At 51.4% G+C, this 70,411-nt stretch overlaps 1 protein-coding gene and 1 long non-coding RNA gene across 4 annotated transcripts; one reads left to right on the top strand and one right to left on the bottom strand.

The window, feature by feature from the left end:
- Positions 1-18,215: 18,215 nt before the first annotated feature.
- TLX1 (T cell leukemia homeobox 1) lies at positions 18,216-24,875 on the bottom strand. Of its 2 annotated transcripts, none has more exons than XM_077947358.1 (3): positions 23,880-24,875; positions 21,614-21,815; positions 18,216-19,329 (listed from the first exon to the last, which is right to left on the bottom strand). In XM_077947358.1, the coding sequence occupies exons 1-3, from the start codon at positions 24,463-24,465 to the stop codon at positions 19,326-19,328; spliced, it is 792 nt and encodes a 263-aa protein (XP_077803484.1). In that variant the 5' UTR covers positions 24,466-24,875; the 3' UTR covers positions 18,216-19,325. The 2 variants fall into 2 exon arrangements, with proteins under 2 accessions (XP_077803484.1, XP_001109904.1); XM_001109904.5 differs by having other exon boundaries at positions 18,216-19,306; positions 23,880-24,863.
- Positions 24,841-58,941, top strand: LOC144331268 (uncharacterized). Of its 2 annotated transcripts, none has more exons than XR_013398304.1 (3): positions 24,841-25,245; positions 28,559-28,698; positions 42,119-42,659. It is a non-coding gene; the product is annotated as an uncharacterized LOC144331268 (long non-coding RNA). The 2 variants fall into 2 exon arrangements; XR_013398305.1 differs by lacking the exon at positions 42,119-42,659 and adding an exon at positions 57,144-58,941 and having other exon boundaries at positions 24,860-25,245.
- Positions 58,942-70,411: the final 11,470 nt, after the last annotated feature.

The raw sequence follows: 70,411 nt of genomic DNA, 5'->3' as shown, positions 1-70,411 counted from the left end.
CAATGCCTGGCACACAGTATTCAGGAAGTATTTGTCAATGCATTGCTTTGCGTAAAATGTTCGAGACAAGGAAAATCTGAGAGTGTAGAAATGAGGGGGTAAGGAGGATAATTCACTACTTGGGAGGCCTGGGGATCCTCTGGTCAGACCCAGGAACAGAAACTGGAGAAAATCCTGAGAAATTCCCTCAAATCCAGACCCCTCGAAGTCTGTGGCTACCCTGGTAGCGAGAGCCTACCTGCAATACCAACTTTTACAACAACCTGCACCGTTTTATTATTATTACATATTTATATAATTCTATAATTGTATTATTATTATTTATGGTCACTACTATTTTACTGATGAGGAAACTGAGGCATAGAAAGGCAAATCACTTGTCCAAGGCTAGACAGTCACTAGGCAGAAGAGTTAGGAGTGGACCCAGGCCAGTTGATTGAAGTCGGCCTGACTTCCACCCACCATACTGACTCTCAGAACTTAGCAAAAATAGGACCGGGTGTGGTGGCTCATGCCTGTAATCCCATCACTTTGGGAGGCCGAGGTGAGAGGATCCCTTGAGGCCAGGAGTTTAGGAGCAGCCTGGGCAACGTAGCAAGACCCCATCTCTACCAAAAAAAAAAAAAAGAACTTAGCAAAAATATAGTACTTCCATCACAACTCCCCATGTGGACTCAGACCTGCAAGGACAGGGCATCCCTCAGTCAAGGAAGTCTCAGTGACCAGATGTCCACAGCTTGGATGGAACGTGGCAGGAATGAAGGTGAACACAGACGTGGTAGCCGTGAGGGTGGCTGAGCCAGACAAAAAAACAAATGGAGGCTTCCCAGAGCTCTCTGCATAGAGGAGAGAACTTCCACACTCAAGAGCAGCAAAAAGAAGCCACTGAAGACAAACCTGGAAAATACCCCATGAATCGAGGAGGAGGTGGCTAAGGAGCTACCCCTTGTATCAGTGAGGGTTTCAGTGAAGGCAGCAGAGACCATCTAGCTAGACAGGAAGAGGTATGCTACTATGTATTAAATGATGCTTCATGCTCTACTCCTTTCCCCAGTTAACTGAGCTCTGAATCTAAGCCTTGCATAAATATGTCTTATGAGTGCAACCTAAAAGTCACATCTGGCACTCTAGCTGCAAAGAAACCTGGGGAATGTAATTTTTAGCTTTCTAGCCCCTGCAGTACAGTAACGCACACTAGAAGATGGTTGGATGAATGCTAAGTGAACCAATTCACGGTATTTCCTGCACATTCCAAGCAATAGTGGAGGTTCTATCTATCCTCCTTTCCAGAATTCCATAAACTCAGCCCAGCTAGCCACACCCACCACCACCCCCATCTTCCCCAGCCCCAGCCTGACTGTCTCAAGAGGAAGGAGCTCCCCTACGCCATCTACTGTAGAGGTGTCTTATCTGTTTTGGCCAAATATGACCTTGTGGCAACTCTGGGCACACTGCCTGTAGGGTAGCCTTGCTCTTCAGGGAGCAGTTGGAAAAACAAACCAAAGCAAAACAGCTATATATGTATATGTATACACACACACATATATGTATATACATATATGTGTATATATGTATATATATAATTTTTTTTAATGTGACCTTGTTTTCCAGGTAAAACCGGTGTTCAGTAATTCCCACTGCGTGCCCCCGAAATGCCAAGGCCAGGCTGGTGAGCTTGGGGTCATTATTATCCATGTCCCTCACTATACTGAGGCAGAAGGATCCCTTGAGGCCAGGAATTCAAAACCAGCCTAGGCAACATGCAAGATCCTGTCTCTACAAAAAAATTTTTTTTAATTAGCTGGGTGTGGGGGTGTGTGCCTGTAGGCCCAGCTACTCAGGAGGCTAAGGCAGGAGGATCGCTTGAACCCAGGAGTTCAAGGCTGCAGTAAGCTATGATCGCATCACTGCACTTCAGCCTGGGCAACAGAATGAGACCCTGCCTCTTGAAACTAACTAACTAACTAACTAACTAACTAACTAACTAACTAACAGCTCTGTAATAAGTATGATGACATAAATGGGCATTTTGGGAGCTGGGAAGAAAGTCTAATTTGGCCCCAAGCACAGGAAAAGTTTTATAGAGGATGAATAAGAATTTATGGGTCCCATGAAAGAGAAGCTATTCCAGACAGAGGAAATGACATGTACATGGCCAAGGAGTTATGAAAGGGTAAAGTGCACTTGGATAGACACAGAACTCGACATGAGGGAAGAAGACAGGGGCCACCAAAGAATTTTTATCTTTATTCACATGGAAAGACATGCAAGATAGGTCATCAAATGAAAGGCGCAAGTCACATGAGATTGTGTATGGGGTGATCCCTTTGTATTCTGTGTTAAGGATATATCTACATATGTACATGCGTATGAATGTCTGGGAGATGACTGGGAGAAAATACATGAAATTAAAAATTGGGGCCAAGCACGGTGGCTCACATCTGTAATCCCAACACTTTGGGAGGCTGAGGCGGGTGGATCACCTGAGGTCAGGAGTTTGAGACCAGCCTGGCCAACATGGTGAAACCCCGTCTCTACTAAAAATACAAAATTATCTGGGCATGGTGGTGGGCACCTGTAATCCCAGCTATGCAGGAGGCTGAGGCAGGAGAATAGCTTAGAACCCAGGAGGCAGAGGTAACAGTGAGCCGAGATCGTGCTCTGCACTCCAGCCTGGGCGACAGAGCCAGACTCCCTGTCAGAAAAAACCACAAACAAACAAAAACACAATTGGCACTTCTTGGGAGGCAGCCTGGACCAGAAAGAAGAGGGGAGAATAAAAGGGAGAGGGGAAAAAGGGTGATTCCTCTTTTGACTCCAAACCACTTTGTACTGTTTGCATTTGCATATTTTACAGTATTTATATATTATAATAATTTTTTTCGAGATGGAGTCTTGCTCTGTTGCCCATGCTGTAGTGCAGTGGCACAATCTTGGTTCACTGCAACCTTCACCTCCTGGGTTCAAGTGATTCTCCTGCCTCAGCCTCCCAAGTAGCTGGAATTACAGGCGCCCACCGCCACGCCCAGCTATATTCTTGTATTTTTCTTTTTCTTTTTTTTAGTAGATACAGGGTTTCACCATGTTGGCCAGGCTGATCTCGAACTCCTGACCTCAAGTGATCCACCCGCCTCAGCCTCCCAAAGAGCTGTGATTATAGGTGTGAGTCACCGTGTCCGGCAATATTTATATATTATAATAATTTAATGAAGGAAGTGATATAATTATATTTGCCTTACAGAAAGATCTCTTTCACAACATTTGGGGAACAGGTTTGAATGTGGGCTGGATACTAGATGCTATTAAGTTATTATTATGAATTTTAGCCTTGTACAAAAAGGTCCTTGGTTTTTAGAGTTAATATTATATTTGACATAAAAGGGTTTCTAAGCCCTGGTGAGGTTCAACAAAAGCTGGACCCCATGGGTTTACCTGTCCTGCAGCTGTGTGAATTTCTCCAGCAGTGCTCTGTGACTTGACCAAGAGAAAACGTGAGGTGATGATGTGGCTCCAGGCCTGGGGTCTATTCGCGTGTGAGTTAGATGAAGGGAAAAGGCTGTGATCAGTGAGGGGTTCTAGGCTGTATGGAGAAAGAAAGGAAAGCCTGAAAGTCTCCAACTGTAGTGAACAGCTGTGTGTGTGTGTGTGAGTGAGTGTGTGTTTGTGTGTGTGTGTGTGTGGCCTCTCCACATCTAAATGCAGTTACCATCCAGGAAGAATCTCCCTCGTGTGCGTCTTGGAGGGAGGCAGAATCTCATCTGCCACCACAGGAAAAGGCCCAGGGTTTCCTCTCTCCACTCCATCAGCAGCAGCTTATGGACTCATGACCCAAGTTGATCCAATGTATGCCCCTGCCCAGGATGACTCAAAAACATATGGACAGTCAAAAATATTATTCAGCATGGGGGCAATGGGGCTGGGATCACAGCAACACTGAGTATTCAGTGGCAGAGACACCAGTGGAGACTCCTAGCCAGGATGTTCTTGTGGTTTGACTTTGGCTGTATTTGCTGCCTTCCCAGTTCTGCAGTGATTCTTTGGCATTTAGATTCTATGAGCTACTTAAAATCTTTCCCCAAAACTCCCTTTACTCTTTTATCTTTAGGAAAGCCAAGATTAATATTTTTTGTGCTTACTGCCAAGAATTCTAACTGGCATAAAAATTGTACCAGAAAAACGATGCCAGGTGAAAGATTATCAGAGAAATGGAGGAAATTGGAATTGGTTATTTGGCTTAGTTAGGGCTGTAGGTCTATTGGGATTCAAGAATGGGAATTTGGTAGCTTATTCCATAGGATGAAAACCTGGCTGGGTGCCTTTAATCCCAGCAGCCTGGGAGGCTGAGGCAGGAGTCTGAGCCCAGGAGTCTGAGACCAGCCTGGGCAAGATGGTGAGACTCTGTTTGTACAAATAAAATTTTCTTTTTTTTTTTTTTTTTTGAGACGGAGTCTCACTCTGTCACCCCGGCTGGAGTACAGTGGCCGGATCTCAGCTCACTGCAAGCTCCGCCTCCCGGGTTTACGTCATTCTCCTGCCTCAGCCTCCCGAGTAGCTGGGACTATAGGCGCCCGCCACCTCGCCCGGCTAGTTTTTTGTATTTTTTTTTTTAGTAGAGACGGGGTTTCACTGTGTTAGCCAGGATGGTCTCGATCTCCTGGCCTCGTGATCCGCCCGTCTCGGCCTCCCAAAGTGCTGGGATTACAGGCTTGAGCCACCGCGCCCGGCCTAAAATTTTCTAAAAAATGAGCTGGGCGTGGTGGCGCATGCCTATAGTCCCAGGCTATAGACATGAGGATAAGGCAGGAGGATCCCTTGAGCCCAGGAGTTCAATGATTTACTGAGCTGTGATCACACTACTGCACTCCACAGCACCCCAGCCTGGTTGAGAGAGCGAGACTTTGTCTCTAAATAAATAAATAGGTAAAATAAAATGACATGTCCAGTGATGACCAGACTTTGGGAGACCATCTTGGATGCAGTGCTGCTTCTAATGCTATAGGACAGCTTATAGAAATTGGATAACAAGCTCAAGCTCTAAATTAGCTCAAAGTAATGAATTAAACCCATGGACTTTCAATCATTGCTGAAACTAGACCTTATCTCTTGTAGCATCAGGGCTGACGTAAATGAAAACCAGTCTTGATATCTGACCCCAATGGCTCTTGGACTAAATGTTAGACAAATCACAGTCCTATCAAGTCAGAACACGGATTAGAAAAAAGCAGGACCTTGAGAATTGGGCTGGGGATATATAAGGGATGTCCAGAAGATTCAGACTAACTCAGATCCCCACTCTCACTGAGCTTCCCTTATAAGCTTATGCAACTTCTCCCCATGTCTGACAAAGCTCTTCGCTTGTCTGATGAGGCTGTGACTTTTTCTGGAGTGCCCTTGCAAGGGGACATCATGCATCCTCATGCCCCACCCTCGAACCCAACACGTTCTTCAGACTTACCAAATCCCAGTATGCCAACCGGAAAAGCAAACCTGAGAAGAAAAGTCCCCCATATCAAAACAATTCAGGGCTTTAAAACAGGAATGGGGAAGGCGACAAATTTTAATTTTCACTGAATTTCATATGTAGGAGCACCTGCCAAAGAGTCTAAGGTTGGTTATAGCATCTGGAGGTGGTTCTGTTCAAAGGAGCAGATAAATGAAAGAAACCTGGACTCCCAGCTGGCCAAACTAAAACACCAACCTCAGAGTCTTTGATAAGTGCTCTTACATCGTTAAAATCAGCCTGATCTAAAGTAACAATGTCAGAAACGTTATACCCTGAGAGGAACCTGAAAAGGTTTTTTATTGTTGTTGTTGTTTTTTTTTTTTTTTAATTTCAGAGGTGGAGTCTTGCTCTGTCTCCCAGGCTGGAGTGCAGTGGCACAATCTCGGCTCACTGCAACCTCTGCCTCCCGGGTTCAAGCAATTCTCCTGCCTTAGCCTCCCAAGTAGCTGGGATTAGAAATATGCCCAAGACCAAGATGAAAGAAACTATGCATAAACTCAACATCTCCCAAGTCTAACCTTACTGCAAAATTAACCAATTTGCCAGCAACTGGGATCAGCTTCAAGGCCCCTACCGTGTAGAAACTTACCACCAGATACCTCACTGGTGCCTCTATACCATAACTCCAGGAGCACCAATGAGGTATTTGGTGGTAGGCTTGTACATGCCTTTTCTGAGCATCAAGCTTCTGCTAATACATTCATCCATGGCCTTATAATTGTCTAGTTTTCCACACAACATTGCTGTTGACAAGAATTCATTTTGCAGTTTAAACAACGGGCCAATATCCACTAGATTCACCTAGAGCCTACATTTCCCAGCCTCCCTTGCAGCTAGCTCTTCTCAATGGATTTTAAGTGAAATATGCACAACTTTGCGGTCATCTTTTTAAGAGGTTGCTTGGAGTTGCTGCCCCCTTTCCTTCCTTCTGTCAAGGATTGACACAAGTTTGGAAGGTGGCTGCAGAGAATGGCAAAGCTTCCTCACTAGCCTGGGCCTCCTGATGCCTTCACAGAGCAGAGTTATCTGTCTTTCCTGGATGCAAGAGAAAAAATAATTTATATCTTGTTTGAGCCACTGTATTTCTGGACACTGTGTTATTAGAACAGCCTGGTTTGTACTTTATGGTAGTGAGGTGCAGTGCTTCAGGATGAAACATGTGCTATGAGCTAGCACTTAATATTTGCTGCTATTTCCCCCATAGCCTGATTGTATGACCCCAAAAAGAGAGGACAATACCTTCTACAAGTCCCCAGTGACCCCCTCACTTTCTGTGACTCTTGTTTCTGCTATATTAGAGTTAGAGTCCCCAAGGGAAGAAAGTTCCCACCAAGAGAAACAATGTTTTCACTGAAATGGGAGCAGAAATTCTTACCTGGTCACTTCTGGTTGCTCCTGTCAATGGATGAGCAAGGTTAAGGGAGACTATGGAATTGGCTAGAGTGATAGCAAGTTCAAGTAGAATTTTTTCCTACACAATGGGGCAAAAGGGAGTATTCATGGAATCACAGGGCTCCCTTGGGGTCCCTTGTAATGCTGTTATGTCCAGGGCTAAAAGTTAATGGAAGACCATGACAGCCCTTTCTAGCCAGGACCATCAAGGGCTCAGATCCCTCGGGAACAAAGGCTTGGCTCTCTCCAGTATAAAGAACCCAAACCAGCCCAGGTGCTGCCTGAAAGCAAAAGAAACAGAATGGAAAAGGGAGGAAGGATGTCATGAATAACAAATATGTAAAAAAAAGACAATGGCTTTTACGTCCTGACCTGTTGTCATATTAGACAGTTTATATTTTAATTTCATACATTTTCTTCCAGTTCTTATTCCCTTGCGATTGTATTATTATTATTATTATTACCTTTTTTTTTTTTTTTTTTTTTTTTTTTTTTTGAGACAGAGTTTCACTCTTGTTGCCCAGGCTAGATTGCAATGGCATGATCTCAGCTCACTGCAACCTCCACCTCCTCCTGGATTCAAGTGATTCTCCTGCCTCAGCCTTCCGGGTAGCTGGGATTACAGGCGCCTGCCACCACATTCGGCTAATTTATTTATTTATTTATTTATTTTGTATTTTTAGTAGAGACAGGGTTTCACCATGTTGGCCAGGCTTGTCTCGAACTCCTATCCTCAAATGATCTGCCTGCCTCAGCCTCCCAAAGTGCTTGGGATTACAAGCGTGAGCCACCATGCCTGGCCACTATTACATTATTATGTGTGATGATTATTAGCTTTACAATTTAGTCTAATCCACAAGTTGCAGAATATTGAGACCAGATTCCAACAGAACTAGAGAAGGAAGAGAACAAAGGTAGTGAACTTAGAGCTATGAGGCTTTGGATTGTCAGGAAAGTTGAATACATTTTCTGTAATGAGTGACAGTAGCATAACGTTAGGTGGGAGCATTTTGTGGAGGAAAAGGCTGTACATTTGAGAAGAAAGGAATATGTGGATATTGGGCAGTCAAAGTGGTGGGTCCCCTCAGGTGGGTCCCCCCACCCTTTTTTAACCTAACATCTGAACACTTCCTGATAGGGAGACTGTCCTCAAACAGGGTAAATACTGGTGGAATAGTTTTAGCTTTTAGTATGGAGGTGTAAGGGACTATGCTCTTCCCTCCCATCTCTGACAACTAGTGCCTGGACACATGTCCTACTCTTAGTATCATCAAATGATACGCCATAACTTTTGAATCTTGAGGGAGTGAAGTGAAGATGGAGGAAAGGTTAGGAAATTACTCTCAGTGATGTTCGTGCCAGAGTCTAGCCACTGTGGTGCTAGCAGCAGTGCCCTAACCAAGCATTCCTGTGCTTCCTGAAACTGATGTTCTTTAATTCCTCAGCCTTCCTGTTGATCCTGTAAACTACTGAATATCCCTGGAATCAGTTCATTTTTCTTCTCGGGTTAGCTGGACTCAGGCTCCACACACTGAGGGGCTGCAGAAAATCAAAGACTCAAGGGAAGAAAGTATTCTCTGCAGTCCAGGGTGGAGAAGCACTCTCCAAACCTTATACAGAGGAGAGGGGCTTCTGTCTCCGTATTGGTTGTAGGGGACACCGTTTCCTACACGCCTATTTTATGGACTCTGATCACCAAGAAGACATGTTTGTCAGGACAACCGGGGTGGTTATTGACTTGCCAGACCTGTCGCCCAGAAATCCAAAGGAATCAGTCCCCTGAACCCCTACCCTGCCTCCAAGGACCATAAAGTCAGAGAAGTAGAGAAGTTTCGGCTCCCTGGGGAGGAGGAGCCAGGGCTGGGTTAGCTCCTCGGCCCGCCCCAACAACTCCTGGAGATTCCAAAGAAGTGCAGAGGGAGTTGCAGGGCCTACTGTGATGAAGCTCACAGCACTGCCACAGGGAATTTCCATGTGACAGGGACCCCAGGGAGCTTTCTCCTCAACGGAAATTAACAGCACCTGAGCTCTCGTGGCCTTGCCCTTGCCCGGATCCTTCAGGGAGGCTGTGGGCTGGGCAAGAGAACTCAAGGAGGATGGCAGGGGGAGTGTGTGTTTCTCCTTCCAGGTTCTCGTCTTCGAAGTCCGCGCTTTGGAACCGTGAGCCCCATCCTCTGGTCGCAGGGCAAATCCTGACCCAAAGGACCTAGCCCTTTCACGCTTTCCTAGCGCCTGCCTTCTCCTGCTGGGGGCTCCGGATCCCGGCGCTGCGCGGTGCCGGGTTGGCTCCAGCAGAGCGCTGCTCGCCAGTCTCTGCCGCGCAATCGGCAGGCGCCAATTCACTGCCGCGGCGGGCCCAGGTTGAGCTGGGAAGGGCCTGGTGCCCTATGCGGTGCCCTCGGAGCCCTGGGGCGGCCTCCGCACAGTCACGAGGTCCCGAACCATTTCTAGAAATGAGACTCCGGGAGCCTGTCGGGAAAAGCAAGGGGTGCGAGACCCAGGCGTCCTGGAGGCCCTGGCCCGGGTCTGGGGTCCCAGGAAGGGATGGTCCACAAGCGAACCCAACGGCAGACATCACTGAGGCTCAACCCGCCTGGGACATGTGGCCCTGAAGCGCAGGAATGAAGAGTCAACCCTTCTCTGCCTAGAACGGGGGCGCCACCTCTCAGGCCGCCTCCGCAGTCCAGGAGAGCGCGGCGGGGCCGGTTCCCTGGCAGCTCTGTGAGCGCAGCTCCACGCGTTCGGGCGGAGCCCTCGCCTCTGGAGAGTCAGGTTTGGCCGAATTCTCCAGCTGCTGTGGCGACTGTGGGGTTAGAGTCGCACCACCCCCCGCGGAGCCCTGGTCTGGAGTCCGAGCTGAGTGGAGGCTGGGGACTGGTCAGAGCCAAGCAGACGGCTACGGCTACGGGCTGTGTGTTTTTCCCTGCATCCCCGCCGCACTCTTCCACACCCTAGAGGGCCAGATTTGTAGGGCGACGGTGCAAGATGTCCCTTCCCTCCGGAAGAGGTTTATATTCGGCCTCCTGGATGCCGGCGGGGCCGGGCTTCAAAATGAGAGCGGATTTCTCGTATTTTCACAAATCTGGTGAATGGCATCTTGACATCTAGCCCGGCCCGGACAAGTCCCTGTGGCGGGGTGTGGGGTGGGGCGCTTCTGGGTCATTTACTAACAAGCCCTCCCCCCGCCCCCCACCAGCTTGCTGCAGGGCTCACAGGGCGGCCTGGGCACAGTGAGGCTGGAGGGAAGCGAGTTTTTCTCACTTACGGGCTGTCTCCAGCGCATGGCCTGGCACCTCCATGCAGGTGTCCCTTGGCAACTCAGGAGCTCAGTGGATCCCTGTGAACGTTTTTGCTTGGCTTCTTCTGGAGGTGACACCCCAGGAAAAGCCAGGACATCGGGCTGCTGTGCGGAGGGGACAGTAGAACCCACCCCAGGGCGGAAGGCTCAGGGATGGCTAGGGGCAGCTCCCTGGAACTGGAGGCTCTGCTCATTTGTGCAACCGAAGACTCCAGGCCTTCCAAAGATCTGCTTCTTCAGCCCATCTCCCACGCAGACACTCCTACCCCCCTGCTCCACCTTATGTCGAGGGAGAGAAGCCAGTCCTGCAGAGCCCAGGCTGAATGGAGTCCCACAGGCACTGGAAACCTTGGGGCTTCTGTGGGGTTAGTAAATCGGTCCCTCCATATTCCTTTGCCCACTCCTCTGCAGAATTCGCCCCAGGGCAATAACCACAATAATCAGACCAGCTGTGCGCTGACCAGGAAGCACCCAATTTCTGGCCTGAGATGGGAAAGGGAGAGAAGTCAAAGTCTGCAGACGTGAAGCCTCTGGTTCCCAGAATGGGTACAAGAATACAACTGTGTGTCTGAGTTTTCGTGGCTGGCTTTGGGAACAGGTGTGCAGGGGCCGCTTTTCTCTGACAGCAAGTGAATGGTGAGGGACCATGAAACCCCTATGCATTTTCCTATGAACCTGTGGGACAGGCCTCCCCAGTCTGTGCAATCAGGTGTGGCCACCTGACAGCAGGGTAATTGCATGTGATCCTGAGATTCCCTAGGCCAAGGGTAAGGGAAAGCTTCCCCTCAACTTCCCTCCAGAAATTGAGGGTCTGGGAATGAGGTGCAGAGGGTAGATGCCCTGAGATTTGTAGGACCCACCCTGAGGGCCCCAGCAAGTCCTGAGGGTGGAAAACCCAGGCCACAACACCTTGGGGTGCTCTGTGCCATTCCTGGAGCATCTGTGAAGAGCCAAGCTCTTTTACCTGAGTTATCTTCTAAATCCCCTTAATCCAGGTTAATTACAGGTTGGCCCTGTAATATGGGCAAGGAAATTGCAAGATCCTAAAACTTAATGAACTTACTCGAGGTTGGACAGCAAAGAAGCCAGGCTTAACACTTAGGCTGATCTTCAAAGACACTTCAACAGCTGCTTGGGACTGAAAGAGGGTTTTTGGAAGAGGGAAGGTGCAGAAGGAGAGGGGAACTGGCATCAGAGGAGCAGTGCCAGGAACAGGGAAAATAGCAGGACATAAAACACTGGGATTGGTGAGTCCTGTGGCATGTGGACAGAGCAGTCTAAAACATCTTATCAATGCTCTGGGAAAAAGAAAAGCCAAAACAGTCTATCAGAAGGGGGTATTACATGTGTCACTGTTTTTCATTTATTTAAACAAAATGGAAAAATGCTCTTAAGAAAATAAAACAAGATTACAAGTCATATTTGGCAGGCAACTTTAAAATCCTAGGATTAGATCTTAGACGTGGGGAAGTAGTTTAAGACCTTGATGCCTGAAGCAGTGTCAACAATACCAAAAGATTATTCTAAATGTGCAGTCTCATAAAGATTCATCTCATCAGGCCCCATCAAGATCTAATGAATGAGAATCCACATTTTAACAAGATCCTTGGGTGATTTTTGCACATACAAAAGTTTAAGACACTGGCAGGGGCTATTTGTATATAAATGAATACACCTTATATAGCATACAACAGAGCCTTCCAGGGATGTTCCCCTACCCCCACCTCCTGTATCATCGTGGAGAAGGTGAGGGAAGGAGGCAAGCTCGCCCTTTCTTTCTTTCTTTCTTTCTTTCTTTCTTTCTTTCTTTCTTTCTTTCTTTCTTTCTTTCCTTTCTTTTCTTTCTTTCTTTTTTTCTTTCTCCCTTTCTTTCTTTCTTTCTTTCTTTCTTTCTTTCTTTCTTTCTTTCTTTCTTTCTTTCTTTCTTTCTTTCTAAGTCTCACTCCATCACCCAGGCTAGAGTGTAGTGTCACTATCACAGTTCATTGCAGCCTTGACCTCCCAGGCTCAGGCAATCCTCCCGCCTCAGCCTTCAGAGTAGCTAGGACTACAGCCATGTGCCACCATGCCCAGCCTAAATATATAGCTGGAGGTGGTCTCGTCATGTTTCCCAGGCTGGTCTCGAACTCCTGGGCTCAAGCCATTCACCTTGGCCTCCCAAAGTGCTGGGATTCTAAGTGTGAGCCACCAAGCCTGGCCTGCCATGCTCTTTCTTTTTGTAGTTTGATTGAATCACACTGAGAGGTCACCATGAAAACCTCTGGTAACTCCCTGACCTTCAAGTCTCACCCTCCTACCCACCTCAGCTCACCCCCCCATTCTCCAGTCCAGGAGCAGATGGACAAGGAGAGGAAGGATTTTCCTTTCTGGTTCTCTGTTCCTTTGTCTAATAAAGTGTGATTCATTGGCTTCTATTTTTTAACTTTCTGCCAGTTTGAGTCCTCCCACCTTCCTGACCCAGAGGAGGGAGGGGAAGAGGTGAAAGTGCATGGAACCCCCTTCCAATCCTGCAAGGCTCCAAGCCCTGCTGGGAAGACCTAGAGTGTAGGCTTGCAGTCGGTGCGGAGGAGGAGGGGGTGGCCTCAGAGGCCTGGCAGGGTGGGGCCTGGAAGCCAGGCGCCTCACGGGGAGGAAGGTTCCAGTAGACTGGATGAGACTGAAGGCGATTTTCCCAGAGCTCTAGAGGGCAAACATCCTGCCCACCTCTAGACTAAGAGCTCCCTCCAAATCTGACAGGAGTCTGGTAGGGTCTCATCTCCAATTCTCACTAAATACATGACATCCCAGGACTCGGCCATCCCTCTCAAGGACCCTGTCTCTAGAGTTAGACCTCATGGTTGGAAGGCTGGCCTCACTGTTTACCAGCCGCGGGCTCTCAGGCAAGCTGCTTAACCTCCGCCTCCCCAGTTCAAGCGATTCTCCTGCCTCAGCCTCTGGAGTACCTGGGATTACAGGCGCCCGCCGCCACGTCCGTCCGGCTAATTTTTGTATTTTTGTAGAAACGGGGTTTCAACATGTTGGCCAGGCTGATCAGGAACTCCTGGCCTCAAGTGATCCACCCGCCTCGGCCTCCCAAACTGCTGAGATTACAGGCGTAAACCACAGCTCCCGGCCCCTGCTTAACCTCTTTAAACTTCAATTTTCCTTATGTATAAAGTAGGGATAAAAATACTACTACCTCATAAGGTGGTTGCTAGGCATGAATTAGTACTCTTAAAGCATAGTGCAGTGCCTGGCACACAGCATATGCTCCATAACATTGTTTGCTAGTATGATTACCATTCGTATTTTCCAACCCATTCAGTAACAACCGCCACTGCATTTCCGAGGGTGCCACGGAGAATACAAACTCCCAGAGCCTCAGCTCGAAGCGCCTTGCCACGCGTGGCCCCTAGAGGGCGCCCGGAACTCACTCGTTCTGGGCTTCTGTGACCGAGTCCCAGGTCCGGTTCCCACTTCTGGGTGGCTGCTGAATCGCTGCCGCGGCCTCCAGCTTTTGGGTCTTTTGGCTCCTCCGGCAGCAACCAAAGAAATGTGGGCTCTGGGTTCGTAGGGCAGAAAACAGGAGGGGCAGGAGCAGCTCCCACCCAAGCGTTTCCCCAAGGAGGCACGCAGTGGAAGCCCCCGCATTCCCCGCCCCGCACCCCTCACAATCTTCTCACACACAAGGAGGCCAGATTTCCCCAGGCTCTGGGCAGGCAGTGGCGGCCGCTGGACCTTCTGGGCCTTGCTAGGGTCCTCAGCCAGTATCTAGGGTGGCTGCTGCTATCCCCAAGCTCAGCCTCGGGCACATGGGGTTCTGTTACCACCTGAGCTGCAGGGCTGGAACCTGAAGCCAGCTCCCAAGACAACCCCCACCCCCAGGCCAGCTGAGAATGGAGTTAGATTCCCCTCTGTTAGGGGGTGGGGGAAGAGGGAAGGAGAGGAGGGGTGTCCAGGGGTAACCACCTACAGGAGCTGGCCTGGTCGGGTGTGAGCTTGAGCCAGAAGTGAAGGCTGTGTGTGTGCCTGGCACTGCACACTTGTAGCTCCCCTCGTGTAACATTGCACACCCTGATTGTTGCATAGTTGAAGGAGGTCTGTGAGGTTGTACCCAGCAATGCAGGCTGTGAGCGGGGGCATGTGAATTGTACCCACCCCTCGACACAATGTAGGTAACCCGCCACTCCCTGGAACTCACCCAGCCCTCCCTCACACCCCAACCTGCCACCCCTCACCCCCATCATGCACAACCAGTCTTTGGAGTCTGCTCTGAGGTCCTTGGAAAACCTGACCTGACTCCAGCCTCTGCTCAGCCTGTTCCTATCAGATTCTCCAGGATAAGAAATCCAGGTGAAGGTTCCTGGGTGGGAGGGGCTTCCCTGGGCCAACCAGGCCAGGGCTGAATGCGGGCAGAAGGCATTGGATGGGCCCTTTCGAGCCACGCAGGGAACGTGGTGGCAGCTCCTGCCAATTGCTTGACAACAGCCTGGCTGTGGGACTTCAAACTCTGAGCTGATCTGGAGGGTCTGGGGGCCCTGGGAGGGAGCAGGACTGGGGGGCTGTGTGGGAGTGACATAGATGTGAAAGTGGTGCATGAGGGCAGCAGAAGGAGTAAAGCATGAGAGAGGAGGTCTTTTCTGGCACCTGAGCTGAAGGGCCCTCAGGGCAGCCCCAGGGCCACAGCCTCCCTGCTGCCCTGAAGCCTGGCAGCTGAGTCCCAGCTGCTTTAGCTGGCTGGAGGTCCTTGCTTAGTTGTCTCAAGCACCTGAAACCTACCTTGCCCACCTGCGAGTCAGTCGTCCCACAGTTAGGGCACCCATCTGAGTCCTGTGCCCAGAGCAAACCCCACAACTGCCTGGTAGTGGGGCCACCACAGGGTAGTCAGTGCTCAGGCGGTGCCACACAGCCCCCAAGCACAGATGCAGCCACACAAAGCCGCTATTATAGTTAACAGGTTGAGCCAGATTCTCTGTGTGCCTCCCACCGCACTGCACAGGGCCTCTAGGACCCCAGCCCTGGGGCCGCCACCCACTCAGCCACAGGGCCAGATCTGAGCGGCAGGGCTCGCTGACCACAGGAATTTGGTGATTGCCGTCGGGTCTCAAGCCAAGGAAGGAAGCCGGCCTTTCTGCGCAGACAGGTTTGTTAATTCCCCTTCTCTCCCGGCACCTCTACACACAATTATTCCGATAGTTCTTTTTCTATTTCTGAACAGAGACCGGTCATTTCCGGCAGGGGAGGAAGAGTTTCGAGCTTTCTGTTGTGAGTAGTTGGCCTTGACTGTGACTCTCGCAGGCCCCCTCCCCTCCAGCCTCCGCCCCACGTGGGACGGAGTTTGCGGGTCCAGCCGCCACCCAGGCCTTTCTCCCTGGCCGCGGCGCTCGGCGGACCCGGGATCCACTGAGATTCGGTCTCAACGAATTTCGGGCGGAGAGACGGGAGTCCTGCGTGCCCCGCCGCGCCACAGGTCCCAGCGTCCCCGGGAGTCTGGCACCCCCGGGAGGCCTAGCCCAAGGGCGGGAGCGTCAGCGGGCCCCCGCCGAAAGTGCACGACCCGGGCCGCAGGCGGCCGAGCAGCGCTGGGAGCAGGCGAGCGGCATCTGGGAAGCTCAAAGGCCGCCCGCCCTGGGCGTCCCAGGCCCCAGCGCTGGGATTGTCCCAACTTTCGGAATGTCCGCTTCTGCGCGAGTCCGGGTGGAGCTGGACAGGGTCCGAGAGCTGCGGGCTGAGGGCTCCGGCCTGCATGTGCTCTCCGCGGTTTGTGAGTGTGAGCCCTATGACGTTCCTGAAGATGGGGGGTGAGTGGGAGGGAGGGTAGGAGGCGTTTTGGGGGACATTGGTGTTGGGCCTAACTTTGCTCAAGAGGGGATGGGAGAAGGGTTGGAGAGCCCAGGTTTGGGAGCCAGCTTGGGGCTGCTGTGTTTGGGCCGGCCAGCCTCTCCCCACCCAACCTCCGTTCTTCTGTTAGGCTGTGTCCAGAAAATGCTCAGGGTTCTCCGGACACAGCAACCTCTAGAGGCGGTCTTGGGAAACTGGGAGGCGGGAAGAAGGCAGCAGTCTCCCCTGGGGTCCTGCTGTGGGATCGCGCAGCCGGGAAGCATTGATCTGGAGTCCAAAAGAGGAGAGAAACCGCACCCCGCGAAGAAGGCGCGGGCTCGGTGGCTCCAGTCCTGCGGGAGCAGAGGGGAGAGCAGACCTGCCCAGATAGAGGGAGACGACTTCTGAGGTTCTGGAGGCTATTTCTGGATTTTGCGCGGCCTGGCGCTGGAGGCTATTTCTGGATTTTGCCACGGCCGGTGAATGCGGGAGACCTGCAGCAGACCCGGCGCTGCCACCAGAACCTTCTCACTACGCCCCACACAGCTCGTCAGGGCCCAACCTGGGCACTCCGCGGGCCTGTGGGGATGGCGCGGAATGGCTGGCCGCTGTCTTCGGACCCTGAAGCCTCCCTTTTTTCTCTTTTCTTCATATCTACACAAAATGAGTGACAGAAGCCCCCTCTCATGCGGATATCCCAGGGGACCCCAGGTGACGGGGTGGATGACCAAGCCCATCCTCCACTCAGCCGAACTTCCCCATGGGCTTGCTGGGATGGGAAGTTGCTGTGCTCACGACCTGTGTCACAGCCCCCATGGCAGGGGCAGGTATGGGGGACAGTGGCTCTGACGGTTAGGGTGGCTCCCCACCCTCAGTGTCCCGCAAACACTTCTGCAGAGCTTCCAGGGGCCCCCACACCACGAACTTCTACTTTCCAGCTGAAAAGTTCTCTCACTGTCCCATGCCAGAGAAAAAGCCTCTTATCCCTCCATTTCAACTCACCCCTAGGGTGATGAGTTCTCTAGACCCTCCACCACCCAGCTTCTTCCAGAAAAGCAGACCCAAGTCAGTCTTGTCTAGGATAGTTCCAAGAGGCTGGGGACTGGCTGTTATTATGCCTGTGTGCATGTGTACTGTGGCTGAAGGTCTGGCAAGGGTGATCTGGGGGCTCCCTGAAGGTCCCCAGAAAGTCAGTTCTTTAGATCCCTCCTAGGCCACGCTAGTGCTGGGAACTGGTAGGTCCCACTTAGAGCACCAGAGAGGATCCTGGCCCTAATTCCTGATTCAATGTGCTCTAGTCTCTGCAGCTTGCTGGGTAAGCGTCTAGAGCCCCAGATCTTCAGCAAATGTTGGTCCCACCACAATGTATCTGGGTATCGCACATCAGACTCACACCAACACATACACCATCAGCGCACAATTACACACACTCATACAGAACCACACCCACCCACCTGCAGTGATGGTGTCCCACAATGATCCACACTCCCCACTGCATTGACTCCCCCAATTACATTCTATCACGCACAAGTAAATACAGGGAAAATGCACAGCTCACACATGATAACATCTCACACACAATTACACCCGTAAAATTCAAGATGATCCACTTCAGAAGCAGTCACATATTTCACAGAAAAATAGATTTACAAAGAGAAACATATTCTCCCAAATATTAACACGATTCATACATAATCACAAACAATGGTTGATTACACAATTACCCAAAAAGAAACAGTCTCATTGGCATACGGTTACACACACACACCACTACAAGCCCATGCATTCAATGATAGTTTCGATTTGCAACTTAAGCAGAAACAAGCATTTACATGCAAGAATTGCAAACATAATTATACACTTAAATACCATTACAAATATTCACTATTTGTTCACATTGCTGATTGCTCACATTATCACAAACACCACACACACACACACACACACACACACACACACACACACACGACTCTCACATCCAAAGAAATCCATATCCTCTCAGGCACTGGCAATCCCAGGAGAGCCTGACTCTCCCTGCTCTCCTCAACTCTGCCTTCTCTCCATCTGTCCTCCTCCTTTCCTCTCTCCAGAGCCTTAGGGTCCTGCCCCTCAACATGTCTCTCAAGTTCAGATACCAAGGGCTGCCCCTGAAGCATCAGCTCACACCAAACCCAAGTAGCTGAAGGACGCTAGGGTCCGCAAGGAGCAGGCAGCCCTGACTCCGGATCCGGAGGCTTTTATTTATTTTTTCCACATAAATTACACAAGCACTTTATAAAATGGTTACACAGAAAACACCTTATAAGTGCATAACTTAACACCCCCCCCCCAAAATGGGTTCTGGAGAAATGGGCTGCATTTATGTGAAAATCTGTCTGTGCATACCTGGGTTGGGCTGGGATGTGTGGTAGGGGCCTGGCAGACCAAATGAGGCTGTTGTGGCTGTTGTGTATGGTGTAGTGTGCCACAGTGTGGCCTTGACCTTGTGTTTGTGCTGGAGGGAGTGCCATGCCATTCAGGATGAGTGTGTGTCACCCGTGACCTGTGTCTGATCGTGAGGTCCAATATGTAAACACTGTGACCCTGTGTCTGGATGACACTCTGCCATAGATGCCCATGGGTGGCTCTGGGGTGACACCAGGAGGGACAGTGACACCACCTCTGTGTGGGCCTATGGGTTTCCATGTGTGTGATGAGAAGTGGGTCACAGAGAAGGGGTTTCCCAGGGCAAATTCAGATGATAGCCCTGGGGACCTAAGAAGCTCCTCCTCCCCTACCTCCCTTGCCTCTCTCTGAATCCCACGTTAAAAATTAAAATAAAATGAAATAAACAAAAACAGAGATTTCTTAACAGTTCAGATGGGTGCGGGACGCGTCTGGGAGGGGGCGCGTGTCCTTATCCCTTGAGCTCTTCTTCCACCGAAGAGAGAACAGTGTCGGCACAAATGTGGGGGCCCTTCGGTGCCGTGGGAGGGCAGTGTTCCCCTCCTGGGTGCAGTCTGAGGCCAGGAAAGGTGGGGAGGAGTCCTGGGTCTCAGGCCTCAGTGACCCCTGAGTGGGCCTGGGGTCCCACAGGGCAGAATGGGCAGGCTCACTCGCAGGCCGACGCCACCGACGTGACGCTAGTGATTTTGGTCGAGTCGTCAGACCACGGCTGCAGATTCTGCAGGGCGAAGAGCGATGAGTTGTGCACGCACAGAGGGTCGGCGGGCAGCGGCTGTGCCAGGCTCTTCTGGAAGGCCTCCTGCTGCAACTGCAGGAGGATGCGGTTCGCTTGCTGCCTCTCGGCCTCCCGTTCCTCCGCAGTCTGCCGTCTGCACCGGGAACAAGCCGTTACCTGCCAGGAGCACCGACCCGGCTCCCGCGTGCGCCCAGCTCCGGGTGAGTTCCCAGGAGATAAACTGAACGAGCGCTGCTCGCTTTTGCAGTCCCCAAATCCAGTTTGGGCCCCTATAATGCGTTCCCTTCTTTTGAGAGTCCTGACTCCAACAAAGACTAGAAACCCCAAAGCAGATGGAGCCAAGGTATCCCAGAGAAGGAGGGGTGGGAAAGTCTGCGAGGCCCAAACAGCTGGGATTCCGCATCCACGAGCAGCGCCCACACCCCGCAGGCCTCACAAGGGGCAGCCAGGGGTAGGATGGCATCTCGCTTCCCCGCCCCCCCCCCCGCCCTGAGGGAGACCAGGTGCCATTCCAAGCCGGAGGGCCCTCACCCTACCCACAAGTCCAGGGTAGAGAGGCAAGGACCAGCGGCTATGATCTGCTCTGCAGGACGTCTCTTGCCTCCCTCTCTCTGCGAATGTCTTCTAGGCCTTGGGCCTTCTGTGTGGAGCCCTGTGCCCTGCAGGGGCTCCTGCTGGACCCACTGGCTTCCTCTGAGGCAGTTCAGGGAGGCAATGACTCACTTATTCCATTTAATGCCTCCCCTCCACCCTGTCAACTGAGATCAAACGTCTGTCTCTAAGGTGGACAGACCTAATGGGAGTCCCCGGGGCCTTCAGAAGCAATTTGTAGGCGATCGATGAAGCCATGCGAAGCCTGCAAGGGCCTCTTTCAGCAGCGGCTGCTGACCTGCTCTGGGCCGCCTTTTCTTGACTGTGTATCTTTCTGTCTTTCGTCTTTCCCCTTTCCCCTGCATTTCAAACGGCCTGAATATTTCTCTTTTATGCTTTGTGTCTTCTCTCTCATTTTCTCTCCTCCCCACCCACTTGGTTCTTTCTGAATTAAAGGAATTTGTTTGAAAAGAAAATGTTGATTTCAGTCATCCATTGCTTTTCTTTATTATACATAAATAAGACTTCTGTAGGCTGCCTGTTTTCCTCCTTTTTTTCCTTCAGCGGGCTCCCTATCCCTTCCCACCCCTGAAACTGATTGTGTTTCAGTTTCTCTCTTTGCCTGCCTCTTTCTTTCTCTGTGCCCCTCTCTCTGGGAGGCCTGCTAGGCTGCCTCTCCTCCCCTAGGCCCGCAGCCCTCAGTAGGCCTTGGAAACTGGAGTCCCCCCCAACTCCTGAGCTAGCCCTGGCTCCCTCTTTAGCGTTCCAAGGTCTGAGGCCGCATCCCCCACTCCTTCCCCAGCGGCAGGAATGCTGTGGGGTGCGGTAGAATCGCGGGACCATGGCTTCCTTTGTGGCCCCGTAGGCGGAATCCCAGGCAGATTCCTCGCCTTCGTTCAGAAAAAGAGGAAACTCCAATTCCTTCCTCCTGCCCCAAGGCCCGCCCGTCTCGGCGCCGCCGACTTCGCCCAGACTTTCCCGCGCTGCCCCACTGGGCCTGAGCTAGGGGAGAAACTCCGGCGGGCAAGGGCCAGATGTGCGGGAGGGTGCAGCGTGCCAGAGGGAGCAGCCGGAGAAAGCGTCAGTGCGCGCGGAGAGGGAGGCTGCTTGGGAGTGTTGGGGACGCTTCATGTCCTTGAGCGTAAATGTGAAAAAACAAAACAAAAAACCCAGTGCGTAGTAACTGGAGTTGCGGCTATGGGAGAAGGGAAAATTCTCTTTCTCACACACACCCATCTGCTCCTAATTGATTCCCCTTTCAGTGGGACCCGCCAAACCCCGCCGCAGCCGGCGCGGATTGATTTTCTCCTTCCAGGGTAGGGACCGGCTGCCCAAAAGCCTGGCGTCTGGGGAGGAGACCGTCAACACGGCCGCGGTCTGGGGCCCCCAGACCCTCTGCGGAGAGCCCGGTTGGAGCGCTGCAACAAGGTGCGGGCCGATCTGCATGCAGTCTCCGGGACAGAGCAGGATTCCATAAGCAAGAGTTTGCGCAAACAAAAAACTCCCCAGGACACACAGATCCCTGGAGCCTGGACTGCGTGGACTGCACGAACCCGCCTGTTTGCCAAAGCGGCGGAAGAAACCTGCCGCATCTACACCGGCAGAGAGTGTGCCAGCCAGAAAGCCCTGAAGCCTCTGGTAAAACAGAGCCAGGGCCCTTCAGCCCCATCCCAGCTATCGGCCTGCCTCCGTTGCTTCCAGCTCCCCGCAAACCTAGCGGGAGCTCGCTCCTCCGAAAGGATCAGAAACCGCGAGCGGAGAAAGTGTGTGCGCACCAGAAAAGGCCACGAACCGACAGCTGCCTGAGACCGCGCCGCTCGCGGGCTGCCGGCCCGCCCAGCTTGCTCACCTCCACTTTGTCCGCCGGTTCTGGAACCAGGTTTTGACCTGCGCGTCGGTCATTTTGAGCGCCTTGGCCAGGGCGGCGCGCTCGGCCGAGGCCAGGTACTTCTGGCGGTGGAAGCGCTTCTCCAGCTCGCAGATCTGCAGGCGTGTGAAGGACGTACGCGGCTTCTTCTTCTTGGGGGGCGTCCGGTTCTGATAGGGGTGACCTATACGGCGTGTTACAGTGAAGGGTGAGAGGGCCACTGGAGCGGGAGACAGACAGACGGCAGAGGCAAGCAGCAGAGCGTCAGGAAGCGTCCCAGGCCCAACACCCCGCGAATCAGCGAGCGCAGCAGCTGAACTCCCACGAGCAGGGCCGAGATCCTCCCGTTAGCCCTCAGCACCAAGCCCACGGCGGGAAACGGCCCCCTCCTGCCCGCCAGTCGAACGCCGACTTCGCAGCTACCACAGAGGCCTCCCTAGCCCCGGGCTCCCGCGAGCCCAACCACCACCCTGCCGCCCCTCATCCAAGGGGCAGTCTAAGGCGAGCTAATGGTCACGCTCCCCTCCCCTCAGTCAGCCCCAGACCTTCAGGCTCAGAGTAGGAGACCGAACCTGACTCTGGAACCCGACCTGAGCCTCTGTCCACAGCAGCACACACCAACACAACGTACAACGGGGGCAAACTCATAGATCTATACACCCAAACAGGACCAGACAAGCACAGGCACGGGACAAAAACACAGGACACAGAGCAACACAAGGCCACAGCCATACACTCGCTCAAAACTCCTTCATGCCTGACACAGTATTAGGGCCCCGAGGTAGGCCCTAAACCGAGTACCTTTCACCAGAGGCCCAGGATTAGTAGACTCTGGGCTGGGGTTCCAGCAGGGCCCTTCAAGACTGGCCTGGCCTGGGTGGGGAATGGGATGGGCACCAGGCCCTGCTGCCCCAGGCCAGAGAAAACTTGGGTTGGGGGCACTGGGGCCCCTCCAGCGAGGGCCCTTCCTGAGGTCTAGACCCAAGCAACTGTTCTTCGTCTGGACACCAGCCCCCACACCACTTCTGCTGTGGCCCCAGAGTCTGGTAAGAAGCTGCAGGAGCAGTTTCCCTGACCGTGCTCCTGCCTGGAACAGAAGCAGGGAGTCAGGGGTGCCTCGGGGTCTCCTGGCCCAGTGTCTGACTCTCAGCAGCTTCTCCCAAGTAGTTATGTATACCCCCTTCCACTGTTGGTCCCTTGAGCCAGGGGATCCCCAGGAGTCCCGGTCTCTGCCAGCAGCAGCCAGTGTCTCCTGCCTCCTCTCTCTAAGGCCAGCTGGCTAACCTGGGCTCAATTTGTGGCTGCTTCCCAGCCGGGACGGGAGGATCATGGTCTGGGATCCAGGGAGTCCTAAGGGGAGCAGGAAGTGAGAACAGGGGAAGGGACCCACACCAGAGGGAGAGTTGAGTGTCCAGAGCAGAAACGGCAGCAGAGGGAGCCAGGGCCAGCAGAGGAAGGCAGGAGTGGGCAGCAGGGAAGGCGGCAGCGGCCCACCTAGTACCTAATGTCCTGGGAGTAGTCCTCCCGCCACCGATCACTGGCCTGCCCAGTGCATTATTCATGCCCAAGATAACAGGGCTGGGCCCGGGGTAGGACATGCAGCCAGGACAGAACGAAAATGAAAAGCTAGCTGTCCTGGGCGGCTATGCCCCGCTGCCATCCTCCCAGACGAAGCCTCCTCTCTGGGAAAAAAAAAAAGGGCCACTGGTTCTGCTGATTTACTGGAGCTCAGAGCTCCCGCTGGCCCCGCAGCACCACGGGCACCGGAGCTAGGAGCGCGGAGTGCATGTGTGCAGGGTACTGAAGGTGGGGGAACCTGTTCTTTTCTTGCGTCTGATCCTGGGGCTGGCTTCTTCGGTCCTAGAACTGCAGCCAGGACGGAAGAAACTGTTCACATTGCACCCCTTTCTCTAAGATTCCCGGACCCGGAGTAGCTGCAGAAGGTGGTCCTCAATCTATGGCCTTCTTCTCTGCCTGACCGGGCCCAGGGATCCCGAGAGGAGACCAGGGAGAGCTTCTCTGAGCAGGGGTCCTTTGGGAGACAGAGAGGGGTCCAGGCTGAGAGAACTCTTCAAGCATGGCGAGTCTGCGATGTAGAATCGGGCGGGCGGCTCAACTTGGGGGAAGCACCAAGAAGAGGTGGGCGACCTGGCGCACAGAACCGGCTTTGGGGAGCCAGCCGGCGGGGAAAGGGTAACACAGAGCCCGGGCCGCGGCCAGGCGAGGCGCGCGCGCAGGCCGGACTCACCTGTGAACCTGTCCTTTGTGTATCTGCGGTTACTCTCCATCCAGGGGAAGGTGAGGCCAGTGAGGTTGTTGACGCCTGGCATGGCAGGCACAGAGGGCACGGTGGGCAAGCCGGTGGCCAGCGGCTGGGGGTGGGCCACGGCTCCGGTGAGCGGCCTGTGTGCCGGCACCCGGATCACCCCCGCAGCGCTGAGTGCCCCCGCACCGCCGCTGCTGCTACCGCCGCCGCCAGGACCGGGGCCGCCCGCCAAGGCCATGTTCACGTTGTAGGAGCCGGCCAGCGGACCCATGCTGCAGGCGCCGCCGCCGCCTGCCGGGCCTCCGGGGCCGCCGGGGCCTCCGGGGCCGCCCGGACCTCCAGTGCCATAGGCCCCCGCGCCTCCAGCCCCAGCCCCGGGCGCGGAGCCCCCGCCGCCGTAAGTGTAGGCGCCTCCAACCAAGCAGCCAAGGCCGTATTCTCCGTCCTGGAGGCGCGAGGCGGGCCCCATGCAGCCACCCTGGTCTGGGCTGTTGAGGATCTGGTCGATGCCGAAGCTGATGGGCTCTGCGTGGCCCGGGTGGAGGTGGTGCGGTCCCAGGTGCTCCATGCTAGCCCCGGCCCCACGGGGGGGCCCGGGCGGCGGCGCTCGCTGCGCTCGGCTCCGGGGGCAGCTAGCAGGGGCTGGGAGGCAACAGCGGCTCCTGGCTGCGCGGAGACTTGGAAGCGAAGTGCGCAGAAGGGCTAAAGTAGAAGGGGGAGGGGAGGGAGAGGGGGGCCGTATTCTTCCCCTCTCTGGCTTCTGCTTCCCGGCTCCGGCTCCGCTCGCTGTTGACTCTGGGACATCAATCACCAGGCGAAAAAGCCCGGTGCAAGAGAGCTTCGCGGTTTCGGCCGGGTCTCTCCATTGGCTGTGCGCGGAGAGGAGCGGGGTGAATGACAGCGCGAGGGAGGGGAGGGGAGGGGGAGAGGAAGGCCAGAAGCCGAGACAGATGCAGGAGCCAGAGATAGAGAGACGGAGACCAAGACTCGGAGTAGTTCATGAGGAGAGAGAAGAGGGGAAAAAGGAGAGGCTTAAAAGGAAAAGGGAAAACAAGAAGCGACCATTCCCAGAGACGGACAGACAGACAAACTCAAGGAGGGTGAAGTCAACTGTCTTCCCGGCCTGTTGGTAGGCATCCCCTCACTTTGAACCGGGTCAAAGGAGTCCAGCCCACAAGGCGTCTGGGGAAGGGATGTCCCTACCCAACTGGAGAATCTCCCCAAGGGCTCAGCTGGGAAACACCTGTCACTCAACCAGGAGATTTACTCCAAACTTCAAGTCCAGCTTGTTAGAAAGTAGAAGACTGTCTACTCCCCAGGTATGGAGCCCAGGCCCTGAGGCAGGACGGTGAGTTCAGGCTTGTCCTTCTTTAAAACACAGGCCTATGAACAACTGGCTATATGTTATAAAAATCAGCAACCATCCCCCAACTCAGCCTTCTTAGAGAAATTCAGGAAGGGAACATTTCTTGAAAGGCAGGCACAAGTCAAGAGGGTTGGTTTGGGGTCTGCTGCCAGGGTGCCCATGCCTCAACACACGCCTTTCCTTTTGAATAAACAGATGCCTCAAGAAGTAAAACCCTACAGGGTTTGAAAGAGGCAATTCCTACAGTGTTTGAATGAATTCAACCAGATTGCTTTCCACCTAACAATTACCCCAGGGTTGGCTATTCCAGGCAAGAAGACTTTGGACTGTGGTGTGTGTTATTTTCTTACTTTTGGAATCTTGGGAGGAAGCCATAGGGGCTTAAGACCGTAGGGGCTGGGATTGGTAGGACTAGGATCAGGAAAGTGCATCCAGGACAAATTTAGGCCTTTCCAACGTTTTGCCAGTGGCAGTCTGGCTGACAGCCCAAGAGAAAAGGAGGAAACTCCCTTTTTCTTCTTCCTCTCTTTCCCCTCTCCAGTAGAAAATGTTTGCTACCTTTTAGAAGTCAAGTTTTGGGAAAGGCACAGGTTCCATCACTTGGGATCTATTTCTGGTCTATTTCAGTTCAGTTTCAGATTAGACTTTTGAGTACTCCCCGTCTCTATCTGGAAAGATGCTAGGATGTGAAGACTCACATTCTCTCCTCATCAAGTCTTATTGCAATCTATTTGCTTTGGGCATGTCTGTCACCTCCACTTGAAGAGATCTTGGAGACAGAGAGTGGCTTATTCATTTCTGTTCTCTCCTGAAGAATACAGCCCCAAACAACAAAATATGCTCATCTTGGGGAATAACAAGAGAATGTATCTCTTTATTCAATAATATTTATTGAGTACTGTACTCACTGTGTCAGGCACTGTTCTAGGCACGGGGGACATAGCAGTGAGCAAAACAAAGGTCCTGACCTCATGAAGCTTACATTCTATAGAGGGGGTCAGACAATAAGCAAAGAAGCAAATACAAGGCAGATGTTATTAAGCATTATGGAGAACAATATAAACTCTACACCAATCCTTCAAGATGAGTATTCTCTCTATTTTACAGATGTGAGGAAAGCACCTTTCACAATAGCTATGATTGCTGTGAATCAATATGGAGGAGCTAGACTCAACTTGCTTTTTTGGTTAGCCTGGAGACCTAGGTGCTGGTTGGAAGTTCATATCTGTGGAGAAACCTTGTCTGAGCTCTAGCCAGGTGGACAAAGGCCTACTCAAGACAAAGCCAAATGTGAAATTGGCAGTTGTTTGTAAACACTAAGCAGAAACATGAAGGGCTCTGCTCCCTCACCAGTTCTCTTCTTCCCACTTACCGAATCCAGGTACTATACCCCTACCCAGGGACTTCCATAACTTACTTTGGAAGTTGTCTGAACCTGAGTGAATCTCTTCCTGCTCTTATCTTGAGGGAACTAAAGCAGAAATAAATTGTTTACTGAAAGACAGCTTTGTGCCAGGTATCACATCGTACTTATCTCATTTAAGACTTATAACAACCCTGGGAAGTTAATAGAAATGTCCCAATTTTTTATAATTGAGAGAATTGAATGAATGTTCATGGCAGTGTTATTCATAATAGCCCAAATGGGGAAACAATTCAGAGGTCCATCAACTGATGAATAGATAAACAAAATTTGGTATATCCACACATGGAATATTATTTAGCCATAAAAAGGAAAAGAAGGGAAATGCTGGTTCGTGCTATAACATGGATGAACCTAGGAGACTATTCTGCTAGTGAAGAAGTCAAGCACAAAGGCTACATATTATATGATTCCACTTGTATGAAATGCCCAAAATAGGCAAATCCACAGAGGCAAGAGAGTAGGTTAATGGTTTCTGGGGCCTGGGGGCAGCAGGGAATGGAAATTGACTGCTAACGGATACAGAATTCCTTTTGGAGTGATGAAAACATTCTGGATGGTTACATAACTTTGTAAAAATATTAAAACCCACTGAATTGTGCATTTTAAAGGGGCTGAATATTGTAGCATATGAATTTTATCTCATTTTTAAAAAGAGAAAAATGGCTGGGTGCAGTGGCCTGTGTCTGTAGTCCCAGCTGCTCCGCAGGGTGAGGCTAGAGGATCACTTGGGGCCAGGAATTCGAGGCTGCAATGTGCTATAATTGCACCTCTAGCCTGGGCAACAGAGCAATGCCCCATCTCTAAAAAGAAAATGAAAACTGAGACTCAGTAAAGAGAATAAACTTGCTCCAAGTTCCATAGACAGAGAAGACTGATCTGGAATCTCAAAACCTGAGCTATTTTCCTTGTTTGAGGCTGAAAACTATGGGGAGGGGTACTGCAGCTTTTTTTTAGGCTGGGTCCTAGTGGCCTCACTCCTTTTAGTCTCACCACCATTTTACCTGCTGCAGTTAAAACCACATCCTTTGGTGTGAGTTGGTTGAAGGTAAAATTTACAAGACTAAAAAACAACAACAACAACAAAAAAAACACCTATCTTTCCATGTGCACATCTCCAGCTCAGATGGCCTTCCAACCCTTTTGGCATCTGCCTGATCCACCTCTTGAACTCCTCAGATCTGGCGCCAGTTGTTCAGGGTACTTGGGAGGAGACTTTACCCTTGCTGGCCTAACTTAAGGTTGGCAGAGGTCACCACTACCTTGTACATGGACCATTATGACTGTCAAGCTCTTCTCATTAAAATCCAGCAGCCCAGGGATATACCGACCTTCCCCTGCTATCATAGCCGCTTCCTTAACTGATTTCTTCCTTTTTCCCCTCCCACCTTTTCTGCTTATCAGAGTCAACTTTTATCCCAATTAGGGATACCCCTAACTTTTACCCTCAATGAGGTGCTGGGGTTGTGTGAGTCAGCTTAATCTCAGCCTTTGTCTTCCAACAGGGTATTTGCTGAGGGCCAAGACTACCCTCTCTGTCCCTTCCTTACCTAGAAAGATGAGACTGGAGGGTCAGGATTTGCTGGGCTGTGGCCCCCACCCCTTCTCCCAGGAGCAGTGTTACCTGAGCACGGTGTTGCAAGGTTGGGAAGTTTTCTGAAATAGGAGAGGAGACTCACACAAGTTTATATTCGCTGCAGCTTGTGTTTCCCCCGTGCTTTTGCATGCCTTGCAAAACAGCCCTGATAGGAACGAGGAGGGAGGGGAAGAAAGCGGGACTCACAGAGCGCCTGCCATGTGTGAGCCGCCTTCAATTGGAAGAATGATCTCTCCACTCATCTTTAATCCTGTAATGTTATCCCCATTTTACAGATGAGAAAACCAAGGCACTGAAAGCTGGAAAGGGGCAGACCAGACGCAAACACTGCTTTCCTGACTCCACTCACTACAAGCTGCTTCCCTTAAGCCTAAACTTGGCTCTTGCCTCATAGGACCATCTTGCAGGAACCTAGGTGAGTTGCAGATCCTTCTCTCTGGTTCTGAGGCCACCTGGTAACACCCCTCCCCCAAGCACCAGCTCTCCCTGGCCTGCAGAATAAAAAAGTGCCTCCAATTAAAAGAAGAGCAGCTGGGGCCGGGGCCAGGGCTGGGGGAGGAGGAAAGGATGGGCTCAGCCCAGGGGGAGGCCCCTTTGGATCCCACACAATCTCCTCCTCCCCGCTCTGAAAGAGACCCCCGGGCCAGGGGTTGTCCTTTAGCTTACGGTTATGTGTGGAAACGTAATTACTTTGTGTTTGTGGGACCATGCATCCATGAGGGGAAAGCTGGATGGGAAAGCATGTGTGACAGTCAGGGTTGAGAGGGCTGTGCAGATGTCCTGGGCATGTCTTTAAGAAACAATTTTAACAATATATTCAATGAATAATTATAGAGCATCTAGTATGTATCAGGCACTGTGTTAGGCTGTTGGAATACAACTGCAAGCAAAATGCATGTCGGTAAGAGCGTTGGAGGAAAAAAAGAGAATCTGGGTATTTTACACAACTGGATTTTGTCATGTGAGGATGTATGTGTCAGTGAGAATGCAAGTGAATGTGTTTTCTGCAACAGGATGAGTATGTGTTTACAACTGTTCCTCTGTAGTGAGTGCCTGTGATGGGATGAGGGCATCTCTCTGCTACAACTGCGTGCTGCAGATAGCGTGTACCATGGGAGGGGTGTCTTTTATTCCAATGGAATTGTCAGAGAAGTGGCCCTGCATGGGCCTGTGGTCATGGGGAGGGGGACACAGGGTATACCCAATGGATATATAGTAGGGAAAGGGGACTGAGATATATGTAAGGGGATGTATAACATGACACGGTCCATGGTGCTGCCAATGGGGTTTGCATTCCTAGTACCAAAGGTGTTCCCTCTGCCTTCCCACTTGTCTCAAAAAAGGGGCAGAAAACTTTCCCTACTATGGGAAAGGCAGAATCACCTATAATGACTTAGGGACTTAAAGACCCGGTAAAAGGCACTCTAACTCCAGAAGCCCTGGGTTGGGGAGGAGGGTCTCTAGGAGCCTAGATTGAGGAGGTGGGGGGAGTGAGTAGGTCAAGTGACTCAGCTCAATGAGTCCTCAGGGTTGGGGGGGTGTTCCAAGGCCAGCCCCCCGTCCCTCCACCCAATTCTTACATAAGATATGGAAGACCTCTCCAACACCAATGGATAGGCACACATTTTCCCGTCAGTGGAGAGACCCTGAATGGATAGAGGACAGATGGACAGGAGACAGACATGTCCCTGCTGTAGGCCACACTGAGCTGTCACCTTGTGTAGGGGTAAGCAATTTTCTTCTCCTCCCCTGCCCACTCCTCTCAATCAGAGCCCAGCAGGCGGATGCTTCAGGAATAGGATGCTTCTGTAGGGATCCCTTCCCTTCACTGTCTCCCCTTCCTGCTTGGCTTCTGACCCTAAAGGAACCTGTTGGCCTCATTACCCGTGGGCATTGAGTTAAGGCCTCAGGCCTCTCTCTGACTAACTCCCACCCAAGGGAGGCCCAGAGACCCTCAGGTTCCACCACCCATCCAGCACTGTCTTGACCATGGTGGCCTTGATTAGGGAATCTCCCATCCTGAGTCACCTCCAAGGATGCCAGAAACCTGGAAAGGGGCAGGTAAGGAGTGGGCTAAGAGAAGGTTCAAGGAAGAACAGACCCCCAGGGCCCTGCTCTCCCCAGATGGCTCTCAAAGGCCTCCCTGGGCACAGAGTTAGGAGTCCCATCAGTGAGTCCCATCAGTAGGGCTTCTGAGCCTAGGACCCAGGGCTGTGGACCGGCCCCAACCTCTCCCATCCTTGGTGTCTCCCTTGGCTCCACTCTGCTGGCCAGGTGGGTCTGTGCTGGGTCCAGAAGCCAAGCCCTGTACTGAGGTGTGGGGGAGGGAAAAGAAGCCAAGAGAGCACCAGCCAGCTGTGGGACCAGCCCTCTGAGGGCCCCTCTGCCTTCTAAGAGCCATCTTATTCCCTTCTGGGGTTGGCAAGCTCCCTTTGCAGTCTGCAGAAAGGACCTCTACAGGTATGCGGATCCCTCACTCTGCCTGTGCACAGTAAAACAGGAATTAGGCAAACTTTCCAGCTGGGTGGGTGATGGCCCTGCAGTGGCCAGCTCTACCCAGATTTCTCATCTCAATTCCTTGCCTCTGCCGGGGATGCAGATTTGGCCTCAGAGTAAGGGTGGGTGGAGAGGCCCAAGCGCAGGAAACTCAGCCTCCCAGGGGACCCAGTCCTGAACTGTGGCTGAAGACATGGAGGTGGGGGTCATGCAGTCCCTCCTAGGTGCTAGAGCCTCCTTGACATGGGCAGGTCTAAGTTGTTTCAGGGGGTGCTCAGGACTGTTTGCACATTGGAAGCTTCAGGCTCCCGCTGAGCCGGAGCTGGACTATGTTGTGTGTGGAAAACCGACTAGGACCCCTCCTCAAGATGAGAGGGACTGGCTACCCAGGCCTCTGCCTCCACCCGGAGCCTGGTGGATGAAGTTCAGGTTTTATATTAACTTGCCAAGCTCCTCCTCCACCAGAAAAGCAAGGCGGGGTGGGGAGTGGTGGAGAAAATGGCCTCAGCTGGGGAGACCCAGCTGCTGGCCGGTGGTAGTGTGGCGGGGAGGTTAACATGTTCCCCATGGTGTCCTGACTGCACACTAAAGCACAGTATATACACCAATGGTGACACACAGAAATACCCAACTCCCAAAGACTTCCAGACACAGGCTTGGCACAGAGGCAACACCCTCAGACGCAGACGCACAGATGCCCACTCACCTTGCACACGAACACGCAGAAACTCCTCGGTGTGCAGTCCCCACAGGTGCCCACAAAGCCTCCTTTATGCACCCATGTGCAGATGCCCACAAACACTCCCACCCCACTGAGTCTGCAGCACAGATCCAGAGCCAAACGAAACCTTCTCCCTCCATGCACACAGCCCTAGGGTCGCTGGTGCACAGGTACACACAGACACACCCAACCACACTCCTACAGACTTACAGGCATGCTCACTTCCACACCGATCTTCCTGCTCAGATAACACAAAACAAAAACACCCCCTTCCCTCTCACACATACTCTGAAGACGGCCACAGGGAGCTCAAAAGCAACCACAGTTTCCCAACTTTCCTGGGGAGTCCACGGTCGCCTTCCCTCGCGGGGAAGGAGTTGGGGGGGTGCGGGGCAAGCCGCAGGTGCCAGAAGTGGGTGTGGGTGGGGTGAGCGCCGAAGGGGGATGAACCGCATCCATATGCATGGTCTTCGCGCACAAAGAGCAGCTGCCCAGAGCTGGAGTCCCGGCGGGCCCGGAGTCGCACGGAGGCGACGGCGGCCCAACTAATTGAATTAGGTCGGCCCGGCCCTGCCACCCGCGCGCCACCCGCGTCCGCTCTGCCACCCGTCTCCGGCCGCCGCAGGCGCTCCTTGGGTGCCGAGGGACGGATTGAGGGAAGGAGGCGTCTCCGCCTGAGCTCCGGCCCGAGGCGGCCTCTCCCCCCGGAAATAATCCCATTGTCCCGTGGGCTGCGGGCGGCCCTGGGCGCCCGGGATCCCCAACTGGACTGCGGCACTGTGATTAATGGGACAGCGGCAAGGGAGCTGACACCGGGAGGGCCGTGGCTCTCCTCCGCCCGGTCCTTCTCAGCTGCCCTGCGTTCCGGTGCCCCTTCCCCACCAAAGTCGGGAAGCTAGAACGGGGAGGGGCGAGGGGCGGGTGCGGCAAGGTCACTGCTGGGAATTAGACCAGTTAGGGGCCTTCCTGAGTGTGGTATGAGCCTGAGGTGAGCGAGTGTGTCTGGGTGTGCGGCCATGTGCCCGAGTGTACAAGAGCATCCAGAGCTGTCAGCCCCTGTCAGTGGGGTGGGATGCTGGGGGGTGTGGACAAGGTAAAGTGCACAAGTACTACAGGGCAGGAATTATTAGAGCTGTGTGTAGTGAGGCAAGGATGGGATTTGTAAGGAGATGAAGCTCCCATCCCTGGGAGCCACGGTAGCCTCAAGACCAGGGAGCTGGGCCTGAGTCCCAGCACTGCCCTAGGTCCCACATAAAGTCACTGCCTGGCACCTGCCCTCCTGTTGGCCCAGATTTCTGCAGCCACCTCACCCCTAGACTCGACCACTGGCAATTTACAGTGGGGCTCCTGGCACCTCACTTCTCCCATTCTCCCCTACCTGCCATAGGCTCCACCTTCCTGGGATGAAGCACCAGCAGTTTCTGTTCAGCTCTTCCACTCCTGACATCCTTGATATCTGGACTGTTCCAGTACTTGTAGCCCTTTTGAGGTTAGGCTCACAGATCTCCCCCACCCACTCCACAACACACAGGAAGCCTCCAATATGTGGCTGGGAAATAGCTCCTCTGACCTAGGTGGCCCGTGGCTCCTAGGGTGGAGACTTTGTGTGTCTGTCCCTGAACTGCAAGTGCCTAGGGGCAGACCAGAGTCTCTGCTTGTCACCAGCAGATACCCACCCAGAGGTGTTCTGGACACCAGTGAGATTTCCCTGGCTGTTGAACTCCACCCAAGATTGGTGCAGACCAGAATGTTCGGGGGGGTGGGCACGGGGCATGCCCCTGAGTCCCACGGGGCAATTTGCCTTCTCCACTGTGAAGCCAGAAACCTGGTTCTGGACTGAGTGTACATGTGAAGTGCCCTAGGGATCCAGGTTCCGGGTTCTTAGGGCGGTGGAAGAGGAAAACCATCCTAGTAGTCCCAGGCTGCACTGGGTATTCAGGATCATCCCAGTGGCCAACACAGCCCCAGCCAGGACACCTCCCACCTGCTGCTGCCCTCTACTGCCCCCTCGCCCCACTTGCCAAATCACCCACTTCCTCACCTCCACTGCTACCCCTAGCCCCACCCCACTCAACTCTGGAGTAGTTTGCCTCCTGGCAAAAGAAAACCCGGACTAAGGGTGGCAGTTACGCAAAGGCTGAGCCTTCCACCCACCAGAAGAACTCAGTGCTTCTGAGGTCTTTGTGCCCCATTCGCCAGGGACCACTACCTGGGAGGGGTAACACCACCGGGAGATGTGGCTGCTGCCCATGCCGGCACATCCTCCACTGCTGCCCAAGGCTCAGTGAGGTAGGTTGAGGAAGGAGCTCTGGGCTGGGGACAGCCAGGGGGACACCCAGAGGGCATGCGGCACCAACATTGGATATGCTCGCAGGCCCACCGCCAGGCCTGGGCGGCCAGCACCGTATTTCCTGGGACTTTTACTGCAGCACCGAGATGAACAGTGACATTCCCCTCTCCCCTTTCATAAATATTGCATCTTCCCAATGCAATTACAGGAGACGGAACGGCATGAGCGTTTACTAAATAAGATTATGGGGTAATGCTAATGCAGTTTATGTCTGCGCTCTGACACCAGACAAACTCCCTATTAATAACCTCTCAATGAGGCACGAGGCTCAGAACGCAGAGCCCGCGGCTTCCGGGCCGCGCACTCTGCAAGAACGGCCGAAGCGAAGCGTGGCCTCCTCACGCTGGGGGCCGCGGCCTGCGCCCTCTTTCAGGGGTGCTGGGTTCCCAGCCTTTCCGGGCCTCTTGGCCAGGAGTTACCCCTGCGCCCCTTCTCCGGAGGCAGCCTCACCGAAGCCGGGAGCCTCATCTGCACCCTCACCTCCTCCATTTATCGTCTATGTCTGCAGCAGTTTAGTCCCAGCTGGTGCTAAGCCCCTCTCTTCCGAATCCACACTGCTGGGAGGAGCCCAGGTTTTCTCCCCTACAGGGGAGAAAGCCTTGTTCTTCCCCCGCTCGGAAATTGCTCAAGGCTTTGCATTGCCTTGGCGGTGGGGATCCAAACCCCTTCCCCCTCCATTCAAGGCGCTGCACTTACTTTCGTTCCATCTGTAGTACCTCGCCCCAGTCGCTGGCTGCCCTTAGTCCTGTTGTACCAACTGATAGAAACGCTCACACCTTCCCCAGTCATTCCTTGGGTCCAAAGCCCTGACAACCCCTATCCCTATGCCCAGCCCCACAAAAAGGAAAGAAAATTTCCACTCCTACTTCAAAAACGAAGTCAAAGTTCCGCCTCCCTGCACATTCTCAGAGCACAGTTCATGAGTCTCTCCTCAAGTGGCCAAGAGCACACAATTTTTTAAAACTACCGTTTTTGGCCAGGCACAGTGGTACACATGTGTAATTTCAGCACTTTGGGAGGCCAAGGTAGGAGGATCGCTTGAACCGAGGAATTTAAGAGTAGCCTGGGCAACATAGCAAGACCTCATCTTTATAAAAAATAAAAGAGTAGCTGGGCATGATGGTGCACGCCTGTAGTCTCAGCTACTTCAGAGGCTGAGGTGGGAGGACCCTTGAGCCCAGGAGCTCTACGCTGCAGTGAGCCATGATTGTGCCACTGCACTCCAACCTGGGTGACAGGTCCAGACTCTCTCAAAAAACACAACAAAACAAAACAGTCCTTTTTTGGATCACAGATTTGGAGTCACAGAGACATGGGTCTAGTCACAGGGCATAGAGTTATAATCACACTGCTTTTATAGTGTGTTTGTAAACAGATCAGTTAACTGCTCTAACTCTTGCTTTTCTTGCTTATGAGAGGTATAGTGAATTCTGTCTTCTAATTCATCAAGCCATTGTCAGTATCAACATAAAGAAGAAACAGTGTAAATGTTTCCTAATTTATTGGGGTATCTCTGTTTTCCTATCTTTTTTGTGATTGCACTGACCTTTATGTAAGATGTATGTCTTCCCTACTGGTTCAGTCCTGCTCAATTTTCTGGACTCAGTTGATGAGTTCCTCAGACATACTGCGTGCCTTTCTTGCCTCCCTAACCCCTCTTCTTGAGTCTTCTTTAGGGTCCCATTAAGAGGGCAGGGCTAAGGTGACAGAGATCTGAGAAAATAGGGGATGGGCACAGCAGAAAAGTGCAGACAGGATTTCAAGGTCAAGAGAGCCAGCCCCCTGCCTAGTTCTTGCCCTGCTGCTTGCTGGTCATTAACACAACCCCTGGTTCTTCTCGGCCTTCAAATAAAAAGAAATTTCATGCCCAAGGACTCAGTAATGAGGAACCAGGGAGGGGCTGGGGAGCCTGCAATCTCAGCAAAAGTTTCCCCACCTCAGAGGCCTCCTCTCCTTCTTCCCTCCTCCTCCTTGCTTCTGAAGTCAGCAAAACCTTTGAGCAGCTTCTGGAAGAAAGAGGCCTCTCTGCCTTTGGAGCAAGCAGAAGAGTGAGGGGCACTAACAAGGCCTCTTTGTAGGCCTCCTGGAGCCCCTCTCCAGCAGCCACCACCTCTCCATCAAGGTCGAATTGTGCCGGCCTCTGAAAGGCCATAGGGGACAGGATGGGGCCCAGAGCCTGTTGAATGGGGGGACAGTGAATGCTTTACTATATTCTTCTATCCCTTGCCCCTTAAAACTGGGGCTAGACCTAATCTGGCCAGCACACACTTATCCCCAACTCCCACCCACAATTCTTGCCCTGGGCTACAAGTGACTTTGCTGAATGCTGAAAACCTGCCTTAATCCGCCTGGGGACATTTCTGACTGACCACAACATCCCTCTGCTTATTTATGAAGGATTAGACCTTCTCTCTACCCCACCTCTTCTGGCCAGTGTTCTTCCTGAGTCTTTTCTAAGTGCTCTGGGTATGGGAAACCTTCCTAACCAGGCCTTTCACATGACTTGTACATAGTATATAGACACACACACACACACAGACACACACACACACACAAACTCAGAAGTACATACAGACTCCTCACTCTCAAAAATGTGTATGCAAACTCCTAAGCATAACACATTGACCATCATTGAAGTGGGTCCAGCTATGCAGACACGCATCTGCACTATCCCTCACTGAAAAGCATGCACTCAGAGATGCATATAACCACACAGGTGTGCATGTCCGCACAAAAGAACACGCACACATAAATACACAACCAATCAACTGCCAAGCATTGTTTCCAAAGGTGATGCTGCCACAGAATATCCCAGAGTTTGCCAGGATTGAGGAAAGTGGTTTCTCTTATCCTTGATGGGAATTCTGTGTACATATTATATAATGTGTTCAACGTATTTGGGCCTTGTGCAATTGTATGACAGTATTGGTAAAAACCACTCCCCAGAAGGTACCTGGGCTATGAGTCATCCCGGAGAACCTAGAGAAGTAGGAAGAGCAAAAGTCTGTGCTGAGGGGTGTGGCCTATTCATTGGAATCAGAACCTGCCCATCATCTGCACTCTGTAAGCCAACTGAAGAGCTTAAAACAGGAAATAGGAACATAGTGGGCAGGCTCCAGTGGGGTGTGGACTTTGAAAAAAGAAAGGAAGGAGCTATTTGGGCCTCTCTTAGGGAGTGGCTTTCAGTTCCAAAAAGCAGAAGGTGTGGCCACTTGGGGCCTGATAAAACCAGGCCTGATCATGGCCTGGCCATGCCTGATAAAGCCTGACCATGGCTAGGAAGAACAGCTGAGCTACACCAAAGAGTTTGTTTCTACCTCTGTGTACTTCAAGAAAACCAATCAGGACAGAGGAGTGGACTAGGGTAAACCAGTGGGGCTTCAGGGAGCCAGAGTGGAGCCAGATTGGAGCCAAGTATAATTGAAAAACCAAAGGCATTGATATTTGGCCAGTTGGGCTCAAATTCTTCCTCTGCCACTTCACTAGCTGTGTGGTCTTGGGTAACGCACTTAACCTCTCTGATCTACTGTTTCCTCCCCTATAAAACGGAGATATGCTACCTATCCCATATGATTGTGGTGAAAGTTAAAACAAATCGAAAGATGTAAAAGTGCTTAGCTCAATGCCTGGCACTTGGCAGGATCCCACAGATGGTGGCTGTATAAGAGACAGAAGTAACTAGAAGGCCAGTGTAAGAAGGTCTGAAACCCAGGACAGGAAGACTTAGGGTCCTCCTTAGGATTGGGGCTGCTGGGACAAAGGCAGGACCCACAAAAAGAAGGGCAACTACCAGCTGAAGTGCCTGTTCCTAGTCAATGGAGTGGTGCACATGGTTAACAATTTCATGTCAGACTGCCCCAGCTTGAATCCTACTAGCTATGTGACCCAGAGAAAATTGCTCTAACTCAGCCGGGAGTGGTGGCTCATGCCTGTAATCCCAGCACTTTGGGAGGCCGAGGCAGTCGGATCACCTGAGGTCAGGATTTCAAGACCAGCCTGGCCAACATAGTAAAACTCCATCTCTACTAAAAATACAAGAATTAGCTGGGCATGGTGGCATGTACCTGTAGTCTCAGCTACTTGGGAGTCTGAAACAGGACAATTGCTTGAACCTGGGAGGTGGAGGTTGCAGTGAGCCGAGATCACGCCACTGCACTCCAGCCTGGGCAACAGAGCAAGACTCCGTCTCAAAAACAAAAGAAAAAGAAAATTTATCTGATTCAGTTTTCTCATCAGTAAAACGAGATAACAGTAATTATGATCTACTTCATGAGCTTATTATGAGAAGTCAGTGAGTTAGTATTTGTAATGTGCTTTGACTAGTACCCATCACATAATATAATATTATTAAATATATGCTAAATAAATAAGAATAAACCAGGTTCCCACACTGACAAGGAACTGGGTTCTGAAAAGGTCTGGGGCAGCAGGGCTGCCACAGGTAGGGAGAGAGGTGGGCAACCTGCCTCTGGCTGTGAGACCCGTGCTCCTTAGAACTCTGTGCTCTCAGCTGGGCGTGGTAGCTGGTGCCTATAATCCCAGCACTTTGGGAGGCTGAGGCGGGCGGATCACTTGAGGCCAGGAGTTCAAGACCAGCCTGGCCAACATGGCGAATCTCATATCTACTAAAAATACAAAAATTAGCCAGGTGTGGTGGTGCATGCCTGTAATCCCAGCTACATGGGAGGCTGAGGCACAAGAGTCCCTTGAATCTGGGAGGCAGAGGTTGCAGTGAGCGGAGATTGTGCCACTGTACTCTAGCCTGAGCAACAGAGAGACTCTTGTCTCAAAAAAAAACAAAAAAGCAAAAAAACAAAACAAAACAGCAACAACAAAAAAAACCCCTGTGCTCTCAAACTTCCCCTTTTGTCCTCAGGTAGCTGTGGTTTGTTTCTCTTAGGAACAAGTTACCCTTTTAAGTCTTCATGTTGCTTAAGGGTTTGTAAGGGAAAAGTAGCTATTTCTTCATATGTTGCTGGTGGTGCTGCAAATTGGTTCCATCCTCCCTGGGTTATGTAACAAAAGCCACAGTACTGTTCATATCCTTTGATCAGATAATCCCACTTTTGGGACCATATCCCAAGAAAATGAAAAAGCAATTTGTACAAAGATGTTTATAGCAGCACTATTCATAATAGTTCAACCTTGGAAGCAATCCAAATACCCAACACTGGGGAAATGGTTAAGTCAACTAGGGGACATCAGCACAAAGGAATAGCACACAGCCCATCAAACTGCTAAACACAACACAGGAAAATGGTGCGGTGTGCCACATTCTAGGTGAAGACGCCATGCATTATAAAATATCAGTATTTCCCAAGGCAATTCATAGACTTAATGCCCTACTAACCAAAAACTCATTTTCTTGGAACTCAGAAAAACAAGAAGATTCTACATTTCACATGAAAGAGTAAATAGGTGAACCTGTCAAATAATTTTCTTTCTTTTCTTTTCTTTTTTTTTTTTTTTTTTTTGAGACGGAGTCTCGCTCTGTCGCCCAGGCTGGAGTGCAGTGACGTGATCTCGGCTCACTGCAAGCTCCGCCTCCTGGTTCACGTCATTCTCCTGCCTCAGCCTCCCAAGTAGCTGGGACTACAGGCACCCACCACCATGCCCGGCTAATTTTTTTTTGTACTTTTAGTAGAGACAGCGTTTCACCGTGTTAGCCAGGATGGTCTTGATCTCCTGACCTTGTCATCCGCCTGCCTCAGCCTCCCAAAGTGCTGGGATTACAGGCGTGAGCCACCATGCCCGGCCGTCAAATAATTTTCTAAAGAAGAGCAAGTTTGGCCAGATGTTAAAACATTTTGCTTTAGGGTAATTAAATGGAAGCAATGTAGAGTAGGTATCAAAATTGGCACTTAAATCAATGGGACAGAATAGAGCCTAGAAATAAACATAATCGCACCTAAGAATTTAATATAGGTGTTAGAAAATGGGGAAAAGAACATTACCAATAAATTGTGTTGCAAAAAGCTTTACTATTTAAAAATAAATTTAAGTTATTTTATATCATATAAAAATAAAAATAGGCTAGGCAGGGAATTGGGGAATTCTCACACCTGTAATCCCAGAACCATGAGAGGCCAAGATGGGTAAATTGCTTGAGCCCAGGAGTTCAAGACCATCCTGGGCAACATGGTGAAACCCTGTCTCTACAGAAAAAAAAAAAAAAAAAAAGGCAAAACAGGCATGGTGTCACATGCCTGTAGTCCCAGCTACTCAAGAGGCTAAGGTGGGAGGATTGCTTGAGCCCAGGAGTTGTGATTGTGCCATTGCACTCCAGCCTGGGAGACAGAACGAGACCCTGTCTCAATTTTTTAAAAAATATGAAAACCAACAATGCATGCGGGGTGCAGTGGCTCATGCCTGTAATCCCAGCACTTTGGGAGGCTGAGGTGGGCAGATCGCTTGAGCTCAGGAGTTTGAGACAAGCCTGGGCAACATGGCGAAACCCCATCTCTACAATAAATACAAAAACTAGCTTTGTGTGGTGGTGCCATGCTTGTAGTCTCAGTTACTCAGGAGGCTGAGGTGGGAGGATGGCTTGAGCCTGGGAGGTGGAGGTTGCAACGAGCCAAGGTGGCGTCGCTCCAGCCTGGGCGATACAGCCAGATCTTATCTTAAAAAAAAAAGAAAAAGAAAAAGCATGTTAAATTTTTGAAAATTTGAAGAAGACAGTATACTTTAACAGGCTAAACTCAGAGAAAGCACAGGTTTTAGCTTGTGTGCGTGTCTCACTCTGCTGCTCAGCTGGAATGGAGTAGTATGATCGCAGCTCACGTCAGCCTCAAACTCCCAGGCTCAGGGGATTCTCCCACCTCAGCCTCTTGAGCAACTGGGACTACAGGTGCACACCACCATGTCTGGCTAATTTTTGTATTTTTTGTAGAGACAGGGTTTCACCATGTTGCACAGGCTGGTCTCGAACCCCTGAGCTCAAGCAATCCACCTGCCTCAGCCGCCCAAAGTGCTGGGATTACAGGTGTGAGCCACTGCTGGTTTTAATGTTAATAAAGATTAAGGAATGAAGCATTATGATTGATGTAAACATACATCATGGTGATGTTTAATGTTGATGAAGTTTTTTGTTGCTGAGAAGGTAGGAGTTCAGTAAAATGGGGAAGGGAGAGGGATGTGTTTGTACCTTTCTGTCAGCACAGAGGAGACCTGGGTGCTGCTCGTGAAAGGGCTGCGCCTCTACCTGCTGTGGGTCCGATAGGGGTCCTGGCAGCAGAGCTCCAGGGAAGCTAGCTGGAGATACTTACTCATCTTCCAATCTGATCCTGAGCCTGTGCTTTCCTGTCCCCAAACCAGACTCAGATACCTGCCAGCCACCTAGAAGCCAGATGACTGGGGTGCCAATTCCAATCCTCCACTTAAAAAACGGGCAAGGCCAGGAGCGGTAGCTCACGCCTATAATCCTAGAACTTTGGGAGGCTGAGGCATGCAGATCACCTGAGGTCAGGAGTTTGAGACCAGCCTGCCCAATAAGTCTCTACTAAAAATACAAAAATTAGCCAGGTGTGGTGGTGTGTGCCTGTAATCCCAGCTACTCCAGACAGAATTGCTTGAACCCAGGAGGCGGAGGTTGCAGTGGCCGAGATTGCACCACTGCACTCCATCCTGGGCCACAGAGCACGGCTCCGTCTCGAAAAATAAAATAAAATAAAATTAAAATTAAAATAAAAAAATAAAAACTGGGCTGGGCGCCATGGCTCACGCCTGTAATCCCAGCATTTTGGAAGGCTAAGGCGGACGGATCATGAAGTCAAGAGACCGAGACCATCCTAGCCAACATGGTGAAATCCCATCTCTACTAAAAATAAAAAAAAAATAGCTGGGCGTGATGGCAGGTGCCTGTAGTCCTAGCTTCTCGGGAGGTGAGGCAGGAGAATTGCTTGAACCCGGGAGGCGGAGGTTGCAGGGAGCTGAAATCGCGCCACTGCACTCCAGCCTCACGATAGAGCGAGACTCCGTCTTAATAATAATAATAATAATAACAACAACAACAATAACTGGGTGACCTTGGACCAGTAACTTGACCTTTCTAGACCTCAGTTTTCTCATCTGGAATTGGGGATAATTACAGCACCTCTTCATAGAGCACCTGTGAGGGTTAAATTCATGTAAAGCCCACAGAATAGTGTCTGTCCCAGAGTAACTTAGGAAAAGTTGGCGATGATTCAGGCTGGAGTTGAGTTGAGGGAACTCTAACAGGGGAGGCAAAAAATGGTGATTGACTTCCGTGATGCCTCTGTCTCCTAGGTCTTTGGCTGGTTTTTGAAGCTGAACCCATCTGGTTTTCTCCTTCATCTGATGCAGCAAGAGAAATTTGGCCAGGAGGGGGCCATTGGTGCAGACCAAGCATCCAGTGGGAACATACAGGGGTCAGCTACCTTGGATTCCTCCTCCCCATTTGGGGGTTCAGCTTCCCTATTTCCCCCAGGGACAAAGACCCAGCCAGGTCACTCTCAGGGATTCAAGGAAAATAAGCATTGGGTCTGGGGCATAAAGAAAGGCCAAGTTCTGGGCATGTGGCTACAGGCATGTCTTATGGGACAGAGACAGCCCCCCAAGCCGAGGACTGGCGTCCTGCTAACTCTGTTTTGCCTGGAGTGTCCTTGTGCTGGGCTTCCTCCAGCAACCTCAACCTTACAGAAAAATAGGGATGCTTTTCTTGAACTTCCTCTTTCTATTCCTCCTTCTAAGTCAGGGACAGATGGGGTGGCAGGGTTGGGAAGTATAGTGATCTGTTTCTTGTCACTGTTGCCTGTATGTCCTGATATAAAACCTGGGAGTCTTCTTGTCTTTTGGTGAAAACTTTGTTTATTGCTACATTTTATTATCATATCACTCATTAAAATTAGCCAAAATAGGACTTTCCAGGACCTACTTAGTGGCCACATAGTAGCCTCTGGCTACAAAGGGAACGGCTGCTGGGTCCACAGAGGATGAAGAGACACGCAGGGCAGGAGTCTTTCAGAGCCACATCGCAAAGTGCTTTCTTCTCTTGAGACTGGACCAGGTGAGCCTGTAAGAGTCAAGGTGACTACAGAATAAAGTGAATGTCAGCCCTGCAGGGAGGGGGCCCAGAGGTCAGCTGCAGAGAAGGGGAAGAGGATCCTGCCTGGCCCCACAGAGCGGCCAGGCCCACATAAGTGCTTGAAGTTTGAACCCAGACAGAGTCAGGGTTGATGACCAAGAGCCTTCTTTCATTCATCCACCCATGCATTTATCTATATACCCACTTATTTGTCTATGCAGTCAACTTTATTGAGCTTTGCTCCAAGCCAGGACTGCCCGGTGCTGAGCTGAACAGATCTGTAGGAAAGGAGTTTGAGACAGACCCATGGGATGTGGGTTTGGCAGTTCTTTCTTTCTTTGTCTTTCTTTCTTTCTTTCTCTTTCTTTCTTTTTTTTCTTTTCTTTCTTTTTTCTTTCTTTCTTTCTTTCTTTCTTTCTCCCTTTCTCTCTCCTTCCTTCCTTCCCTCCCTCTCCTTCTTTCCTTCCTCCCTCCCCTCCCTCCCTCCCTTCCTTCCCTCCCTCTCCTTCCTTCCTTCCTTCCCTTCTCCCTCCCTCTCCTTTCTTCCTTACTTACTTCCCCCTTCTCTCCCTCTCCTTCCTTCCCCCCTCCCTCCCTCTCCCTCTCCTTCCTTTCTTCCTTCCCTCCCTCCCTCTCCTTATTTCTTTCCTTCCCTCCTTCCTTCTTCTTCCTTCCTTCCCACCCTGCTTCCTTCCCTCCTTCCCCTTCCTTCCTTCTTTTCCTTCCTTCCTTCCTTCCTTCCTTCTTTCCCTCTCTCCCTCCCTCCCTCCCTCTCTCCCTCCCTCCCTTCCTTCCTTTCTTTTTCTTTCTTCAATTTGCCACATTGCCAAGTCTGGTCTCAAACTCCTAAGCTCAAGCAGGCCAACTGCCTTGGCCCCTCAAAGTGCTGGGATTGTAGGCATGACCCACCGTGCCTGGCCAATACTTTTATTTCTGAGTCAAAGCCAGAATCAACCACTTCTCAACCTTTCTGGGATTCCTGGTGACTTTGTAGTTTGCCCTGTGTTTGTTATTTTTGCTAACCCGTGTTTGCCTGTAGTTCCTGATGATTAGAAAAATAAGCAAACCGAGCCTTAAGCAGGAGAAGGGGGATGTATGCTTGTTTCAGAGCCCAAGAGCGGAAGAGACCTGGAAAGGCTGCAGAGAGAGGAGTCCAGGGAGGGGCAGCCAGAAGTCAGAGCTCTCCTGCCAGTCCTCATCCCTCCCCGATGACCATCATCCTCTCCCTAATATCCCCAACCCCCTCCCACATCCCCTGTTCCTTTCTCCACCCCCTACTCCCTGTACAGGTCCCCTAGCCTCACACAGGAGTTCTCATATCCCCTCCCCCTTGGGAGTCTGGCCTTGGGCCTCTGGTGTTGGAGAACTTGGGCTGGGACTGAGCAGCCCCTCCCTAATGAGCATTTGTTATGGGATGAGCTCTGGCCTCCAAGGGTCAAAGGTGGCAGCTTTATTTACTCACAGCCATGCTCTCACTGACCGGCTCCTTTCATCATTTTTTTTTTTTTTTTTATGATGGAAACAGCCCAGTGGCCACAGGCGCCCTGGGAGACCACCCCTCCACCTCCCCTCTCCCTGAGCCCCCAGACACAGACACTTGTATTCCTCCAATAAGGGCTCAGGTTTCTCAACAAAGTACAGCTTTGCTCTCAGGACAGTTTTCAGCTGTCGATTTTATCACATTCTTCTGTCTGTTCAGAGCCTGAGCCAGAGAAGCTGGGCATCGGCCAGCATGTGAGAGTGAGCACATGTGTGTGAGAAGCAGGGCAGCGTAGGTGAGGGTGAGGGGTGACAGTGGGCATCTGTGGGTGAAATTCCAGGTCCATATGGTGTGTCTGCTTTAAGAATGTTTTCATGTGTGTGAGAACCTGTGTGTGTATAAGCATGAGTATCTGGGGACAAGTATTACATATATCCACTTATCCCCAAAATAAAATAGGAAGACTGTCACCTGCACCTTCCCCTACATGTGCCCATATGGCTCATCTCACCAACTTGCCCCATGCTCTTCCTCCTCTCTGCTCCTCACACCCCTCCAGGTGAGGTGTCTGTGTGCAGGAGGCATGTGGATCTGGGTGGCCAGCCTCAATGTGAGACGCCTGCCCAAACCAAGGCTCTCCTCACTGCCGCAGCCCTCCTGCCCACCTCCGCCTCAGCTTTCTTGGCCTCCTTGCCGGAGCTCACTGACTCCCTTCTAAAGCAGTGTCCCGGCCAGGTGTGGTGGCTCACAGCCTGTAATCCCAGGCCAAGGCTGGTGGATCAGGAGGTCAGGAGATCGAGACCATCCTGACTAACATGGTGAAACCCTGTCTCTACTAAAAATACAAAAAAAAAATTAGCCAGGCCTGGTGGCCGGTGCTTGTAGTCCCAGCTACTCAGGAGGCTGAGGGAGGAGAATGGCGTGAACCCAGGAGGTGGAGCTTGCAGTGAGCCGAGATCGCACCACTGCACTCCAGACTGGGTGACAGAGCGAGACTCTGTCTCAAAAAAAATAAATAAAATAAAAATAAATAAATAAATAAAGCAGTGTCCCTGGGGCAAAAACCCTGATCAGGGAGGAGTTAGCCCTCCAGGAACCCCCAAGTCGGAGTCCTGGAAGGGGTCAGACCTCAGGTGTGCACACAAATGTGGCAGTATTGGAAGGCCAGCCACTCCACAGAGGGACAAAAGACATATGGAGGGAGGGCATGGCTGCAGGGCATTAGGCAAGAGTGGCTTCTGGCTGATGTTTGCTCTAAAATTAAAAAAAAAAAAAAAAAAAAAAAAAAAAAAAAAAGAGTGGCTTCTTAAGAGACAAAAGCCTGAAGAGGGCCTCTCTTTGGGGACCCTCCAAAGGTGGCCCTTGGTCACACTATTTAAACTCCCAGGATCTGATTTCTGAACCTGGAAAGTGAGAGAGAGCACTGGGCTCCAGCACCATCTCTGTGTGGTGTCTGTGCCCACGAGCATCTATGTGTTCACGATTGTGTACACGTGCCTGTGGGTGATGTGTGTGACAGTGTGTGCTTGTGTGATGAATACACACAAGCCGACATGTGATGATTTCCCAGGTGCATGTGCTCATGCCTCATGGAGCAGGTAGAGTGGTAGGTCTCATTTTAAATTACATTGCCCATGAGTCTTACAAGCCCTTGCCTGACCCTACATCCCAGTTTTGCATTCAGAATCTCTGACTTCTGCAGGTCTCTGAGACATAGGGCCTATACTGGGAACGGGGCTGTGCAGCCCAGGGGTGGAGGTCAGCCTGTCTTAGCTCCCCCATCCCCCTTCAGGCTATGCTGTGGCTCTGAGCACATGTGCACCCCTCCTCAGGCTGCCACCTGCCTGGGTGCCTGAGAAACCCTGCTCCATCCCAGGCCCAGGTCCCTCCCCCAAGTCAGGGCCCCTCCCACCTTCTCTCAAACCTGCTCAACCTGCCTGGCAGCCCAGCATCTCCCAGAGGTGCCTCCCAGAGGTGGGATGCACTGCAACAACCCTCCCAGCAGCATCAGAAGCAGCAAGGGAGTGGGGTAGGTGGGAGGGCAGGCTGACCCTGCAGAAAAGGATGGGGAATTAAGCTTGCCACTGCTGCTGGAATGACACCTCTCTCTGACCTGAGCTTGCAGAGCCTCCCTTATAAACCGCTCCCACCCCCGCCTTGCCCCTCCCTGCCCCTGGCTCTAGGATGGACTCTGAGAGTGACCTACTTCTCTCTACCCCCACCCTCAATGGTTCCCTCCTGGCTCAGCTGATATTTTATCTGAGTGACCCAGGGGCACAATGGGTGCGTTGCCACCCCAGGAGTGTCCTGGAAGCATCGATGGAGGGATGCAAGCTAGATGTGTGTCGCTCCTCCCCTCCCAGGGCTCCCTGTGAGAATGGGGCCCTGGCTCTGAGCGAGCCCAGCTTCCTCAAGCACTCCAGATGCTCACAGTTACCAAAGTTAAGTGTCTACAAACAGACCGAAAGGATGGACAGAGTCACAAAGCCCCTCTAATGGAGGAAGGGTCAGACAATGTTCCTCCTTTTATTATTATTATTATTATTAATATTTAACTCCTGGCCTCAAGTGATCCTCCCCACTTGGCCTCCTAACGTACTGGGATTACAGGCGTGAGCCACCGTGCCTGGCCACCTGCTCCTCCTGTTAAAAGAATGAGAAAGATTAACATGCTCACATAGATACACAAAATAAAAAACATTTGTTGAACACTTACCATGTGCTGGGGGATGTTCTAAGAGTTTTACATAACTTAGTTCACTTTAACCTTCACAGCAATCCAATGGAGTCGGTATTATCTCCATTTTATTTTTTATTTTTAATTTTTTTATTTTAGAGAGGGGGTCATCTTGCTGTGTCACCCAAGCTGGAGTGCAGTGGTACCCCACCATGCCTGGCTAATTATCCCTGTTGTTTTTATTTATTTATTTATTTTTGTTCTGTAGAGATGGGGTCTCACTATCTTGTCCAGGCTGGTCTCAAACTCCTGGGCTCAAGCTATCCTCCTGCCTCAGCCTCCCAGTCTGCTAGGATTACAGGTGTGAGACACTTGGCCTAATTGTCCCCATATTGAAGACAGAATGACTGAGACACAAAGAGGCTAAGTAACTTGCCCAAGATTGTATCTCCAGTAGATACTGAATTCAGGATTCAAACCCAGGCAGCATGGCTATTGACAGCATGCTCTTCACCACCACTTTACATTTGCATAATTGCCCTGAAGGATATACACACCCACTCATATTTAGGACAAGCCACCTCACATACATACATAATTGTGCATAGAAATACAGCATTACCTAGTTGTTCATCATAACTAACATTTATACAGCAATTTATTTACAAATCACTTTCACACCCAGAAACAATGCCCAGTGAAGAATGGGTTGTTAACTATTTAACAGATAACAATTAAGACTATGTTTACTGACTCAACTGGGGCTCAGCTATTTGGCTGGGAGCGGTTCATCTTTTCTTTCCCTTCCTTTCTTTAAATAAAAATAAAGCACTCTTTGAAGTAAAATTAAAACAGGACAGAAGGGAATAAAGCGAAGAGTAAAAGGCTCCCTCCTTCCTCCTGTTATTTCCATTTCCGGAGGTATGCCCTTCCAAAAATTGTCAATTGGAGATTATACATGGCTTCTCATCCTTGTGAGGAAGTCTTTGTGGAGAAGCTCTTGTTCTCCTCATTTTACACATTAAAAAATCTCTGACCGGGCACGGTGGCTCATGCGTGTAATCCCAGCACTTTGGGAGCCCGATGCAGGTAGATCACGAGGTTAGGAGTTCAAGACCAGCCTGGCCAAGATGGTGAAACCCCATCTCTACTAAAAAATACAAAAATTAGCCAGGCATGCTGGCAGGCGCCTGTAATCCCAGCTACTCAGGAGGCAGAGGTTGCAGTGAGCTGAGATCGCACCACTGCGTTCCAGCCTGGGCTACAGAGCAAGACTCTGTCTCAAAAAAAAAAAAAAAAAAAAAGAAGAAGAAAGAAAGAAATCTCTCAAAAGTGGGGTACTGCGTTTCATTTTATTATTTTTTTTTTATTTGAGACATAGTCTCGCTCCATCCACAGGCTGGAGTGCAGTGGCGCCATCTCGGCTCACTGCAACCTCCGCCTCCAGGGTTCAAGCGATTCTCCTGCCTCAGCCTCCCGAGTAGCTGGGATTACAGGCATGTGCCACCACACCTGGCTAATTTTTGTACTTTTAGTAGAGATGGGGTTTCATCATGTTGACCAGTCTGGTCTTGAACTCCTGACCTCAGGTGATCCTCCTGCCTCAGCCTCCCAAAGTTCTGGGAATACAGGCGTGAGCCACTACGCCAGCCCAGTACTGCATTTTAACAAGCTCTCTAGGAAAAAAGTGGCATAGCTCTCCAAGGTCACTCAGGTACTAAGTGGAAGTTAGGATTTCAACCCAAGTCTCCCCAACCTGGAGCCTGTGTGCCCTCCTGCCCTTGCCCCAGGGCCCATTGCCTCCTCCATACCCTGCTGGCACCTGATGGCTCAGCACCCCCAGAGCCAAGACTCTGCTGCTCTGAGCCTTTCAGGATAGGGCGAGGGCTGTGCTGGAAAAGGACATTCCCTTTGGAAACTTAATCTAGGGGAGTACTTGCTGAGCTGAGCCCTGCTGAGGGGGAGGCCAAGGAGCAGGCCTGGGGACTTGACTGAGACCCAGATCAGCCAAGCAATGGGCTCCCAGGATGCCCCCTCGATCCCCCGGCAGACTTCACTGAGGCCTCGAGGGCTACGGAGAGTGGCAGGTGACAGGCCTCGGTCTCCACAGTACCTCCCAGCCAGGGACTCAGGATGAGGAAAGGAGGTGGGGTCTGGTGCTCCCAGAGAGAAAAGGGGCCTGTAGACAAGAACTGCAGCCCTCCCGCAACACCCGCCTCTGGGAGAGGGACTGAGTGGGGGCAAGGAGAGTATCATTTCTAGCTTCTGGGGTGAAAGGAGGCTCTGGAAGCCCCTGCCCCTGCCGTGACTCCTCCTGGGTAAGTTTCCCCAAGGGCCCAAGGGCCCCTCAGACCCATCCTCAGCTCTTTCATTCAGGGCCTGGGTCCCTGGCAGGGCTGGGACCTTAGGAGACATAAATTGCTAAGACGCAGCCATAACCCCAGCTGCTGAGGATGTATGTGTATTTGTTATGAGTGTCTCCAAGCGGCTGGCCACAGTGGTGCCACGGCATTTTGACCCAGGTGGCCTAGGCTGGTCAGGCAGGACTTGCTGGGTCTTGCGTGCCTCAGGCCTGGACCTCGTCCTCACACCTCCCATCCTAGTGTGGAATCTGGAGGACAGGCCAGGGCCAGGGCCAGGATGGAACCTATCTTCCCCCAGAGGACACTCTTTGGAACAGGGTACTCTGGCCAAGAGAGAGCTTGCCAGGAATCGGGGATTCCTGAGGTCAGTACTCAGTGGAGGGAGAGACAGCCATGGTGAGACTTGCAGAAGCCAGAGGGGGACTGAGATTGGACCCCTCTCTCCACAATTTCCAGGCCAGGCCAACCCAGGGGACAAGGCAGTCCTCCCTGAAAGCCCACCCTCTCCCTCCTTGGTACACGGCAGAGCCTCTCCAGTCCCCATCACCTTCAGGATCATGTCTGCACACCTTAACCTAGACGTGCTACCTTCAAAGTCCCACAGCTCTGTTATGATCAGGATGGACCTGCGTGGGACACCCCGTCTCTCTCTTGGCTGCAGTAGCACTGCACTGGGCATCAGATGGCATAGGGTTATGCCTTGTTGCTTGGCTTCTGACTGAAGGATTTTGGACAAGTCACCTGCCTACTCTGAGCTTCAATTTGGGAACCCTAGGGGATATTACTGGTCAAGAAGAGAAGATGTATTTCTATTTGCTATGAGTGTATTTATGATCATATATAGTATGTGACATGTACATATATATGTGGAAGCATAAATACATGTGTAAGGGTGTGTGTGTGTGTTTGTGTGTGTGTGTGTGTGTGTGTTTACGGCAGCAGCTAATTGATCCCTCCCTCCCAGTTGCAGTGGGGGGAGGGGCCGAGAAGGCAGTCACTCATTAGGAGGCAACTAATGGGCCCAAATGGCCTTGTCAGCAAAGGCTGAGCTCAGATGAGCTTCCTCCCGAAGGGGGGAAGCAAAGAGATGTGCAATAGAAAAAGGAGGGGAGAAGAGAGCAAAGAAGGCGAGCAGAGGCCTCAGAAAGAAAGAGGCTTTCGCAGGAGAAACTACAAGGATTGCAGGGTCCTCACTTTGTCCCTGTTACTAAATATTCCTCCTGCCAAGAGAAAAAGTTCCTGCTTTTTCTGACCCAAGGAAGTAGAGGGCAGAAAACTGGAGAGGAAAGAAAGGCAGACACATGTGTATTCCCATGCCCACAGGCTCAGGTGTGCTAGCTTCATGCACACAGCCACACTGAGACGCAAGCACATGGGCTGTGTCGATGTGCACTCCCAACACTTGTCATGCCCATGTTCACCCAGAGACACCCCACACACACCAGCCTGAGCACACAGAAGTGTGGGCATGTGCCCGGCACGGGAAGGTGTATACGCATTCAACCGGGGGTGCTGGCTCTGTGTTGGTGCAAGGGAGACAAAAATGAGGAGGACACAGTCCCTGTCCCCCAGCTGACATTTTATTTTATTTTATTTTATTTTATTTTATTTTATTTATTTTTGAGATGGAGTTTTGCTCTTATTGCCCAGGCTGGAGCGCAATGGCATGATCTCGGCTCAGTGCAACTTCCACTTCCTGGGTTCAAGTGATTCTCCTGCCTCAGCCTCTCGAATAGCTGGGACTACAGGCGTGTGCCACCACGCCCATCTAATTTTTTTGTATTTTTAGTAGAGACGGAGTTTCACCATATTAGCCAGGCTGGTCTCGAACTCCTGGCCTCAGGTGATCTGCCCGCCTCAGCCTCCCAAAGTGCTGGGATTACAGGCATGAGCCACCACACCTGGCCCTCCAGCTGACATTGTAGTTGGGAGGAGGTTGCTTGCTAAGGAAACAGATCATTTATATGATGTGACACAGGGTGTACAGGAAAGATGTTTTGTACACCAGGGGCACGTGGAGATGGCCCCCCAGGATCCCTGGGGGCCACCTGCCATTCGCTTTGTAGGGAGACATTTTCATATCTCCAGTCAGCCAAGTCCTGCGAGGGGTCCTCTCCCATCACTCCCACTCTGCCGCACCCTTCCTTCACCTCACCCAATGCCCACTGTTGCTTTGCATCCTCTTGCTTCTAAATTATGAAAACACTAATGATGTGCTTTGATATTAGTAAATCAGACTCATAGTCCAGATACCCACGGTGACAGGGTATATAACCCAAACTTCACGAAAGAGTTATTTCTATCTCACACTATTCACAACGTAGATTCCAGAGGAAATTAAGAGTTGACTAAAAATGTTAAGATAAAATGTGAGTTAAAATTAAATAATTTCAGGCTAAAGATGGTGATTTAAAATAAGACAGTAACTACAAAAGCCATAAAGGAAAATATTGACAAAATATTTACATCTAAATTTGAAACTGCTGTATCATAGAAGATGGTAAAGGACATTGAAAGACAAACAGCTAAAATACAACAAGTAAACTGGGCATTGTGGCATGCCTGTAGTCCCAGCTACTCGGGAGGGTGATGTGGGAGGATTGCTTGAGCCCAGGAGGTCAAGGCTGCAGTGAACCATGATCATGCCACTGTACTCTGGCCTGGGTAAGAGGAGGAGACACCATCTCTAAAGAAAAAAAAAAAGTAAATTAAAATAAAATTTTGTGTGTTTGTGTTTGTGTGTGTTTGTGTGTGTGTGTGTGGTCTGTCACCCAGGTTGGAGGTCAGTGGCAAGATCATAGCTCACTGCAGCCTTGAACTCCTGGGCTCAAGCAATCCTCCCACCTCAGTCTCCAGAGTAGCTGGGACTACAGGCACACATTCCAACGTGCCTGGCTAAATTTTTTATTTTATATTTTGTAAAGATAGGAGTCTTGCCTGTTGCTCAGGCTGGTCTCAAACTCCTGGCCTCAAGCAATCCTCCTGCCTCAGCCTCCCAAAGTGCTAGGATTACAAGCATGAGTCACTGCACTCAGCCAAAATACAACACATATTAATAACTAGAATTAAGAATTTCCAACACATTAATAAGAAAAATATTTTTGAAACCCCAGTTTTTTAAATAGGCAATGGGGCATGGTGGCTCACCCCTGTAATCCCAGCACTTTGGGAGTCTGAGGCAGGTGAATCACCTGAGGTCAGGAGTTCAAGACCAGCCTGGCCAGCATGGTAAAACCCTGTCTCTACTAAAAATACAAAAATTAGCCGGGCATGGTGGCGGACACCTTTAACCCAAGCTACTTGGGAGGCTGAGGCAGGAGAAGCTCTTGAACTTGGGAGGCGGAGGTTGCAGTGAGCCTAGATCACCCACTGCATTCCAGCATGCATGACAGAGCGAGACTTTGTCTCCAAGGATAAAAATAAAAATAAAATGGGCAAAGTAAATGAACAGGCAATTTACAGAAATAAAAATACAAAATATCCAATGAACTTAGGAAAATATGCTCAACATGAGAGAAATGCAATCATAATTTGAGAACTATAAATTAAAATAAACATAAGATTTGTTTTAGCTTCATCCATTAGATTAGCAAAAATTCAACCTATTGACAGTACCCAGCATGGGAGAGAGTGTATGTAAGTTGGTCTTCTCATCCTGTCTTGGAAGTGCCCTGAATTGGTTCAGTCTTCTTGATAGGTATTTTGGCAGTTTCTGTTAAAATTAACAGTACCCAGCTTCATTTGACCAACTCTATTTCTAGATATCCATTATCCTAACAAAATAGCCATGTCCGCCCACAAAACCACATACCAGAGAGTTCACTAAGCAATATTCAGAACAATGAAAAATCAGAAGCAACCTAACAATTCACTGGTGGGAATGGGTGAATAAACAGTGGCACCCCATCTATTGAATACTTCATATGAAGCAATTAAAAATAATGAGGTAGACATATATAGAGAGGTGTTTTGTTTTGTTTTGTTTTTTTGAGATGGAGTCTAGCTCTGTTGTCCAGGCTGGAGTGCAGTGGCACGATCTCGGCTCACTGCAACCTCTACCTCCCAGGTTCAAGTGATTCTCCTACCTCAGCCTTCCGAGTAGCTAGGATTACAGGCACCCGCCACCATGCCCAGCTAATTTTTGTATTTTTAGTAGAGACAGCATTTCACTGTGTTGGCCAGGCTGGTCTCAAACTCTGGACATCGTGATCCATCTGCCTCAGCCTCCCAAAGTGCTGGGATGACAAGTGTAAGCCACCACTCACTGGAAAAGCAAATTGCAGAAAAACAAAAATACTCAGGTATAAATGTAAAAACCCAACAAAAAAATCATATGTTTCTTCTTGTATAATATATACATGTAGGCAAATTCATAGGAAATGATCTAGAAGGATACACAGTGAATTGACCAGAGCAGTGACCTCTGCAGATGATTCTGGAATTAGAAGGAGTATTTCATCTGTATTTCTTACAACAAGAATGCATTTTTAGTTTACTTTTGAAATTTAAAATAAATTTAAATAAATGTGGTTCATTTGAATAAATGAATTAACAGAAGTTTCAGCAGTGAGACTTGCCATACACAAACACGAGGCACTAAGATTTTTATTCATTGCATGAAGAAAGAGGCCCCTTTTCAGCAGCAATTCTGCTTTAGCAAATGTCACAAGGACCTGCCTTCCATTCCACCCCTGGAATGTTAAAATTGGGGGCTGTCTAGACTGTTAGAGGGCTAGAGACCTTCAGTTTACACAGGTAAGGAAAGATGGCCAGGGCCCAAGTCATAGCTTCAGAAAGATCACAAAAGGCCCATGGAAGGCGGAGAGTGGCAAGGTGACTGTATTCTTGTTTGACTTGCAATTTGTCATCTTAGGGACAAGTCCAGGTCCAGGGGCTGGCTCCTGGCTGTACTCACAGCACCTGGATTCGGTCCTAGTAATTCATGATAAATATTGAGTGACTGCTGGCACTAATAGTCACTTACATCAGGCAGCTCTTTGCAGTTGATACAATCCTGCCTTGCACATTTCCTCATTTGTTCCTCATAACCTCTGAGAGGTAGCTTCTGCTGCCATCCCCATGTCACAGATGAGGAAACTGAAGTTCAGAGAGGTCAGACTTGGCCACGTTCACTCAGATAACAAGAGGCAGAGCAAGACTCAACTGCTGTCCTTTTGACCTCCGATACCTGACTCCACTGTGGCAAAATCCCCCTGGAGTTACCATCTGCTCAGCTTTCTGGGTATGAGCCTTAGCCTTGGCCTGACATTTGCTCTGGGAAGAATCCAGTGAGGCTGATCCTAGGCAGAGGACTTAACTGAGCCTTGGTTGGTGATAAGGACTATGAGAGGCAGTGCGGTTCAGTGGTGAAGATGCACCAGGCTCCAGTCCCAATTCCTAACCGAGTGACCTTGGGCAAGTTATTTAACATCTTTGCCTATTTCTTCATCTGTAAAATAAGAATAGGAGAACCTGGCCAGGCATGGTGGCTCACGCCTATAATCTCAGCACTTTGGGAGGTTGGGGCAGGTGGATCATTTGAGGTCAGGAGTTTGAGATCATCCTGGCCAACATAGCGAAACCCCATCTCTACTAAAAATGCAAAAATTAGCCAGGCGGTAGTGGTGCATGCCTGTAATCCCAGCTTCTCAGGAGGCTGAGCAGGAGAATGGCTTGAGCCTGGGAGGCGGAGGTTGCGGGTGAGCTGAGATCGCGCCACTGCACTCCAGCTTGGGCAACAGAGTGAGACTCTGTCCAAAAAAAAAAAAAAGAATAATAGGAGAATCTATCTCTTGGAGATGTGGTGAACATACATACACCGAGATTATGCATATAAAGTCCTCAGTTTGGTACCCAACATACAATTAGCTCTCACCAGATGCTGAAGATGATGGCAATTGATTACAGAATGGCCCCCCAGCCTATCTTAGTCTTACTGCACACTTGCACCATAGAAAGAGCTATACCAGAGAGAGATGTGACAGAGCAGCCTGGGAACTGCAAAGCAGTTACTGGGTTAGGAGATGCTGAGCCAACATTTAGCTGCCAAAAGGGAAAAATGAGGTCCCCAAACAGGAGAATAGGCAAGTGTCCTGGGAGTGGGTAGACAGAGCTCAATGTGGGGAGGGGACTGTGGTCAAGGGCAGGATAGGGCTAGTGTGCCAAGCAGAGATGTCAGGAGAAATGGCCTGGGGGAGGTCTTTGGGGACACTTAGGGTTTACAAGGAGAGTCACCAGATGGGATCCAAGAGCAAGGGTGCCATTTGGATGCAGATTTCTCTTCATCTGGGCTTCCTTCTGTGGAAGGGAGCCAGAGAGGAAATAAATGAAGAGCCAAGGTATTCAGAACACCGAATCCCCTAAGCAGCCTCTTAGCCTTGGCAACTGCTGACAGGGAGCCTCCAGAGTCACTCAAAGTCAAGGAGGGGGGCTCTCCAAGGCACCAGTTCCATAACGTATTCCAGGCAGCTTCCTGTAGCCTCTCTCCCACCCTGGTCCCACAAGAAGCTAAGCCAAACAATGATCAGATCACAGAGTCAGTAGATGTGGAAGGAAGCTTCAGAGCCAACCAAGATGGATATCCCTCTTCACCAGTTGCCAAGTCAGTAGCCAGCTCAGGGGTCACTCTGGAGCCTCCCTCATCCTCCCCCTCAGCCTCCACCCAACTGATCACTGAGTCTTCCACAAGACTACTAACTTCTCTCCTCCTGCTCCCACCTCATTAGCCCAGGCCACCACCTTTCACCTGAAATGTGGCAACAGCCTCCTGGCTGATGTCTGATCCTCTGATGCATGATCCATCATCTCCCACATGGCCCACAAGAATATATCTTTCTAAAATATGTATCTGAACAAGATTTCCCTCTGTTTAAAACCCTCCGGTGGCTCCTCATTGCCATGGGATCATGAGCTCCTTGTCACAGTTTGTAAGGTCCCTGCTTTCTTCTCTGGTCTCATCTCATCATTCACTATCTCTTAATTTATGCTCTGACTGGCCAGAACTTCTATAGCTCCTCAGGCTCTCACCCCAGAACTATTGAACCAAAATCTGCATTTTAACAAGATCCCCTGGTGATTTGGATGTGCATTAAAGTTTGAGAAATACAGCTCTAGGCTAGTAGCTTCAAAATTCCCTAATAATTAGAATCATCTGTGGTATTTATTAAAAATGCAAATTACAGGGCCCCATCTTAGACTCACCAAATGAGAATTTCCAGGGGAGGGAGCCTGGGAAGCTGTGTATTTAACAAGCGTCCCAAATGATTCTTCTCAGCAAGGATGCTTGGGAAACATTAGCAGTGGTTCTTAAGCTTGGCTGCACATTAGAATCACCTGGGAGAGTTTTAAACCTATATTTATTTTATTTTGTCATTTTATTTTCTTTTTTAGAGACTGTCTGGAGTGCAGTGGCATGATTATAGCTCACTGTAACGTCGAACTCTTGGGCTCAAGTAATCTACTGCCTCAACCTTCCAGGTAGCTAGGACTGCTGGTGTGCACCACCACGCCCAACTATTTTTTTTTTCTTTTTTTGTTTTTTTAGGTAGAGAGGCAGTCTCGCCATGTTGCCCAGGCTGGTCTCGAACTCCTGGTCTCAAGGAGTCCTCCTGCCTTGTCCTCCCAAAGTGTTGGGATTACAGGCATGACCCACCATGCCCTGCCATACCAACCCGGAGATTCTGGTCTGGGGGCAGCCTCAGCATCAGGATCTTTCAAATCTTTCCCAGGTGATTCCTGTCTGATGTGCAGCCATGGTTGAGAACCACTGTGCCAAGTAGATGATTTCCAAATGGACTAGGTGCCCCAGAATCATTAGAGAAGCTCAGGGGAGGCTGAGAATGGAAGTGAAACATGACTGAAGACCCTGGGATCTTAGTGGGGAACAGCCTTCAGAAGGTCAGAAGGGGAACCTGGTGTGAGAGCCTCCTACCCGGGGGGCCTTCACTTCCCCAGAGGGAGGAGGCGGCAGAAGCCACAGCATGCTGGGCTGGAGTGAGATGGAGGAGAATCTCTTCAGATCCAGAGGAGAATAATGAGTGCCAATGGGCTGGTGCCGGTGGGGCAGGGCAGCCTTGGGTCAAACGTGAAGCTGGAGTAGATAGGTGTGGCACCACACCTGCTCACTCTCCCCATCCCTAACCAGTCCTCCTGAGCCTGGACCTCTGGCCGTGTAGCCTGCGGCTCTGGGACACCACCCACCCCAGCTTGGCCCTTGGCTGGGGCCTGAGCATGTTGTGCGGGTGCCACTGGGGAAGAGAGGCAGAGGATGGAGATTGCTTATTGACCTTCCCAGGGACTTACATTTGACAGATGACAAAGTGCTCCACCCACACCTGCACCTGGTCCTCATGATTACCCTGTGAGGCAGTTTCCTCCCCATTTGCAGGTAGAGACATGTAGACTCAAAGAAGTCACGTGCTCAAAGCCACAGAGCTGGTCAATAGCAGAGCAGACATTGGCCGCTGGAGTTCTGGGATTTTCCCCTAAGAGACAGCAACTGCCTTTCCCACCAGTGTTTGTGCCCTCACACAATCATACACTTGTAAGCAGTCACACCCCATGTGGTCACACTAGTGCATTGCTCTGTCATACTCATTCTTTCAAAGACTCATGTTCACAGTCTTACACCCAGCCCAGCCCCCACCTCACGGGCACACACCCACACACAGCCACAGATGAGCACACTCCCAATCTCCAGCGTGCACACTCACAAAGACACAAATGTGTCCATATTCACCCTAATGAGCCCCTGGTGGCCCTCCCTCCTTCCAGAGCTCACATGCCCTGCTTCTTCCTCACTGTGTGTGTGCATGTGCATGGTGGGGATGGGAAGCAGATGTCTGGTTCCAACAGTCCACCTCCCATCCCTCCACCTGCCACATTGTGGCTCCAGCCCCAGGGCAAAGGCTGCCTGTGTTTGGGCAGCAGCCAGGGTTGAATGAGTAAGAGGAACCAGAACAGAGATCAGAATAGAAACCCCACCCTCATCCAGACCCTCCTCGAGAGCTCAGAGAACCAGAGCCCCACCAACTCACAGCCTGCAGCAGAGCCAGAGCTGAGCTCTAAGAAAGTTTGCCCTCCGCTGTGTGGACAGGAAGCTGACAGATGTCCAGGTTCATTTGGGACTGAGACTGGGTCTCCAGCAGGACTCTTGGGGAGCGGCCCAAAGGTCTCTTCAACCCTGAGTATCAGAACTAAAGACAGAGAGCCCCCTACAGAAGCCATGACCCTGAGCTTTCAAGGGGCTGATGGAGCCAACACCAAGTAAACCCTCCTCTCTATAGCACATCCGAAGCCTGGAGCAAAAACCTTGGACTCAGAAGTCAGAACTAATTGGGTTTGAATCCAGTTCTGCCACTTGCTAGTGGTGCAGCTTTGGAAAATTTACTTAACCTCTCAGCTCCCTCATCTATAAAGTGGGGCTGTTATATCTGTCTGCCTTGTAGGACAGAGAGAAGATCAAATTGCAAAAGCATCTGGCATATCACATGGAAAGTGTTCAATAAATGGGAGCTGTTTTGTTTTCCTTGCTATTAATTATTATTAATATATATAATATATAATGATAATATATATAATGATATATAATGATAATATTATATATAATATAATATATGTAATGATATATAATGATTTTTTATATATAATGATAATTTTATATATATATATATATATATAAAATTAGAGACAAGGTCCCATTCTGATGTCCAGGCTGGAGTGCCATGGCACGATCATAGCTCACTGCAGCTTCAACCACCTGGGCTCAAGTGATCCTCCCCCCTCAGCCTCATGAAGTGCTGGGATTACAGGCATGAGTTACCGCCCCTGGCCCTATTGTCATTATTTTTATTTTATTTTATCTTTTGAGATGGAGTCTTGCTCTGTCACCCAGGCTGGAATGCAGTGGCACCATCTCAGCTTACTGCAACCTCCGCCTCTCAGGTTCAAGTGATTCTCCTGCTTCAGCCTCCCGAGTAGCTGGGATTACAGGTGCCTGCCACCACACCTGGCTAATTTTTGTATTTTTAGTACAGATGGGGTTTCACCATGTTGGCCAGGCTGGTCTCGAACTCCTGGACTCAAGTGATCCACCCGCTTCGGCCTCCCAAAGTGCTGGGGTTGTAGGTCTGAGCCATCATGCCTGGCCCTGTTATCATTATTATTAAAGATGTTCCCAGATGTGATCATTGCAGAGATCAGCCAATGGGCAGATGAGCTGAGGTGGCCATTTGGGAAAAGCAGAAGGCAAGGGTGGGGGCAAAAGCAGGTACTGGGTGAGAATTCAGAGAGGGCATAGCGAATGAGAGGGCTCCTTCCCACTAAGGAGAAGCGCAGCTGGAGGGGCTGCTGAGCATGGCCTCTGCTGTGTCTCCTGGTTCCTGCCGCAGAGGCCAGTGGGAGCTGGGGCCCCTTTCTAGTCATGGATGCCTGGCATTCCATCCTCTGAAGCTCCAGACAGAAATCAGGGCCCACTCATTAGCAGGCACCGTGTCCTGCTTCCCATTGCTCCCTAAGACACCTTATTGTATTCTCCAGGGACTCCAGGGAGCCTGGAAGGTTTGAATTTTTCTCCCTTGTGGGCAATCAGACTGGGAAACGTTTTCTGCTAATTGACCTAGAGAGGGGAGACCAAAGCACAATGTGTACAAAGACCACACTCCAAGTCACAGGGACAATCCAACAGAGCTGCGTCCAGGATCCCTGACTTCTACTACCGTCCTCAGACACTGACCACAAGGTCTGAGAGGGGATTTAAAAAGATCTCAATAGGCCTGCCTGGGTTGAGGAGTCAAGATCTTTGTCCTCTGGAGGTGAGGCCAGACTTAGCCAGCAGCTGGGGAGAAGCAAGGCTTTTACAAGGCACACCCCCACTTTAAAAGAAAAAAAAAAGGCTTCTGTTAGATGAGACTGCAGGGAAGCTGGGAGATGGAGGGAGAGGTACTGAGACCAAGACACTGTCCCCTCTGTGGCCTGGGCCTACCTGAGGAGGCCAGTTATCCACGAGCCCCTGCTCCCCAGGGCGCTATCACTAGGAGCAGCTCTCATCACCTCCAAGCCCAAGCAGGCCCCCCTTTATCAGGCCCCCTGGCACCAGCCTGTCTGAGCCTCCACCACCTCTGACGCCCAGGACATTTGTTTTGGTATCTGTGGTGGCTGTGGTCAGAGCATAATTGAAGTTGAAACACCCACTTGGACCCCCTGAAGGATAAACAAGCAGGGCTGGGGCAGCCTTGGAACAGATGTGAAGACAGACATGAAGACAGCAGGTCCAGGAAGCCAGGCAAGCTGGCTGGGAAGGGCCAGAGGGCTGGCGGGAAGGGAAAGGGACCAGGCAGGACAGTGAGGAGGCCAACGGTGTGCCCACTTCCAGGGCGGTGATGGCAGGGAAGTCAATACTCAGAGGCCAACTAGAAAAACCCCACCACTCACCCATCCTGGTCTGGGGCTGCCCTCAGGAAGCTTCAGGTCTAATGAGGGGCATGAGCCTGGCTCTAAGGAAGTGTCTTGTACAGAGGTTCTCAGGCTTTAGGAAGCTTGGTAACAATTCAGTTATCTGGACCCCTTCCCCACAGTTTCCAGCTCAGTAGGTCTGAAGTAGGCATAAGACTTGCACTTGGGGAAGCACTGGTCTTCACTGATGGGAATGTCTTGACCTTGCCTTCAGGAGATAGGGCCCTGCCTGGGTTTGGGAGTTCCCATCAGAACCCAGAGGACCTGTTGGGGTCCGGGAGGGGCACTCCAGAATCCCAGCAGATATCTCCAGAGAGCTTAGGGCAGGGATTTACAGTAAGAACTGTAAAAGGCAAGAACTGCCAAGGAGACACGGAGTTCCAGATGTTTTCCTAGGACTCCCATCTAGGCAGCTGGGGCAAAAGAAGGCCTTCAGAGCCTTGTTCTGCCAGCTTTGCCCTCTAGGCTCAAGGTATTTAAAGAACTGGAGCCCCACATCTTTGCTGGAAGCAGCTCACTGGCTGGGTGACAAGGCAGTACTCTGCATCCTCTGTAGCATCCCAGTGCAGGCTCTGCCCTGCCTCAGTAGGTGATGTAAGTTGTGTGGGTAGTAGGTGTGGGGGGGTGAGGGGCTTGGAGATGTTGGGCTGGAGGGGCCCTCTGGTAAGCCTAGTGTTGCAGCCACAAGTCTCCTGAACCTTAGGACCCATTTGTGTCTCTGAGCAGCTCTCCACTCTACATACAGGAGTGGGAGGAGAGAGTGGGTCTGTGCGGGGACGGGTGTTCTTGATGGACTGGGTCTAAGCAACTCACAGTGCTGCATGTGTGCAGTGAGCCAGATCCTGAGGGCTGGGCTTGCTGGCCCCCAGCTGACCACAGTACACAGTAGCTCCTGTCTTGGCTGCCTCTGAGAGTGCCCCAGCCAAGAGAGAGGGGTCGGGATGCAATGGATCGGAGCCTGGGAAGGACAGCCTGAAAGGCAGGCTGCAGGGGGAGTTGGGCCAGGGCCAGGGAAGTCCATCTGGCTGCACCCACACCCTCTGGGGTCCCACTTGCCCACATACACCTGGACCCCAATTTCCTCTCCTGAGACCGTCCCATTTGAGGATGTCACCATGCATGGCTCGATGTGTGAAATGGGTCCTGTACTTTAGTCCCCCTGAGGCTAAGAGCTCTCCCTGTCAGCAAGACCCCCTCTCCACCCACTCCCCATCACCCTCCCCTGGCAGATTCCCAAGGCATTTCCTTACCCAAATGCAGCCTCCCGCCTCCATGAGCTACTGTCCTGGGTATCAGGGCTGCCATCTGGTGGCTATTGCCATAACTACTGCCACCACCTTTTCCTGAGGCTGAGGCCATCTCGGAGGTGTGGCCAGAGAGCAGCACAGACCCCAGGGTAGGACAGGGAGCTGGGAGAGGCAGGTCTTCTGCCCCGTGGACACGCCCACATCCTGCTTCCGGTGATGGGGAGCTCCCAAGAGTTGGCCTTGATTGGCAGGAGAGTCTCTCAGGTGGTGAGCAGGAACTTCCAGGTAAAGGCTGGAAGGCTTTACTCTCCCGAGCCTTAGGAAGCCCTGGGGCCACCCAGCAGCCTCCTCCTGCCCCATTCTGCCCTGTCTCTCCTGTCCAGAGCTGGAGAGGCAAGTCCGCAGCCCTGTTTCCTGAAGCTGAAGAGCTCCTATATATGCTCCTGGGGGGACAGATAGTCTTACATGAGAGTCCCCACTCCCTATCATCCCCTCAATCCCATGCCTGTGGCTCCATGCCTTGACCCACCAGTGAACACAGCTAGGTGGACCTAGAGGTCTGAGGATCCACCTTGGAGATGGGAGGATGGAAGCCCTCATTACAGGATTCCTTCGCAGCCCAGCCATAGTGAATAATTTATGTACAAGGCGGAGAAGACAATAAATCAGCGGCAGTGATTAACACGAGCTATTCTACGTGTGGAAAAGATCTATGGCAGGAGGCTGCCAGGTTGCTGGTGATTAATGCCGCTGTTTGCACTAGCTTCTGGGCCTTTATATTCAATTATGGGCCTGGAGTGTGTCGGGGGTCCTGGGATGGCATGGGGGACACTGGGGGCCCAGGAAGGGAAGGCTTGATGCCTAGGACCAAGACTGAGGTGATGACAGGTGGCAGCCTGGCCCGTGGGCACCTTTACTGATGAGCAGGTGAAGTTAGTGGGATGGAGCAGTGGCTGTTTCTGTAATGGGAGTCACTTTATCCCTGGGGTCACTTCTAAATACTAGTCAAGGAGGTGCCTTGGGAAGTGGGCACAGGTGGAAGGAGGCATCCTTGGGAAAACCTGACTCTTCCAGAGTCAAGGGCTGGGTTTCTGAATCCCCTGCCTGCCCTGTGCTGCCATGGCCATGCTGCTAGGAGTGCAGGAACATCAGCCAGCCAGCCTGGGGTGGGGTGGGGGTGAGGTCAGTGCTGGAAAAATTCCCCCATCGGTAACAGAGCCAGGGAGCCGGAGCCTGTCTCCACACTCTAGGGAGGGATGGCGGCAGGAGGGCGGGCTGGGGAAGAAGGCTCCAGGGTCTCTCCTCCCAGCTGACCCAGGAAGCCTGGGGAGGCCTCCTCCCTGGATTCCCACACTTGGGCCCCTTGTCCTCAGCCAGCTCCAGCTGGCCCCCATCAGTGCAGGGGCTCCAAAGACTAGTGGCGGCTTTGGGGTTAAGCGATTTCCCCCTGCCCAGCCCCCCCAACCCTGGCTCCTGTCAGCTCCTTTCTTCTCTTTCTCCTCCTCCTTCTCTTTGGTGACCTCTGTGCAGTATGGCTCTGCCTCCCCACAGAACCCCAGAGCTGTCATGAGGCACAGGGTTGGTGTGGGGGAGGTGGGCTGACAGCTGGGCTCAGGGACCCTCTAGGCCAGGCTGGACTGAGGGGTATGGAGGAACTGCCCCCGCCTCCCTGCATCCTGACTGGGAGTCGGCTCTGTCATTCTACCCACAGAACAGTGCTTTGGAATTCCAGTTCACGGTGGGAGGAGATGCTGAAGGAAAGGTAGAAGGGAAGCTCATTGCCCTGGCCAGGGTGGGAGAGGGCACAGGAGGGGACTGGCAGGGGCAGACCAGAGTTTCTGGCTGAAGAGGGAAGTCTCTGGTTCATCTCCCCCACTCCCCTTGCACACCCCAAGACTTCTCAGGGAGCATTTCTAAGTCCAATGATGTGTATCTCTGTGTGTGAGCCTGTGTATGAGAGTCCATATGTGTCTCTGGCGAGTGTCTGGCCCGTGGCTGTGTGTCTGCGTGTCTGAGCATTGCTGGGTCTCGTGAGTGCCTGTGTGGGTGGGTGGGTGAACACACAGGCCTGAAGCTGACCCCCTCCCCGGGGCCCAGCTCATAGCCCTCTCTAGCCAGCCTTCCCCCGCAGCAGTCTTCCTCAGCCCTTAATCCCCTGTTTGCCTGGCTCATCCCTAGACTCTTTGGGACTCCATTAATGAAGCTGGGCCACCCCAAGACAAGCCCCGAATTAACTCCACTGCTGACCCTGACATGGACACCTGTAATTAGGCCAGCAGCAGCTGAGGCAGAGAAGCCCCTGGGGCTCCGTGGGGTGAAGGCAAGGCTGGGCTGGGACAGGGAGCCTAATGCCCAGGAATGCTCTAAAAGCTGGGCCTGGCTCCAGGGCCCGCCACCCGGCTCACCTCTAATACCGCCCAAAGCCTCCCAGACAGGGCTCCAGGGGGATTACCTGTGGAGGGGCCCTGGAGGTGGGCAGGGCAGCTCAGCAGGCCTACTGTGCCAGCTCTGGGCTGGGGTGGCCTTCAGAAGGAGAATGCTGCACCCTTGGCCTTAGAACCCAGCAGCCTGGCCACAAGGTCCTCAGCAGCCCAGAACCTGTGCCCACAATGGCAGCTACCCAGGGAAAAGCCAAGTGCAGGATGACTGGCCCATCTCCCTCCCTGTGGCCAGAGGGCCGGCCCCTCCCCTCCCTCAACTTGTTTTGTTTGCGCAGCATGTCCCAGTAGCTCCATCGCATTAACCCCTGACCCTGACTGAAACCTTCCCTCCTTTCTGACAACCGAGTTTACCCGGTGGCTTTCTCAGGCTTAGAGGGGAGGGCTGGGTCCTGTCCCTCCTGTCCCACCCCTCCCAGGGGAAGCTGCCCTCCCTGTCCTGCGTGCTCTCCTTGGGACTCCCCCATCCCCAGAGCTGCCTAGGAGTGTGTCTGAGTGCAACTGAGGTGGCTGAGCTGAGCACCTGGGAGGCAGCCCCTCTGCCGGTTTGACACTGGGGGTAGACAGTGCAATCATCTTCATGTGCAGTCTGGCAATATCTATCAAAAATGTTCAATGAACATGTCATTTGACCCAACAATACCAATATAGTCAAGGAATTTGTCTATATATGTCCTGCACTTGTGCTCAGATAAATATATCAAGGGTATTTTTGCAGTACTGTAAGAGCTAAGGACTAGAAACTGTCTAGGTTTCCATCTAGGACACAAGCAACATGATTAAAACTTAGCCATATGATGGAATATCATGCAGCTATTCAAGAAACAATGTGGGCTGAGCACAGTGGCTCATACCTGTAATTCCAGCACTTTGGGAGCCCGAGGCAGAAGGCTTGCTTGAGCCGGGGAGTTTGACACCATCCTGGGCTACATAGGGAGACCCCCATCTCTACAAAAAATGTAAAAGTTAGCTGGGTTTCGTGGTACATGCTCCCATCTACTCGGGAGGCTAAGGTGGGAGGATTGCCTGGGCCCTGGAGTTTGAGACTACTGTAAGCCATAATCATGTCACTGCACACCACCCTAGGTGACGGAGTGATACCCTGTCTCAAAAAAAAAGAAAAAGAAAAAGAAAAGAAAAGAAAAAAAAAAAAGAAAACTATGTGTTTCTGCATGTACACACATATTATATAAATATATCCCAAAACTCTGGAAAAAATAACAACCACATCGATGACAGAGGGATGAGAGGGTCACTCTGTACTTCTGTATATACAAGAAGGCTTCATCAAGCATTCTTGTATGATTACAAAATAAAATAAACAAGAGCTCATAAAAAGAATAACAGCATGACAGCACTCACCTAGCTGCCTCCCACTACATAGCTGTGGAACCTTCCTAACCATGCTGTTTTTATCCTCATGTTACAGAAGGGGAAACTGAGGCTGAGAGAGGTTATGCAACTTCCCCAATCATTCAGCACACACAAGCCAAGCTATGCCCTAAAACTCAGAGATTGTCCGTGCCAATTCTCCTTGAAGATGACATTTCTTCCATGTTCTGAGCCGCTTCAAGGGTGTGGGCACTGGGGCTGAAGTTGATGATTTTCCCCCTGGACTTCTATGAACAGCACAGAGTAAACCCTTTCCCTTCCTGTCCACCTCACCACCTCCAATCCCCAGAGGAGCTGCTCGGGACCCCAGCCAGGGTTGGGTGGCTCCAGAAGTCAGTGCAGCTCTCCAGAAGTCAGTGCAGCTCCTGGCCTTGGCATGGCTGCCAGCTTCCCCATCACTACTCCTGCCAGTGAGAGCCCAGTACCCATTCCCTGCCAACATCCCCCTCCTCACCACGGAGCACCCCCTTAATTACACTTAATGGCAAAGACCATAAGAGCTTTATTAACTTTATTATGGACCCAATTAGCAGTTAATGCCCCATGACTACTGTCCCCCTCCCAGTATCCCATTAAACAAAATGAAGCAGCCTTCCCTGCTTCACTGCTGGGTGGGGGCTGAGGGGACAGGGAAATCCATCTTCCTGGGCCTGATTCTGCCCCCTCAGGCCCACTGGATACCAGCTCAGGCCCCAGAGCTTCCCGGGGACCAGGGCTGGGTGCTCAGAAGACAAAGATTAATCGGCAAGTGTTTTGGTGCCAGCCATTGAGCCCACTCACCCACACACACATCCGCACACATGCAGGCATGCGCACACGCAGACACACACACTCACATATACACAAAGCCTGGCTGATATCCAAATAGCCCCTGTCTCAAATCAAGGATATGGAGACACACATCCCTCGAACGCAACCCTATCCAGTGCACCAGCGTTCTCCAGCCTTGTCCAAGCAATCTTCAGAGCTGGGGTGCTCATGTTGAGGGCCTCTGCCTGGGCTTGTCACAGTGAGGGATCAGAGAGCTGGGAGGCGAGAAGACTGAGGGTAAGAAGACTGAGGGCGAGGAAGGAGAGCCTCTTCCCTGAAGCCCACACCCTCACCACACCCCAGGCACTTCTCCACTCTGGCTGATTGTTTCAAATATTTATTCAGCACCACAATGTGCCAGACACAGAGCTAGGCCCCCTCTGCCATCTCAGTTGGGCATCACAACAACCCAAGGAAGTAGGTGTGATTTATCCTAATTTACGGACACAGAAACTGAGGCATGGAAGGATGAACAGGTTTAGAAACAGGTTCTATGTGATTTACCTGAAAAGATCTCTCCTCTTTTTCCTCAGCAACCCCCTTGCCCCATCCTAAGGCAGAGGAGGCAGAGATCACAGAGAGCATTCTTTCCATTACCTACAGACGGAGAATTAAGGCACAGAGAAGGCGCGAGGGACAATCGTGGTGATCATGACAAGACAGCCCTCGGGATCTTAATCCACATCCACCTTGATGGGTTGAGAGTACTAGAAACCAGAGAACACTCCAATCTCTAATGCTGCAAGAGGCCCCTGATGCAGGATCTTGCAGGAATGAGTAGGCTCCATGGAACGGGATGGGGCGGGAGAAGAGAAGAGCCACGATATGTTAACTCTCCCAGCAACCCCACTGATCAAAACTTTAAGACTTGAGGATTCTGGTTCCTTGTACTAGGGGTCTCCATCTATCCTCACTCAAGCACAAGAACCACCTCAAGATGGGACAGGAGGGGCATACACCAAACCTCCAGGGACTTAGGCCCCTGCACTGGCTTTGGTCCCAGATAAGGAAGAAACACCATGACTGACAGGGCAGAATTAGTGGCTGCCCTGAGCAAGAGGGAGGGAGCCCAGGAAAGGAGACCCTTGAACCTTTGCTTGGAAACAGGCTCCTTGTTCCTGCTTCCCCTCCCCAGGGCTGCGTCATCCTGGAAGCAACCACTTGAAATGGGTCCTAGGGAGCCTGGGAGAGAGGCTGGCCTAGCTCCAGCCTCCAGCTCCTGGCGCCTCAGACAGACCCATGTCCCCAGTCCCCCTCCAGCCTAGCCCCAGCTAGGGTCAGGAGGTGACAGGGAGAACTTTTCCTCTAGGCCCTTCTAAGTCAGGATCCACTCCCACTCCAACACACACCCAGCATGGCACCCCTCCAATTGCTCCATCCCTGGGGAAGGCGGGGGGCATGGGCAAGTCAGCACTCTGTCCTTTCCCAAGAGGCCATGGGGCCTGGGGAGGTGGCAGAGCCTACTCCCAGGGGTTACTTGAGGGCAGAGCACTGGGGAGCCTCCCCGAGTGGGGCCCCCACTCTTCCCTTTGCCCTGGATAAGTGTTCTCTGACACCAGGTCCCCCGCCCCACCCTCTAAACAAACAGGAGCATCGCCCTCCCCACCCTTCTCAAACCCAGAGGGATCTGGTGCCCAGGTCACCTCAGTTGGAGAAATCCCGAATCTGCCTATAGAGAACACTGAGGAACCTTGGTGGAGGCAGGGTTCAGAGGGGACAGTGAGATTTGGGGGCCTTGGGGGAAAGTTAGCCCATGCTGAGCTGAGGCTCTGGCTAGGGGCCCAGTATTGGCTTTGCTGTTTCCTGGCTGTGAGAGCTTGAGCAAGTCTCCCAACCTCTTTGAACCTCAGGTTTTCATCTATAAAACGGGGCTGAACATAGAACTTGCTTCATACGGCTCTTTGCGAACATTAAAGTAGTAATGTATAGAAAACCTTTAGCCAGTCTCTGGCACGAGTCACTGTTACAGCGTTGCTGTCTGTAGCGATGGAGTGGTCCCTGATTGGTAATAATGACAATGATAATAGGAAACATTGTGAGGGCATCACAGGGGCCATAGCCCCTTCCATGAACCCTGTGCCTGGTTCTCACTGAGCAAGGAAGAAAGAACTCACAGTTCCTCACATCAGCCCTCCAAGGCCCCCACTACCAGCAGCTCACCCTGGCATAACAATTTCAGAGGACTGACGAGGCCCTGGCTCACTCCCAGCAGACCCTAAAGGTGCCCCAGCACATCTTCTTACCTATTTACCTCTCTCTCCCTCTCTTGTCCTCTCCCTTCCTTTCCCTGGAGCAAGGAGGGAGAAAGAGATATCAGAATTTGAAGGATGTGAAAATTAGCCAGAGCTGAGAGAGGTGTCAACTTCCAGGTGGCACCCCCATCGCCACACCTTCTCTACTCAAAGGGTGGTGTGTCCACAAGTCTCTGCAGGGAGACCCCCACCCCTCTAGGTGTGTTCTGATGCTGTCAGGCGGGAGGAGAGAGAGGAGGAGAGAAGGCTGCCCAGGAAGAACAGCAGCCCCAGTCCAGGAGCCTGTGCCCAGGATGGGACCCCCACCCAAGCCACACAGAGCTCAGGTCTGTGGCTGAGGCAAAATAGCCCAGAAGAGGGAATCCATCTCACCTTCCTGATCCCAGCTTCCCTGGCCACAGCTGAACGTGTTGGGGCCAAGCTGGCTGACTTAGGGACAATTATTTTCCTGAGAGGTGAGAGGGATCTAAGACACTGCTGTTTATCCCAAAGTACCTTTCCAGCCCCACTTCTACCCTGTCTGAAGGTCTTTTTGGAATTCCTGCCTCAATTTCCCCACCTCCCAGAGCGCCACGAGCTGGTCCTTGCTCTACCTTCTGGGAGTGGTCAGACGGAGCAGTGGGTAGGAGCTCCAGGAGGGGAAACCCTGCCGCAGGGGCCCGTCCCCTCGTCCCCTCGTCCTGTCTCTGTCATCGTTAACAGCCGCAATTATTATTACTTGGAGAGACAGACCAGAGGTGGTCAGGGACGTGGTTGGGGTGAATGAAATGAAAAAGTCTTGGGTACGTGCCGTCTCGCCAGGTTAATACTCCTGCCTGTCGGCCTGACAGCTGCAAGATTGATTACCCAGGCCTCCCGCTCTTTATAACTCGATCAGTTGAATTAATCTCTGGCTGTCGGCCCATCTGATGCCTGAATCACAAATTTAATTTGGAGGTGCACAGCTCCTCTCCCATTCCGTCTCCCCCTTCCTCCCAGCTTCCCCCTTTCCCCCCCAGCTTATCCCCTCTTCCTCCTTCCTTTTCCTCTCTCGTTTCCTCGTCTCTCCTGCTCCACAGTTTCCTGTTCCTCTTGCTCTTCCTCTTCTCTGCAGCCTTTCAAGGTCCTCAAGGGGACAGTGGGTGGAGGGGAAGGAGGGAGAGGGGTAGTGGGTTGCCCTGAGTCAGCAGCCCCCTACCCAGACCAGGAGAGGGGTCATGTGCCCCTACCCACTGGACGAGGTGCCCACCCCAGCATGCTCCACCCCAAACAGAGAAAGAGGCTTGGCTGACACTAAGTAAGACATATTAATGTACTAAAGACTTAATGAAGTTGCCGGGGGGTGAGGGGTGGAAAGTGCTTGCTTTATTAGTTTATGGCCGATTAATGGGGACGCCATTACTATGATGGAGATGGATTGCTGCTG

Source organism: Macaca mulatta, chromosome 9 (assembly GCF_049350105.2).
Source record: "Macaca mulatta isolate MMU2019108-1 chromosome 9, T2T-MMU8v2.0, whole genome shotgun sequence".
Taxonomy (NCBI): domain Eukaryota; kingdom Metazoa; phylum Chordata; class Mammalia; order Primates; family Cercopithecidae; genus Macaca; species Macaca mulatta.
Note: the sequence above shows the minus strand (reverse complement) of the source record. Positions and strands in the feature narration are given on the sequence as shown.

Bases quoted from the DNA above. Each gene is read 5' to 3' on its own strand.
- TLX1 (XM_001109904.5), bottom strand. From the start codon at position 24,465: ATGGAGCACCTGGGACCGCACCACCTCCACCCGGGCCACGCAGAGCCC. The intron at 21,816-23,879 runs GTGAGTCCGGCC...CACGCCGTATAG, and splicing joins CACAAAGGACAGGTTCACAG to GTCACCCCTATCAGAACCGG. The intron at 19,307-21,613 runs GTGAGCAAGCTG...TTCCCGGTGCAG, and splicing joins AACCGGCGGACAAAGTGGAG to ACGGCAGACTGCGGAGGAAC.